Source organism: Mustela putorius, unplaced genomic scaffold, assembly GCF_011764305.1.
Source record: "Mustela putorius furo isolate JIRA1106 unplaced genomic scaffold, ASM1176430v1.1 tig00003834_pilon_pilon_pilon, whole genome shotgun sequence".
NCBI classification, from domain to species: domain Eukaryota; kingdom Metazoa; phylum Chordata; class Mammalia; order Carnivora; family Mustelidae; genus Mustela; species Mustela putorius.
In genome coordinates this window covers 32,800,242-32,872,330 of record NW_025421987.1, presented here as the reverse complement: position 1 = coordinate 32,872,330, position 72,089 = coordinate 32,800,242, and positions in this window count along the sequence as shown.

The following is a 72,089-nucleotide window of genomic DNA, read 5'->3' as shown; positions in this document are numbered from 1 at the left end:
TATCATTCAAGGCTTGTTTTACCTCTCTCATTCCCATGCAGTCTTTCGTTAGCATCTCTCTCTCGAGTCAGCCATACCTAGACTAGACAACTGCTTCCAGATGGTGGGGATGCCAGTTCATTGGGTCTTCTTTGCAGCATCCGTTCTTTTTTGTTACCTGGAAAATTAAGACTTTTCTTTTGTTTGGGTTTTTCACGTTGTTATTAGTAGGAACAAGGTCTTTTGCATCCTGTACTCTGCCTCTCTTTCTTGAAAGCTGCCTCCCTTTCTTGAAAGCTCTACTATGCATTATTTTGTATCCAGCTTTTTTTCATGTTTGAGCCTGAGAATTTTTAGGTTGTTTTAGTTCTTCATCTTGCTGAAATAGGAATGGAAACCATAGATTTATATTTACATTCTGACTGTGATAGGGATGATATATTAGTGATTTAAATAATTGAATTTGAATTCTCTTTGGAGTTTATAAAAATATAGATTCCTTCATCTTAGAAAAGGTGGCGCAAGTTCACTCAGTTTTGGGTAAACCCAAGAGAAGATATATTTTTCAAAGTCTCCTCAAGATGATTTTGATACATATCAAAGGTTTATGAGAATGGTAAACTAAATGAATTGTGCCCTGAAAATCCATGATATTTATCCACTTTTTACCCGCAGCGGCCTGCACAGTGTTTGTGAGTGCTCAGTTTGTGTTTGGTGACTGTGTGAATGCATTATGGTGACTTAGTTTTTTCCGTGTAAACCAGTTGTGAGATGATTTAGACATTTTAGGCCTTATTTCAATGAATGAAACTATGGCCATATTAGAAGACTATGTCAGTGTACTGCTTTTGAGAAGTTTACCAGTGTTCTCTTTGTTGCTTAATCTCTTCGACGCTTTTCCTTATATATCTTCTTTTACCTCACTTTAGAATTTGTCACTATTTTTTTCCAAAAATAAAAAAGAAATTCCTTTGTTTTTGTTCATATTTTTCTGTCTTCTCCATAACTATTGACCTCTTAATTAGAATTTATAAATCTTCTTATTTCCTCTTTCAAAATCTGGAACTCCTAATCTTCTTTTTGAAACTCACTAAAGTTGTTTCTGTTATCTCAGGATGGGTACAACAAAATTCTTATAGAGCAGGAATTCCTTATCAATTTGTGTATGTGTGTACACATGCATTCTCTATAAAAAGTAAACATTTACTAAATTTTCTATACTGTGCTAGATGCTGGGAACACAAAGAACCATAGGTACTATCTCTGTGCTTAAGGAGTTTATAAATCAAGTAAGTAATGATATTATTGTAATTCTGAAAGAATTATTTTTTAAAGGTTTTATTTTATCTGAGAGAGAGAGAGAGAGAGAGAGCACAGCAGGGGGAGCAGCAGAGGGAGAGGGAGAAGCAGACTCCCGACTGAGCAGGGAGCTGATGCAGGTCTCGATTCCACGACCCTGGGATTGTGACCTGAGCTAAAGGCACACGCTTAATTGACTGAGTGACCCAAGCATCCCATTTCTGAAGGAATTCTGAGAGTACTTCCCTAAGTTATAAAATACAGGTTTGTTTCTTCCTGAAGTAAACTTTCCATTCTTCCCCTTTACTTTTTATTTTCTTGGAAATTTGTTTTAGGGACTTCACTCTCTTTAAGTATATGTGTACATGAGAATGTGTAATAGAAGGAGAGTGCAAGTCAGGGTAAAGAGGGAAAGAAGGAGGGTTTCTAGGCATGTGACTCATTGCTTCTTCTTTGCTATAAATAAACATAAATGGAAGCAAGATACATTATAGTATTTAAACTTTCTAAAGTGTTCTTAGAAATCCATCTGATTTTATTTTCATAACATTCCATTTTACTGATCAAGAACTTGAATCATGCCTGCTAGACACCTCTGTCCTTCAGCTTTCAAAGCACATTTCATTTTCATTATTACCTTGATCCTAGCAACAGTCCTTTGAGTCTGTCGCTCATAAAACATGGAAGAGCAGTAGTAGGAACTATGTTTGAAAGAAACAGAAAAAAGAGGGAAAAAACCCACAACCAGTTGAGTTTGAATCTCTGCTCATCCACTTGCTGGCTCTGTTACTCCCATTTAACCTCCATGAGCCTATGTATCTGTTAAATATGAACAATAATTCCTACTCGTAGAGTTTGTGCCTGACCTCTTTATAAATGTTTGTTCATCTTTTCCTTTCTCTGGATATACTTTTGTCCCTAGAGATCAGTTCTTCCAAATATAGTTTGTTTGTTTTTCCCTTCTCTGTGGCAGAGTCAGTATTTTTAGGTCTCTAATTTATCTGCCGATTGGCTTGGCCCTGCACCTGAAAAGTAAACATGAGCTGCATCTGGCTGAGTACTAGACTGCTAGAGCTATATCCCTTTCTCTCACACAGAACAAATACCCAGGCAACATCTCATTCTGTGCAAAGTTTATTTTTTAATAGCACATCAAAACATCCTAGATAGAATAATCTCTGGAAGATAGGAAAAAAAGGGGAACCTGAAAGCTATTATATGGCATGTGTGTAGCTGCACAAACTCTAATCTGGTAAGAGTTCAAATGTGACAATTAATGTCACACCTCACTTCATTCAGATTACTCTAAAGCTTATCTGCCTCAGGCAATAATAATTGGGACTCAATAAAAGATGTTGGAGCAGATGGAGGTACTACAGGTTCCAATTAAACTCTTCTTTGTTAAACTTTGTATTCTTTCATGATTTATTGAACTGACTTCAGCTTTCTATCACTTATACAACTGCTGTTTGTGTTTAACACAACCCTGTAACTTTGGTTACTTTTTAGGGTAGAGAAAGGCTTTGTTTAAACAGGGAATCTCGTTTTACCTTAATGAGATAGTTGTAGAATAGATGGCATTTCCTTTTGTAGCTGGAACAAAAAGAGAAGGAGAAGAAAGTCATCTGATGTTTATTGAGCATTGGGAGTGCCTGGTAGGCATTTTGAATAAATCTGCTCAGGGGCAGCACTTTGTATGGATTGCTGTGTTTAATGCTCATAACCATACTATGAGGAAGCAGTTGTTTCTTATTTGTTCACCATTTTGTTGATGAGAAAATTGAAACTGTTGGGGGGCGGGGAGCTTGAATGAGTGAGCACATATGGAAAACAAAGATCTTTTTGCTGCTCATAAAATCATAGTGCCACAGGAAAAGTAGGAGAGATTTTTAAAATGAGAATATTGAGAATGAAATGAATAAAAACTTGTTTTATTTAAAGAAACCTAGCACATACATATGTATATATGAATCCAAAGAGTTAATCTTTAAAAAATTCTATGTGCTTCTTCTGTGTGTGAATAGCATCACTGTGTGAAGCATTAACAAACATGCATGTAGATACCAAAAGACCAGAACTCTGTGCCTAAATGTTGGTAATTCAGTGGTAGAAAGAAAAATGGGCTCCATTTTTGCTTTCATAGAAAAAAAATGACTACAGATATTCATGTAATTTCAGTAAATATTGACTCATTGTTCACCAAGAAAATAGTTTTGTCTGCCTGACTAATCTTAGATAACAAGGCAGAAAGGATCACTATTATGTGAAGTGTGAAAGAATTCTAAGAAGAAAATGGCGAAAAGGCTGGTTCAACCTCACCTAATAAGTTCTGCTCACTTTAAAAGGAACACAGAATGGAATACGATTCAGATCAGGGTTTTCAGTGTCTCATTTAGAAGAATAGGATCTAGGGGCAACAGGGTGGCTCAGTTGGTTAAGCATCTAACTCTTGATTTCAGCTCAGATCATAATCTCAGGGTTGTGAGATTGAGCCCTGCCTTGGGCTCTGTGCTGGTCATGGAACCTGCCGAAGATTCTCTTTCTGTAACCCTCTTTCTCTCTCTCCTCCTCCTCAAACAAACAAACAAACAAACAAACAAAAACCCAGCATCTAAAAGTGGTTAGACATCCCCAGAATGTGGAAATGGAATTTTTTTCTATGTAACCGTTCATTACCAAGAAATTGATGTTCTTCTTGGACTTTTTAATGAGCAGTCTAGCTACCCAATAAATAACACTTGTTAACAATATATCTCTGCTTATCTCATGACCAGGAGACACTTAATTGTCTTAAAAACAGTGTATTTGATATGTCATTCTGCATACAGAGAGTCAGTTGTATGTTGCAGCATGAATTCTCTACATGCCATAATCTGAATTAAGCCAGAAACAACTTTATCATTGATAACCTAAATGTAATGCTGATATCTTATCTTTTGTTTCTATAATTTAAAAACAGTTGGTTATATTTTCAAGATACAGTGCAGATGTAAACTCAAAAGTAAACATATGAGATGAGAGTTTATAATTAGTACAGAAATTAATGGACAGCCTAACAAAAGCATATCAAAAGCAAGAAGTGTAAGAATAATAAAAGAAAAATAAAATTGGATTATTTGGCATATTTGGGCAAAATATGAAGCAATATTTAAAACTCTATGAGACTGTTGAGTTCATCTAATGAATAGGAATGTTGGAAAAGCTGGAATTTCACAAAATTGATCAAAAGATCAGAAAAATGAGCTATAAAGGAAACTTTAATTAGAAATACAACTAAGCTTAACCCCTCATTATTACATGACTCATAACACAGATTTGAATATAACACAGTCACGTGACCCCCCCCCCCGAAAACTTCACAGTAAAATTATCACATGCTTAGCCTGTAACATAGCAGTTCTGTCTCCTGTATTAGCACTTGAAATTGGACTTGAAAAGAGAAGCATGGGAGCAGATTAAATAGCTTTGGTAATAATTCTTTATTCGATAAACCAAACGCTTTTGGAAGAAATGTAAGAAGATGAATGATTTTGAGATGATGGCAGTAAGCTAGTCCAAAACTTAGGAAACTGGATTCTAATTCCAGTTCTTCATAGTATGCCAGATATATCATAAAACATAGGTGTGATTGTTCATTTATATGCAGAGATTACATTTGATTTATTCATATAATATAAAACTGGTAAGAGGATAAATTAACATGCTTTCAGAAAAAGACTTTGAAAATTAAAATTACAAAATAAACTTTTTGCGTATGGAAGTCAAATGGTAGAATAGATCAAAGTAGATGAAGCAGGAGGCAATTATTTTGGTCTTGACTATAGAAATCTAAGGAGACGGGATGACCTGTTGTCACTCAGAGAACTGAAATTTTGTTTTTCTAGGTTTTTGCAAAGTGCCGTGTGTTAATTCAGTGGCCTGAATTCTAATCTGGTATATGGGAATGTAAATATTCTAAAGGTACTTCTTAATATGCTACCTTGCCCATCTTACATCATAGCTTCTACACATGCTACCCCATGCCCCAATCTGTTTGCAGAAATCAATGGAGTAAAGGCTGGAATCCAAACAAAATTTGTTGAAGAGATGAAAACGTCAAGTGTTCTGTTAGTGCTGTTGAAAGAATCCATGAATTAGGAAAAGATTTATCTTTCTGCAGCAGTGCAACTTTCCTTTTGGAGGTAACTTACAGATTTATTTTGGGGGGATCATCAGGAAGCAAATAACTTAACATATGAAAAATAAATGTTTTAGGAATGTGAGAATTTAATATTATAAAAATATGGGAGTGTAGTGGGGTACTGTAATGGTGAGTGTGTGATAGAATTTATATTCTTAAAATATTCTTATATTCTTAAAATGTGTGTGTGTGCATGTGCAGTATATCCACATTTAATTTCATATTCAGTTTTAGGAATATATCTACTATTTCCTATTCAGTTTTAGGAATACATCTACTATTTCATATTCAGTTTTAGGAATATATCTGCTATTTGGGAATATATCTACTATGGGGAGGGATTAAAAATGCTAGAAAGGGAAGTCAAAGAGAAAGTGAGTTAATATTCAGCACCTGGTATTATAAATAGAAATTTACAAAAGACAATAATCTTGAAAGCCAGGCTTTGTTAAAACAAGAGGATTTTTCTAGGTTTTTTTTCATCTCCTCCAGAGGTGAGTGACACAAATTTGATCATAGTTTTCCATGTTCGCAGGGTCTTTATCAAGCAGGGACAAAGGTGGGGGTGAATGGCTGCTTTTAAATGTTGGTTGTTGGTGGGGAGAAGACAGTGGGAGAAAGGGCAGACAGGAGGTCGAGTGGATCAGCAATAAGGGCTGTTATGATCGGCCTACGTTTGAAAAAAGGAAGTTGATGTTGGGGATATTCACATGGGTGTGAGGGGCCTGAGTTCATCTGGGCTGGTCATGCTTTCCTGGATGAACAGGATGGAAGTCTTCAAGCCTCATTAGGGAGTCTAGTGCTCAGATACTTCCACTGTGGCATGTGGTGGTTATGCATGTCCTTGTCATAAGGCAGCTGTTTAGAAGGTTTGCAGGGCAATCTGGGATCCTAGTAAAGTAATGAAAAGATGTTGAAATGGCAGGGGTCTGAGGTCAAAACAAAGTGGCCGCCATAGGTGAGGACATTGAAAATGGTTCTGTAGGTTCTAGTAGAGGTATCAACCTACCACTCTAAAAGCCTGGTGCAGCCAGCTATCTATTACAGTCACCAGCCTGAGGAGAAGACTGGTCCATATATTTTTTTTTCCAAGGCCTGATCTCCCTGACTGAGTTGATATAATTAAACTTGTGAATCTACAGTCTAAGGACCTCTTGTTCCTCTGAAGCCACAGTGAACCATTCCCCACCCACCAGTGTCATAGGGATCTGCTACTTTACTCAGCTTTGCACTTCCCATGACATTGCCAGCCATACTCATTAGCTCCTTATGTGAAGGTGAAATCAAAAGATAAACCATGTTCAAGAAAGACACAGCATATCTATTTTGATATTTTCCCTTTGTCTTTTCTCCAGTGTCTGTCCTCACATGGACTATCACCTGCTGCAGGGCAAAATCTAGTGAGAACAACAGACGGCTCTTCGGTGAAGGGGAACCTTGGCAGGATTTGGCAAGAGCCCAAGATTGTGAATAAATAATCGTTTAAAATGTTAGTTTATTATTAAATGAAGCCTGATTTAAAAAGATCAGTAACAGGACTTCCAGCAATGGGAATGTAACATACTTGGACTAATTATGTCACTTCTTAGGTAAGAAGTTAGTTGTTAGCAGCTAACCACCTGCCATGTGTTAAAAAATAAGAGGCTTTAGGTTCTTTTCTTGAAATAGAACATTTTTGAAATGGAGATGCTGTAATTTTGCCAAGTGTTGATGAAGCCCCAAAAGGTAATTATGTCAGCTTGAGAAGTCTATGATAGTGGAAATAAGATTAAAAAAAAAAAAAAAAGAGTTGTGGGTTTTAAGCCATAATCAGCAGACGATTTTAATTTTGGAAGTGAATGCTATTGTGCTTGGACATAGTTTAAATCTTTTCCTCCCTACCAACTGCTCCTCTCATCTGCCTGAAAAACTTCCAGGTCTCTCTTTCCCTCTTCCCTCTATTTTCTTTTCTTTCTTTCTTTTTTTTTCTTTTTTCTTTTGTTTCTTTGTTGTTGTCGTTTTTTGTATTTTTTTTTTAAACTCCTCTCTGGACTCTTGTGCTTTTCACCTTACTTACAACCATAAAGACTTTTAACACAGAGTTGTATAGAAATCTGTGCTCTTTCAACAGTGAGGGGAAAGCAGAGTGTCTTCTTAATGTATCCCTGTTGCTTCTTCTTTAATCACAGAGAAAGTATTTAGCAGCCCGCTCAAGTTCAGTGCAAAGAGTTTGTCCCACCGATATACTCCTACCAGTGTGTAGAGCCCTATTGTGAAAACAGGCATTGCAGCCTAAGATCAGAAAGAGCTGAAACAGTAGGAGCAATGGGGACAGTAGAGACTTGGAGCAGGTAAGGGAACAGACCAGACAAGCTTGAGGAACATAGTAGGAGAGAAGAGCCAGCATTGAGGGCTCCCCTCCTTCTTGGTCCCCAGAGGGTTCTGTGCCAGGTGGGCCTCACATCAGTAGGCCTGCTCATCAGTGTTGGATTCTAAAAATCTTTCACTTCAAAGATTAGCCTGTGCTGTAGTAGAAATGATTAAAATCAGTGATGGTAACCTTTGACATTGTAAGATGGCATGGCAAGTAGGGAGAAAAATCAGCCCTTTACAGAATAAAAAAATGAGTCTTTTCACAGAATTCATTTTTCCCCCAAATATTTTATTTATTTATTTGAGAGAGACAGAGAAGGCACAGCCAGGGGGAGGGACAGAGGGAGAGGGAGAAGCAGGCTCACAGTTCAGCAGGGAGCCTGAAGATATGGGGCTCTGTCCTAGGTCCCCAGGATTATGACCTGAGCTGAAAGCAGAGACTTAACCAACTGAACCACCCAGGTGACCCCATAGAATTAACTTTTGAAAACTAACTATTTTCTGATCATTTTGTCCTCATATGTTGACAAATTTTACACTGGCTCTGGGAGCTGTCTTATGTTAGTCCATACTGCAGGCCAACAAAACAAAGCATCTGGTGATTTGAAATGTTTGTTAAAACAAAGGAGTATAATTTTTGTAGTATAACAAAGCATGCCAGTACATAGAGGGATCAAGATATTTCTTTTGGGAACATCATTTAAAGATAATTTAGAAACTCTAGGTTTATCAAAGTAGAGTAACTGTTTTTGCTATTGTCTGGCCCATGTCAGGAAGCCAGATGTGATGTGATATAAAATCTTACTCATTTTATGTCAGTATTATCTCACAGACTCCCAATGAGGTCAAGATTAAAAGTATGAGATTGGCGGTGGGGGAATGGTGATGGGTATTAAGGAGGGCACAGATTGCATGGAGCCCTGGGGGTTACACGTGAACAATGAATCATGGAACACTGTACCAAAAACTAATGATGTACTGTATGGTGACTAACATAAAATAATAATAGTAATATAAAGAAATATGAGATCATTTTTCAGCCACCTCATAAACTCTGACAGAGGTCTACTGTGAGTGACATACTCTTACAGTATACTGACAACCCCTTGTGAGGAAGGTATTATTCCATGTATGTCATGGGCTGAATTATCCCTCCTTCCCCCAAATCCTTATATTGAAGCCCAAACCCCAGAACCTCAGGATGAGACTGTATTTGGATATAGGGCTTTAATGAGGCAGTTAATTTGAAATGAGACCATTAGAGTGGGTCCTAATTCAATCTGACTGGTATCCTTCCAAGAGCAAGTTTAGATAGAGTGAGATGTCAGGAATGTGCACAGAGCAAAGGCCATATGAGGACACAGCAAGAAGGCAATCATGTGCAAGCCAAGGAGAGAGCCTCAGGAGAAACCAAACCTGTCAACTCCTTGATCTTAGACTTCCAGCCTCCAGAACTGTGAGAAAATACATTCTGTTGCTTAAGCCACTCAGTCTGTGGTATTTGTTGTAGAAGCCCAAGAAAACTAATGGAATGGGTCACAAACAGACTTTATACAGGATAACCTATTCAAGTATTATTGTCTAATTCAGTATCATAACTACAGATAATCACATATTGAGTTGCAGATGAGGCATTAGAAGGAAGCCCAAAATATCCTAGACTATTACTGGGTACATCTGAAGGTGCTTTTCATTGACCTTGTATCAATGAAAGATGCCAGAGAGAAAGAAGAGAGCATTAGGTTGCCGAAGGCGTTTATTGTAATAAACAGTAGGGCAGATCGTGTGACATGATTAGTCTTCAGTTGTTTACTCTGCAGCAGGAGAGAAACATGGTAGGAGCAGGCAACGCCAAGACTAGAGATAGCTTCTCAGCGGCAAGGTTTGCCTAGAAGGACGGTGGCAGGAATCTGACTCAGGATCCAAGTGGATGGAACAAATTTGTTCTCCATCTGGGCTTGAATTGCTATGCTGAGATTCAGATCAGAAAGTGGAGGCCTGTGGCCTGAGTTTTCCCACAGAAGTGCTACTCTGAGACCGGTGGCTGGGAATCGGGTGGCTCCTGGAGTGTGGGAGACCCTCTGAGTTAAAGCAGTAGTCTAGCTGTGTGTTGGCAGAAGTGACGGAGGGTCCAAGTCCGAGTGGGGAAATGGGCTAGTTTGAAAATGATTCTGTGATTGTCCAGGCCGAGGAAACCCATCCAGTCCTATCAGAAAACTGGGGTATAAGTCAGGGCTTGAAACAGTTTCCCCTTGGGGACCTTGAAACAGGTCCCCAAGACCTGGGAAGGTCTTGGAAAGTTGGGGCGGAGAAAGACAAAAGCTCAGTAGGCAAAAAGCATTTTGGAACTCACACCTGTTACGGGGCTGAGAGTTATTCTAGACCCTAATTCAAAATTATGCAGTCGAGTTTGTTCATTTGGTTCACTCATGGAGAGGGCAGTGTGAGAAGCAATAGAGATGATAAGAAATGACATACATGGTGAAATCATAAGAAATGTTTTGAATGGTGCTGACAATTCAAAAGATCCTGGAAGCACAAGCAAAGGAAGTAATTTTCTGGAGGGCAAGTAAAACAGTTCAGGGCTGATTACTTCAGTCTTTAATTTATTAATTTATTCTTCAAAAAGTTAGCGGTGTTCTACTACCCTGAAGGATAGACGACTCAACATCACTTGCTTCAATTTCATAAAAAAAAAAAATGCAAACGAGCAAAAAACAGGCTAATCATCTCCTTTATATAGAAAAGAAGTATCTGAGTATGTGCCCAGATCCACACTCCCTACCCTCTGTATCCCATACCAGGAGCAACTATGGGATATAAAATTGATGGATGCAATAATGATAATTGTAAGTAACTAATAAAATGTGAAAATTGGCTATATTGTACTTAAGAAGGCAAAGAAAAACATATGCCGTTAAATGTGTTGCCTTAAGAGGCTATATTAATGTTGTAAATATTCTTGAAAATTTAGTCTATACAAATTTTAATCTTTAAGTCTGTATTATATAGTATCAACTCTCATTCATGTTTTGCAACTGTGAAATTCTATGTGGTAACTCAATTACAGCAACATTTCCAAAGAGGTACAAAAATAAATTATTTAACAGCTGTAACATACTTTCATTCATAATATATATGTGGGTATGAATATTTATACCCAGAGATTTCCATTGTATGAGTATACTGAGTGGAATGGGTTTTGTGAACATCATGATAATTATCGTTAGTGGGTGCTTACTAGTTGTCAGGCAGTGTGCTAAATGATTTTACAAATACCAACTCTTTACTCAGAAAAATTCTAGGGAGCAAATACTCTTGTTTGAATTTCATAGGGGAGGAAACTGAGAGTGAGGGGGGTTCTAAAGCTAACAAGGGGTGAAACTGACTCATGCCTGGGAGTTGGACATGGTGAAACTGGGATTTGGAGCAAAGCCTCTCTACGCTGATGCTCTTGACCTCTGTGCTGCATTACTCACACACATTCACTTACATGTCTTTTCATGAATGAAGCCACAGTTGTAGTCAATTGATACACAAGCCAGTTGGCTTGGTATAGATGAAGGGAAGTGGCTTTATTGTCACCATTGTTGACACTGCTTAAAACATCTGTGTGTCTAATTTCAGTGCGGTTGGACAAGACTGAGGAGTTATTTTAACATAAAACTTGCAGATGAATAACTCTTTAAATTTCACATTTTGATACTCTGGTTTCTAGCAAAAAGGACAGTAATTTTTTAAATTTTTAAATACTTTTTAATTGCATCTAATTCAACAGCAGACAGTGTGATGGAAAGAAGAGTGTGTCGTCATAGACAATGCCACTTGCTTCTATCTACCTTACTTTGCCCATCTATAAAAGATGGGTTTGGATTAGGTACTTTTTTCAGGTCCCTTTAATTTTGCAACTATTATTCTAAGCATGTAATCCATTTCTGGTCAAATTATATTTATTATAAACATAAATATAAGTTAGAAATATAAATTCACTGAGCTGTTTTATTTACTTGGATGAATGTAAAGGTATGGGGGCATGTATGTGCCCCCCCCACACTCATTTATTTAGTTATATAAGATAATTTCTATAGTAATCCAGTATGGCATGTGATACGCTATACATTTTATAGAAAAAAGTATACTGAGACTTAAAAGTCATGTAACTTTCCAAAGATCTCAATCATAAGATATGAGCTTGGTATTTAAAACTAGGTATACCAAACTCCAAAGCCAATGTACTTCTAATGACTAATTTTCAGTTTCCATGGAAAAGTAACTTGTTTAGAACACACTGTGTAGGGGCGCCTGGGTGGCTCAGTGGGTTAAGCTTCTGCCTTTGGCTCAGGTCATGATCTCAGAATTCTGGGATCAAGCCCCGCGTCGGGCTCTCTGCTCAGCAGTGAGCCTGCTTCCCCTCTCTCCCTGCCTGTCTCTCTGCCGACTTGTGATCCCTCTCTCTCTGTCAATAAATAAATTAAAAAAAAAAAAAGAACACACTGTGTATTGTTAGGTCCGGTAAGTATATAATTGTGTAACAAATTGGGACATGACATAACAGTGACAATATGCAGCAGGTCTTAAATGGTTTCAGGAGAAGAGAGTTAGCAGGGGACATAGACCCACTCTTTTCAGACTACAATTTACACTGATTGATTCTGTTTACATTCCCACTAGACAGACTAATCATATGGCCCTGACCCAATTGCAAGGGCAATTTGGAAATGTGGTCTTCTTGTATTTTCGGAAGGAGAAAAATGAAATGGAATTTCATAAACCCATAACATGCCTACACTGTTCCACCACTAATCATGGTGCAGATAACTTGCTATATTGTCTTTTATTATTATGCTCATAGATAAAAAAAGGATAACACAGAGCTTTATTATGTCTTCCGGAGACTAGTATTTTTTATTTGGAAATTTCCAGAAAACTGGAGCATAGTAGGACAGCAGAGCCTTCCTCTTATACCGGAGTTCCACACTTTAATATGTTCCTTTGTTCACCATTTCACCTCTAGTATCTCTTGTATCTCGCAAAATTCAGGCTTCTGTATTTGTTGGGTGGATATTGGAATGTGGCTGTAGTGACAATGGGTAATTAGTGGGTGAAGTTGCTAACATTTTGTACTTACTTGAAGAGCCTTTTAATGAATGTAAATATTTAGAAAGACACTACGGAAATTTTGAAACATTTTAGCAGTAAAAGTTTCATTTCATGGTAAACTACCTTTTCTCAATCTCAATTTATATTAAAAAAGAAAGACGGTCTTCCTCCCTGATGATTTAAGTTATTTCTGACCAAAGGCCTGACCTTTTCACTGAAACAGAATTCACAAATGTAGACAAACTCAGGCAATGATGCCCAGAGCCCTTTAGAAGGGAAGGCTTTAGCAGAAGCACTTCTAGTCTTTGTATATCCTTGACTCAAGTGCCCTTTGCTGCTTGCCCAGGAGGTTGGAGAGGCCACGCTGGCATTTTAGTGATGCAGCATGACCTAGACCTCTGGTTCTCAACCTTTCCAAGTATAAGATTCCCTTTTAAATGTCAAACTTACAGAATCCCAAAAGACACTTTTTTTTTTTTTTGAATTAGTTGCTAAGGAACTACAAAACGAGGAGGAAACTACAAAACAATGAACTGCAAAATAATGAGGAACTAACAGAACAATGATAACTTCATTGACACAATAATTATAAATGCATTTGTGTTTTATTAATTATAACTACATATATCTAAAAAATAGTCAAATAAATGCAAGCAGAATCTAGTCAGTCAGCTATACTTAGTGCACTATAGACTTGATGATGCTTTACAGTAACTCTGAGGACCACAGGTTGGGAAGCACTGGATTTAGTTGAATCATGGGTTCCCATGTTGCCAAATGTGGTGCTGGGCTTCATGATAGCACTGTCTGTTTTATATAAATATATTTGACAAATACAGGTGCTTTGAATAATTTTGATTATTTAAAAGGGAACACTTGATTATGAATATTTCACATTTTAGTACCAAGTAGGGTAGGTTGAGTATGTATGTGTATTTTTGTGTTAGAATACTTATCCATTCATTTGCTGTTCTCAGCATTAAAAAGTGGTGACAGTTAATAATAAAAGCTAACATTTATATGGTGGATAGTTATCTATTATATGTATTTTGTTATTGTGATTTTAAATATATTAATCTTATTATTGATTCTGAGACAGAGAATTTAAGCAGTGTGCCCAAGGCTATAATTCTAGTGTTTAGCCTTCAATTCTATGCTCTTAATCATTATGCTGCATTACTTCTCAAAACAGTTGTTTTCCTCTGTCTCATGACTTTACATCCATTGGGTAAAAAAGAAAATAAACAGGTAAAAAATAAATAAACTCTATAAATTAATGTGTGGACAAGTTCTGTGATAGAGTGAGTGCTTGGCACCTGAATTCTACACTAGTGTTTGGGGAAAGCCTCATAGAAGAGATGACACTGGAGTATTTAAATAAGGATATGTTCAACTTCTCCCTTCTCAACAAGACTGTCGTCACCCAAGCCTCTCTATAGGGTACCAGATGCAGACACAGTGCTCATGAAGTCATAACTTACAGCATTTATAGAATGATTAAGATTGTTAGCACAGATAGATCTTTCTAACATCGTTTCATTACATATCTGTCACTTTGTATACATAGGTAATCTCTGGGCTGGACAACGCTGTCAGAGAGGTCCTATATTAAAAATTCTAGGGAATTATTTTTAGTTTGTGATTTTATTGCAAAGTTACATTAGACGGGATCGTTTGTCATCCTTTTGTTTCCATGTACCACATCTTGCAAGAACCCTGAGCATAGTTATGAATTGAAAGAAAATAATATCTACCAAATTTAAGTCAGCAGCATATCAAGGTGACTCACCATCTCAGCCATGCTTCCAAACTCCTTATATTTTGAATTGCTTTCACTTTGTTCCAGTAATTGGAGGTTTGACAGTAAGGTCATGAATATAAGGAGCATTTCAGAGGTGGATTCCATCTCATCTGCACTGTTGCTTTGGTTCTTGTATCCTTGTTGTTTTGACCCAAGAGGTCTGCTTTCCACATTTGTCTGACCTGCTGGTAGATTGTTAATCTAGGTGCACTTGTAGCTTTATGCTATTTGCTCACATTTGTTCTGAAACACACAGGTTATACACACACACACCCTTCTAACTTTTGTGGAAAGGGTGAAACCTCTGTTCTTTTCACTAAGTAACTGTTCCCATTATTCATCTCCTCACATACAAATCTCTGTATCTCTGCTTTCATATATATATTTTAAAAGACTTAGACTCTATTCTCTTTAGAGTACTCTTTCTAGTTTATCTCTTCAGCTTTCCTGATTCCTCTTAAATTTCCTGTGTGAGTCAATATCTATATGGGGAGACCTCACATGATTAAGCTGTCAGCCTGCTCAGGTTCATAATTTCAGGAATTTTTCATTTATTTCCTTGGAATATATTGTGGGCATTGGTTCAATGCATTTCTCCAAGTTCTAAAATAGAATTCAGAGAGAATTAGTACAATCTCATTACCTTCATGAATTTTTCTCCTAATAGCTTAACAATCAATATTCAATATTCACCTATTTCTCCTTTTCTATATTGATTTTTTCCCCTCAGGAAGTATTTATTGCATACCTGTTCTATGACTAGTGCTTTGCTAACTGCTGTGAATCTAGTTTTGAAAAGTTCACAGTCCTATATATGTATATATAATTAATATAAAATATATATCAAATATATATATATATCAACTATGCAGTTAACTATAACTATATAGTTTTAATAAAGTCTAAACTTATCAATTATTTCTTATATGAATTGTGCCTTTAGTGTTCCACCTAAAATGTCAACACCAGACCCTTGGTCATTTAGATTTTTTTCCTATGCTCTATTATAGGAGTTTTATAGTTTCACATTTTGTAGTTGGGTCTATAATGTGTTTTGAGCTAGTCTTTGTGAAGACTGTAGGGTCTGGTGTCCAGATTCAATTTTTTTTTTAAAGATTTTATTTATTTATTTCACAGAGAAAGATCACAAGTAGGCAGAGAGGCAGGCAGAGAGAGAGAGAGGGAAGCAGGCTCCCCGCTGAGCAGAGATCCCGACACGGGACTTGATCCCAGGACCCTGAGATCATGACCCGAGCTGAAGGCAGTGGCTTAACCCACTGAGCAGCCCAGGTGCCCCCAGATTCAATTTTTTTGTATGTGGATATCCAGTTATTCCAACAGCATTTGATGAAAAAAACTATGTTTGCTACAATTCTTTTTCCGTGCTCCTTTGTCAAAAATCAGTTGACTATATTTATATGAGTCTATTTTTTATTCCAAACTCTTAACCTATATTAATGTTCAATTTCTGTAATAGACCAATAAGCTAGGTACTTTATTATGCCAACATTTTATTCTAATTTTTTAAAAGTATTTTATTTTTTATTTGACAGAGAGAGAGAGAGAAAGAGGGAGTACAAGTAGGAAAAGTGGCAGGCAGAGCAGAGGGGGAAGCAGGCTTCCCCTCTGAGCAGGAAGCCCGATGCAAAACTTAATCCCAAGACCTTGGGATGATGACCAGAGCCAAAGGCAGACGGTTGACCGACTGAGTTACCCAGGATCCCCATGTTATGCCACCATTTTAGATGAGAAAACTGTAGCATAGGAACTTCAGAAGTTTCCCCCAGGTAACATGACTGGTAAATAGAGTTACTGGGAGTCCAATCCAGACACACTCTAGAGCTTACACTCTTCCAGTATGTTATACACACTTAAAGTGCCCAGTGAAATCTTTAGTTTCTTAGTGCTCTACTTAACCCCTGGTTTCAGATTAAACTTTTAAGACGAAACCTATGGTTTATCATTTTCCTACTTCAGTCCTTTTGGTGGTTTGTTTGTCCCTATGGATTCTCATGTGACATTTGATACTCCTCATTAATTAGATGCTATCATAAACATCTTACTGATGAAGCTACTTCAATTATATTGTTAGCCTCTATCTGCCACATGCTTGTCCCCATTTTGTACCATTTTCCAGTCTATCTTCCCCATGAAATATCTTGCTTCTCCTCCAGTCAGTCAAACACCTATTCTTCCTTCAGTGGCAGTTGGAGGCCAGATTCTTCCATTCCTTGCTAAATTCCCATAGAGAGTATAGTCTGAAAGCATTACAGTGTGTCCTAAAACACTAGACTATAATTATTTTTTTACTTACTTCTAGTTGTCTTTTAAAAACCAACCATATATGATTCTTCAGTGGTGGAGATAACATATTTTGCTCCTTTTTGAAAACCTCCACAGTGGTGACTAGGACGTATTTGATGATGACTAACTCCTTCTTGATGGACATCTTTTGGGAGGGTAAGAGATGATAATTCGATTTCAAGTATTTCTTCTATATAGAAAGGATGTTTCCAGAAAAGAGTGAAAGATACAGGTTAATTCTGTCTCTTCATGCGCATGAGAATTTGTAGCACATGTGATACCAAATGATATAACCCCAGAATTTAAAAATTCTATGCATTTTGATTGAACATAGTATAAATGAAAGAGCTCCTCTGACTTACTGGCATTTCTGGATACTTTCTAAATACATGTCTGGTTTAATCTTGTCACTCTTGGAACAGACAGAATAGGGATAGCAGAAGAGGTAAGCTTATGTTGCATAGGACATTGATCCTCAAAAATCTTCCTATTTCTTTTGCTATTGACTCCATGGAAAGGCTTGCTGAAGTAGTAACACATGATGCTCTTACTGCTCAGAATGTGAAGTGGGTAAGTAGGCTTCTGATAATGTGCTCTTGGCACTCCTGTTTTGTTTTTGGTTTTTGGGTTTTTTTTTTTTGGCTGGATGAAACTATCTGTGTTTCAAATTCTGCTTCCTTTATAAATCATAGTTTAAAATGCCTGTCAAGAATCACAAAGTAAGTAAGTAGGTATACACAAGTCCCTACTAAATAATTATAGGGACTGGTATGCCACTGAGTTAGGGAAGGCTGTCTTACTTTCTGATGTAACTCACAATGAGCTAGTTACCAAATGCACCAATATAATAAAAGATTATAAGGAATTCAACAATAGTTTTAGTTATAGTCCCTAAGCATTCATACCAATTCTTGTTGCTCATATATTTTTTGAAGATATATTGGCAAATAGCAGTCATTGTATTTCATAGAAGTTGCATATCAGCTATATACTTTAATTTGCAATATTTCATTCATATGGACTACAGAGAACTTGGCATTTCCATTATAGACAGTGTTTTAGAGCATTAACAGAACCGTAATAATTGGCCACCAGACAAAATCTGTAATGCCAGCCCTAACCTTGGGGCAGTTTTTAAGCAATTACTGCTATGAAGTCAAACCACTTTGCAGTATTTATTTTACAAAGTACTGTATACTGAAATAGACCAGGGAAATACGACTTCATTTTCAATATGTTTTAAAAAGATTTCTAGCTTTGGGGCTTGAAAATACATTTCCTCTTAAATATAGAGGACTCATAACTCACATCAAGATAAAGGCAATCAGAACCTACCAGCTTTAATACACAAATATCCCATACATATTTTAAGCATATGCGCTTAAGCATAATTACTCTATTTGAATACAACTTTAGTGAATTCATATGAAAGACTTAAGATTTATGTTATTCTATAGAGGATTAAAAGTGTTTTTGTGACAGCTCTGATAAATGGCTTGTTAGGCAATATGAATATTCAAAATTGTGCCAAAAATGCAACAAAAGTTATCTGAGATATCCTATTACATGTACAATAGGGACTTATTATTCTGCAGAAAAGGAAATAAATGTCATTGAATATTTTAAAGCGATACATATTTTTGCAAATTATTTTACAGTCATTGCATTAGTTTTTCTTGAAGCACACTGGCTGAAAATGTAAAACTATTTGTTTTAAATTGGAAAGCTGGGGAAGAAAAGCGTATGCACAGATGGAATCACAACCTCCCAAATAAAGATAGTACCACAATACTAAACCTTCTCCTCTTTCTCCCTGTCATTTTACTTAGGGGAGCTCAAATGTGCATTTTCTTGGAATTCCTATCTTCTTTGAGAATATGTAATTTTCCTGGGCTTCCATGGACCTGAAACTATAGGAGTGATTACCACCAGAGAGCTGAGTGCACCCTGGGGAAGAGCAGGATGAAGAGACATCATGGAATTGTTGCCACTCGCTTGGCTAACTTACAACACGGACCTATTTCCTCAGTATGGTGCATGTGAATGCTTGACTGGAAATAGTGCTTACACACCTTTCGAAAGGATCATTACCGTGTCTGGGAATATTTAGCTAGACAGGTTGCAGTGGTGTGTGCATGATCCTTGAGCAATGCTAGACAGACATAGATCTGGAGTTTTATTAGTAGTACCATTTGTCACAGTTAAGCTCACCAGTTCAAGAGCATTTATTGTAATGTCTTCTTGATTACAAAGGTTTTAGGTAATGTAGCATTTAAAGGTCTATAAAAGGAATTTCTAAAAGTAATGCAAAGAATCCATCCCCAGGTTTTAAAATGAAAATGTTTCTTCTGGCAGCAGGCATCTCCTCCCCCATACATGTCAGCTAGTGCCACATTTGCAGGCGGAGTTTTCCTTCCCTGTTTGTACTGCCCAGGCCAGAGGGCAGAGCACAGAGTTTTCCCCACCTTTTACCTCCCCTCCCATGACACTACCAGGTTGGGGGTTTTTCTATAGGTTTGGAGAGGGAAGGCCTTTGGGAGGGTAGCCTGACAACGAAGAGATTGGGATATCTCACCCAAAATAAATAAATAACATTAAGATGTTTTTTAAAGGGGCACCTGCATGGCTCAATCAGTTAAGCATCCAACTCTTGATTTGGGTATATATATACACACACACATACATACACACATATGTACACACACACACACGCATATATATTCATTCCTTGGCTTGTCGGAAGGAGGCATAGTCTTATAGAGAAATAAGTATTTTTTGAATGTTTTTAGGAAGGGAGTAAATTAAAATAAGAAGATATAAGTTTAAGAGAAGAACACCAGGGTATTAATATACAGGTGACAAAGATGTAGAAAACAAGATAGTAAAATAGTTACCACTTACAATAGCATCTAAAAAATATCGAATATATAGGAATAATGTTTTAAATGGACAAGGTCATTACCTAGTGAACTACAGAGCTCTGTAATAAAAAGTATTGCAAGAAATTAAAGGAACAGGTAAGCAGAGGAGTAGACCTTGTACATATATCTTTGGTCTCAATAATTTAAATCTGTTTATTTTGCACTGATGGCTTATAGATCTAGTTCTGTCTTAGTGGAACTCAGCAGACTTCTTTAGAAATGACAGACTGATCATACATGTTACATGGGACTATAAAGTGCTAGTATAAGCCCAACACTCCTGAGGAAAGCAAGGAGCAAGACTTGTTCTGCCAGATGTTAAGAGGTATTATAAGCTATGCTAATAAGAAAGTGTGGCATTGGCACAAGGATGGGCAAATGGACATGTAGAAGAAAATTGAGAGCCCAGAATTGGAATTATGTTTGGAAGGACACTTGGTTTAAGAGAAGGGGGCCCAGCACAATGTAATGAAAAAAGAAGCATTTTTTCAATAGATGGTGCTGATTCACATGAATTCTATTTGTCAAAAAGCAAAGGGAAAGAAGGAAAGGAGGAAAGAAAGAAAAGAGAAAGAGGAAAGAAAGCAAAAAGAGAAAGAAATAATCCCACCTTATATGATAAAAATTGAGAGGCAAATCAGTAAAGTTTCTAGAAATTAATACAGGAGAATAATTCATGACCCTAGGGTAAGGAAAGATATCTTTAAAAGAAGACAGCCACACCACTAACCATTAAGGGAAGAGGAATAAACTGGATTATACTAACATTAACAACATGTTAGTCAAAAGACATCATTAAGAAAGTGAAAAGATAAGCCACAGAGTGAAAGAATATACCTTAAATATATATAGCTAACAAAGGAGGCATAGCAAGTTAAAAAAAAAAAAAAACTCCAAGTCAATAAGAAAAAGACAATCCAGTATAACAATAGGCAAAAGATTTGAACGGAAAGGTCATACACACACAAAATTCCAAATGGCTAAGTGAACATATAAACAGGAACTCGGCCTCATTGGTGATGATGGAAAAGCAAATTATACACTATGTACTCATCAGAATGACTGAAACTTAAAAAGACAATCTTACCAGAGTTTGCTTAGAGTGTGGAGAAACAGGAATCCTTCTACCTTCCGCTAAGGCTATACATTGGTGTGAGCACTTTGAAAAATGCTTAGCATTATCTCTTAAAGCCGACCTTTTGCATAACTTATGATTGGGCAGTTTCACTCCTTGGTATATCCAGCAGAAAAATGTGTGTGCGCGCATCAACAGAAATGTAAATGAATTTTCATAGCATCATTATTCATTATAGCCCAAACTGGAAAAAAGAAAACCACGTAAATGTCCACTAAACAGTATTGTAGAAAAATAAATGTGTTATAGTCATGCAATGAAATACTCCACAGGAATGGAAACAAAAGAACTGCCATCACACCCAACAACATGGATGAAACTTCCCAATTACTAGTGGGGCTGGGCAAGTCAGATACAAAAGCATATATACTGTGTAATTTAATTGATATAAAATTTTATAAAATAATCGGAACGGAGTTGCAGTATCAGAAGGCAGGAGAATGATTTTCTTTGAGGAAATGGGAAAGGACAGTGTTTGGGAGTGGACAGGATGGGGAGCTTCTGCAGGGTTTGCGAGGCTCTTTGTTGACCTAGCGATGGATACATAGCAGTTGGCTTTGTGATAATTGGTTGAGCTGTATGTTTATATTTTTGCACTATTCATTATGTGTATGATAGGTCTTATTACAAAATGGTTTTTAAAAAAAGGAGCTACACTGACACAGTCATGATCCTTTGATATGTGGATGGTGAGTTTACATATCTAAGTGGATAAAAGATCTCCAACTAAAATACAGACCGAAAGTGCAGTCACCAGAATCACACAATGAGATGTCATGTGGGCATACCCATGAATATTTTAAATTTTAATGTTGCCTTCCATTCTGCACGTTTTAATAGCAAAATCAGGCTACTTTCCTCTTTTCATCAGTCTAAGATTTAAATAGGCATTCTTAGAATGGCGGGTTCACGCCAAGCCGTTGAAGAGGCTGCTATTGAGAACAGAGCTGAATACCACTGCCTAGGCTTTTTAGCAGACAAGAACACAATCAAGGCAGTTTTTCTCCTGTGCCAGCAAGATTGGCATCGTGTTATTGGCTCTAGCCCTCTAAATAGGGCCTTGAGAGCAAATGCAGTCGAGGTTGTTTGTCACTGGCCTATCTGGAAGCTGTTGAACCTTAAAAATGTTCTGCATATTCATTAGTGATTGCTGCTGCAGACAGGACTTTAAAACAATCACGCAGATGAATTAGTACCTTCCACTGACATTTTTTGGCACAGTTCACGGTCCATAAAATTACAAATAAAAACATACTGGAAACAGCTGTGTGATTTTTCTAGACCTTCCTGGCCATCTTGTTTTCTTAAAGGTCTGAGCATGGTACACTCATGCTAATCATTTGTCACTTGGAGAGCATACCCTTCCTGCCCCCACAAATGTATTACTGATGTAGCACATCCCATAGAGATGTGTAGGTGGAGGCAGGTTACCGGTTTTTGGTGTTTTTTTTCCTTTTCTTTTCTTTGAACTTCTTGGTTCCTCTTAGCATGAAGTGGGCTTCTGGATGGTGAAGTGTTTTATAATTTGGGGGACATTGTGTGAGTTTAATTAAGATTGAATATGAAACTCTTTGCATTCTGGTGGTAATGCTAATCTATTAACATGCAGTAAGAATTTAAGCAGATGTATAAAAGAACCTTTGGGCACTCATCACAAAGGAGGAAATAATATCTTATTTGGAAGTCTCAGGAAATATGATTTAATCTCGTCTCTGTGGGATACTATAAGTGGAACACAGGCTAGAAGACCTGAAAATGGTTCTTTTTAAGCACTTTATCTCCCATTGGGACAAGAGCATACAGGTGACCTTAGACAAATAGTGTGCAGTTTATTACTGGATTGTAAATTTTTACCTTTTGTAGTCCTAATGAATTTGTGACTCTTGCTGGAAAACCATTACAGCTCCACACTCTAAGCCAGTGTTTTCTAAATATTCCTGGTGAAAAATTTTACTTTGGTTGCTTTTTTAAAACATCTTAGTCTGGACCCCTCCTGACTCTGAATCTCCAGATGACATTCTAGAAATTGTTATTCATGTAACAGACAATCCAAGAAATTCTTATATTTAAGCATGATGGGAACACATGATTTATAACTGAACCTTCAGATTGGGATATTAAAGACATCAAGGGAAGATTATGTAACAGTCTATCACTATATAAAATAGGGATGAGATAAAAGATATGAATATGTACAAAGGCAAAAACAAATTTCAAAATTTTATTTATAAATTATAAATTCATTTAATAATAATTAATAACATAATCTGTTAGGTAGTGAGGGCCTGAATATGTGGCAGATTACTTTCTAGAGTTTATAAAAAATAAAATCAAATATATTTCCCCACTTATTCCTCACAAAACCCTGGGATGTGTATGTTGCTGTGATGAATCTCAGTTTCTAAATAAGTCACTGAGAGTTCACAGAGGTTAAGTGGTTTGATCTAGTGTTTCTTGTGGTTAAATTTCATCTGATTTTAGAATAATTTACATTGAAATTGATTTTCTACTCATGACTCTGCTAGGAGCTGAGATTCTGAATGCCATGGGCTACATTTTTTCTACCAAACTCCTTTCCGTGGACTGGCTTAAAGAAAACAACCTCTTGAAATAAAACTTATCATTCTGAAGCAAAACATCCCTGCCATGATTTTTCTTTTTATAGAAGGATTATTTTTGAGCTATTATTTTTGTACTAGAAACTAGTGGTAGTAATATCCTACCCAAAGTTCTCTAAGAAATTATTTGTTTTTGTGTTTCAGGCAAAGTAAGTATTCAACCCGATTATTTCATTTAAAGGCTAAAAGTGCACCCCAGTTCTCCAGAAGGCTAAAGGTGTCAGAATACAGTTTATCTTTCTAATAGCTGTTCTGTCAATTAGCATTAAGTTCATTGCTAAGGCAAAAGCAGGATTACAATATAGCAAAGAAAAACAATGAAATGAATGCTACAGAGGACATCCTAATGGAGAATCTCCCCTTTAAAAAGGAACACAAGATACAAATAACGAGGGAAATTCATCACCATGAAAGAGAGACAACAATGGGGATAAACAGAAGAACTTAAACCCCCAAAACAGTTGTTAGGACAAACAGATTTTAGAGTATAGTTTAGCACAAAGAGTGGCAAGAGGATATTGTTACCTAAACATTTGTTAATTGCATTACATGGGTAATAAAAATTGGTCATTCACTTATTAGCAAAATAGATGAGCTAAGTAAAGCAAAATGGTTTCTGAAGTTGAAGAGTAAATTTATGCACTAAAAAAACTGAACTGAGGAATTCCTGCAGAATTCAGATCAGAAGAAAGAGATGAAAAGTAGGAAAGCTAAGGTAATCCCATGTCTCAATAGACTTCATATAATAGAAGATTCAGAAGAACAGTAAAAGAAAGGTAGTAATATTTAATGAAAGAATTATAAAGAAATCTTAGAATTGGAAAAAGTTGCCTCTTCAGAGTAAAAGAGCAAAGTTAACAAGTTCAGAGTAAAAGTACATACCCCCTCTCAGCACTCGGCAGAATTTAGAGGAACCTATCCTAATGACATTTAGAACACCAAGGGCAAAGACAAAATCCTGAAAGCTTCCAGAGAAGCAAACTAGGAGAGATTGTTTACCAGGAAATAATGGTCAAATTGAAATTAGATTCAGTTCAAATTTCATGAGATTAACTATGTAAGAAAATAATGAAAAAAAAAAAGACATTTTAGGGTGAGTAATTTTGAATTTATAATTCTATATCCAAGTGTTCAGTTGTCTGAGAGAGCTAGGATTGGTTTGCTCATAGAATGATTTGAAAACAAATCACTTACAGATAGAGGTTGAATTACTGTTGGATGTTCTCTAGCAAGAAGACAAATATGAATCTTAAGAGGAAGAGTGAGTGTTCTGAGAAGAGTGATAAGAAACTAAATTAGTCAAAATAATTGTAAATTCTAAGTAAGTGTTAACTGTAATTATTTTTTTTCTAAAAATAACTTGGTAATTAAAAATTTGCAGATGGCAAAGGGGATGGTGAATAAAAGCATAAGCATGCTACAAATCTGGACTTTAGAGAAGCTTTAATATATAGACAGTTTAATGCCAGTCATTGTTAGAAATGATATAATTACAAGTAATTATAAAGTAGTTTAAAAATTAAAGTTACTACCAGAAGAGAGATAGATGTATGACTTTTAACCATTAATAAGAAGAAAAAAAGTTGATTGATTCAACAAAAGGCAAGAAAGGGGGAATACAAATATTTAAAAATTAGAAAAGGAAAAATCATATATGGCTTCACAGAGGAAAAAAAGATGCAAAATTCTTAAATAAAACATTTATAAAGTAATGAATTGAAATTAAAATATGCCGTGAACACAGTATTTATCCCAAAAATGTAACAGTGGTTCAACAACACAAAAATTTTTCAATGCAATACACAATAGTGACATGGCAAAGGTACAAAAACCTCTTAAATAAAACTTAAGTTTCATTCCTTAGCAAACAGGGAAGGAACTATAAAGGTTGTTACCACTATCTTGATGAAGGTTCTCTCTAAAAATCTACAAAAAAAAAAATAAATAAATAAAAAAGAACTTCTCAAACTCAACACCCCCCAAAACAAATAATCTAGTCAATACATGGGTAGAAGATCTGAACAGACACTTTTCAAAGAAGACATATGAATGGTTAACAGACACGTGAAAAAATGTTCAACACTACTAGCCATTGGGGAAATGCAAATCAAGATGAGATACCACGTTACACCAGTTAGAATGGAAAAAATTAACAAGAAACAAGTGTTGGCAAGGATGTGGAGAAAGGGGAACCCACTTACACTTTTGGTGGGAATGCAAGCTGGTTCCCCCACTCTGCAGAAGAGTATGGAGGTTTCTCAAGACGTTAAAAATAGAGCTAACCTATGACCCAGCAATTGCACTACTAGGTATTTACCCCAAAGATACAAATGTAGTGAAAAAAAGGGGCACATACACCCCAATGTTTATAGCAGCAGTGTCCACAATAGTCAAACCGTGGAAGGAGAAAAAATGCCCTTCAAGAGATGAATGGATGAAGATGATGTGGTTTACAAATACAATGGAATATTATTCAACCATCAGAAAGGATGAATACCTGCCATTTGTATCGACATACATGGAAGTGGAGGGGATCATGCTAAGTGAAATAAGTCAAGCAGAGAAAGGCAATTATCATATGGTTTCACTCATATCTGGAACATAAGGAATAGCACAGAGGACCGAGGGGGAGGGAGGGAAAACTGAATGAGAAGAAATCAGAGAGGGAGACAAACCATGAGAGACTCTGGACTCTGGGAAAGAAACTAAGGGTTGCAGAAGGGAAGGTGTTGGGGGATGGGGTGATCAGGTGATGGGTGTTAGAGATGGCACATGTGGTGATGAGCACTGGGTATTACACGTAACTAATGAATTGTTGAACACTATATCAAAAAATGATGATGTCCTGTATGCTGGCTAATTGAACATAATAATACAAATTAAAAAAGAAAAGGTACTTGAAGTTTTTCCATTGAAAAGAGGGACGCAGCAGAGGGCCATTATTGCCATTACTATTTACCAGCACACCAGAGGCGAGGTCAGTGAAACAAGGGCAACAGCAGCAATAACCATGTAACTAGACAACCTGCAGGAGGTGACCGTCACATACAAGTTCCAGAGGCCTAGCTGACAAGCTGTCAGAACTCATAAACCTATTCAACAAGGTGCTAGATAAAATATCAATATACAAAAGTAATCACTTTCCTGTATGTAAACTTAACAAACCAGGGAATTCAATATTAATATTAAATCAATTTATGTAAATTATAAAAATTTAGAAGACAATATAATGAATGTATATTTGATTTTTAAGTTAGGGAAACCTTTTTAAAGTAAGTCATGTAGACAAAACTTATGAAGGAAAAATTGAAAAAATTGATATTATGATTAAAAAGTAATTAGAGCAAGAGACACCTTACAATATGTAATCAAAATAGAAGAATATTTGCAGCATAGATAATAAAATATTGATCTTCAGAATCTATCAAAGCTCCACAAACCAGTAAGGAAAAGAAACCAAAAAATAAACAACTGATGGAAAAAAATTGGAAGAAATAATTTGTGTAAGTAATTCATGGAAGATGAAAGGAAAACAGTCCCATAAAGTTCATTCCCAGTGATAACAGGTATATTCTTATATCGCTATTATAATGTTTATGGATTTGTGTGTCTGTCTGTCTCTCTATATACACACACACACACATATATATAAAATATATGTATACACTAATACTTTCATATACATATAAAAGTATATAGTATTTTGCATCTAGACATATGAAATATGTAGTATTTTACATGCATTTTATTTATTTATTTTTTTTTTCTCATTAAACTCCCAATTCTTTTTTTTTTTTTTTTTTAATTTTTTATTTTTTATAAACATATATTTTTATCCCCTGGGGTACAGGTCTGTGAATCACCAGGCTTACACACTTCACAGCACTCACCAAATCACATACCCTCCCCAATGTCCATAATCCCACCCCCTTCTCCCAAACCCCCTCCCCCCGGCGACCTCAGTTTGTTTTGTGAGATCAAGAGTCACTTATGGTTTGTCTCCCTCCCAATCCCATCTTCTTTCATTTATTCTTCTTCTACCCACTTAAGCCTCCATGTTGCATCACCACTTCCTCATATCAGGGAGATCATATGATAGTTGTCTTTCTCTGCTTGACTTATTTCGCTAAGCATGATACGCTCTAGTTCCATCCATGTTGTTGCAAATGGCAAGATTTCATTTCTTTTGATGGCTGCATAGTATTCCATTGTGTATATATACCACATCTTCTTGATCCATTCATCTGTTGATGGACATCTAGGTTCTTTCCATAGTTTGGCTACTGTGGACATTGCTGCTATAAACATTCGGGTGCATGTGTCCCTTTGGACCACTACATTTGTATCTTTAGGGTAAATACCCAATAGTGCAATTGCTGGGTCATAGGGCAGTTCTATTTTCAACATTTTGAGGAACCTCCATGCTGTTTTCCAGAGTGGCTGCACCAGCTTACATTCCCACCAACAGTGTAGGAGGGTTCCCCTTTCTCCGCATCCTCGCCAGCATCTGTCATTTCCTGACTTGTTGATTTTAGCCATTCTGACTGGTGTGAGGTGATATCTCATTGTGGTTTTGATTTGTATTTCCCTGATGCCGAGTGATATGGAGCACTTTTTTCATGTGTCTGTTCGCCATCTGGATGTCTTCTTTGCAGAAATGTCTGTTCATGTCTTCTGCCCATTTCTTGATTGGATTATTTGTTCTTTGGGTGTTGAGTTTGCTAAGTTCTTTATAGATTCTGGACACTAGTCCTTTATCTGATATGTCGTTTGCAAATATCTTCTCCCATTCTGTCAGTTGTCTTTTGATTTTGTTAACTGTTTCCTTTGCTGTGCAAAAAGCTTTTGATCTTGATGAAATCCCAGTAGTTCATTTTTTTTTTCCTTGCTTCCGTTGCCTTTTGCGTTGTTCCTAGGAAGATGTTGCTGCGGCAGAGGTCGAAGAGGTTGCTGCCCGTGTTCTCCTCAAGGATTTTGATGGATTCCTTTCGTACATTGAGGTCCTTCATCCATTTTGAGTCTATTTTTGTGTGTGGTGTAAGGAAATGGTCCAATTTCATTTTTCTGCATGTGGCTGTCCAATTTTCCCAGCACACCATTTATTGAAAAGGCTGTCTTTTTTCCATTGGACATTCTTTCCTGCTTTGTCGAAGATTAGTTGACCATAGATTTGAGGGTCTATTTCTGGGCTCTCTATTCTGTTCCATTGATCTATGTGTCTGTTTTTGTGCCAGTACCATGCTGTCTTGATGATGACAGCTTTGTAATAGAGCTTGAAGTCCGGAATTGTGATGCCACCAACGTTGGCTTTCTTTTTCAATATCCCTTTGGCTATTCGAGGTCTTTTCTGGTTCCATATAAATTTTAGAATTATTTGTTCCATTTCTTTGAAAAAGATGGATGGTACTTTGATAGGAATTGCATTAAATGTGTAGATTGCTTTAGGTAGCATAGACATTTTCACAATATTTATTCTTCCAATCCAGGAGCATGGAACATTTTTCCATTTCTTTGTGTCTTCCTCAATTTCTTTCATGAGTACTTTATAGTTTTCTGAGTATAGATTCTGTGTCTCTTTGGTTAGGTTTATTCCTAGGTATCTTATGGTTTTGGATGCAATTGTAAATGGGATTGACTCCTTAATATCTCTTTCTTCTGTCTTGCTGTTGGTGTAGAGAAATGCAACTGATTTCTGTGCATTGATTTTATATCCTGACACTTTACTGAATTCCTGTATAAGTTCTAGCAGTTTTGGAGTGGAGTCTTTTGGGTTTTTCCACATATAGTATCATATCATCTGCAAAGAGTGATAATTTGACTTCTTCTTTGCCGATTTGGATGCCTTTAATTTCCTTTTGTTGTCTGATTGCTGAGGCTAGGACCTCTAGTACTATGTTGAATAGCAGTGGTGATAATGGACATCCCTGCCGTGTTCCTGACCTTAGCGGAAAAGCTTTCAGTTTTTCTCCATTGAGAATGATATTTGCGGTGGGTTTTTCATAGATGGCTTTGATGATATTGAGGTATGTGCCCTCTATCCCTACACTTTGAAGAGTTTTGATCAGGAAGGGATGCTGTACTTTGTCAAATGCTTTTTCAGCATCTATTGAGAGTATCATATGGTTCTTGTTCTTTCTTTTATTGATGTGTTGTATCACATTGACTGATTTGCGGATGTTGAACCAACCTTGCAGCCCTGGAATAAATCCCACTTGGTCGTGGTGAATAATCTTTTTAATGTACTGTTGAATCCTATTGGCTAGTATTTTGGTGAGAATTTTCGCATCTGTGTTCATCAAAGATATCGGTCTATAGCTCTCTTTTTTGGTGGGATCCTTGTCTGGTTTTGGGATCAAGGTGATGCTGGCCTCATAAAATGGTTACATGCATTTTATATGGTAGTTATATTACAAGTATGTACACACACACACACACACACACACACACATATCTACAAAAAAGAGAAGAAAGGATACAAACTCAACTGATAATGGATACCTCTGGGGAGGAGCCTGGAATTTAAGTTGGTTTTCCACATTTTCCTTAGTCCTTTAATTTCTTAATTTTACACAAGGAGAATATATATTATATGTATTTGAAATTATTTAAATTAACATCTATAAAGTATTAAAAAGCCAAAATGAATATCAGTCAATCAACATTTTTTACAAAATTCCAAGCTTTAGATATTAGTAATCTATGCCCCTTCATATAACAGAGGAATCTGACCAATGTTCATTTTGGAAAAACAGTTACAAATATTTAACTAAATGATCATTAATAAAGCATCAAAGTTTTTATGCCGCATCTAGGTGGCACCTATAAAGCACTCTACATTCCACCCACAAGCTAATCTTCTCTCTTTGTCCCTTGTAGAATTTGTTTCACAAAATTGATGTTAATCTTGCTGGCCCCATTGACTTTTTCCAGATTCGTATTTCAATTAAAGCATATTCATAAGGATAAATCTATAACTTCTTGAAACATTATTATCATCTGTTGAGAGCAATATAAACAAATATTTAATCCCACTTTGGGAAGATTTTTTAAAGCATTTTTCAGAAGGGAATCTATAGATTTAAAGACAAGGAAATGATATTACAATGTTTGTAGCACAGAGATGCATGACTATTCAGTGAGCTGTCATTCAGAAAGGACCACGTTATGTTAGAAAAAGACCAGCGTATTTTGGCAACAGACAATGATGATACCACAGTCTGAAGAAAATTTCCTTGAGTCATTTCCTAAAGAGAACTGATGGAAACAAAGCCTTGATATGCATAAGTCATCAACTTATACAGGAAACATCATACCCACAGCATGACCCAGGAAGGTGGTGATATAGAGCCAGCCTGTTCTGTACTTCAGTGGCTCATTTATTTACTTGCCAGAAAGCTTTTTACCCTAGAGACGGATTAGTACAAAAGAATAGAATTTCTTTACTCACAAGAGAGAGCTGCCACCGAGAGATAGTATGCATAGACAAATGATTTAATCAGAAGCTCTTCAACTGATAGTGCTATTGACAAGGACTCTCTATGCACAATTAGCTCAATTTTTCTTGCAGAGAAAAGGATTTCCCTTTACTCCCTTTGTAGTCACCATTGTTCTCAATTGTTCTTTTTAACCTTTATGCTTAAAAAGCCCAGGATTTAATCTAGAGTCCAAAATTTAAGGTAAAAAACATTGACTAAATTTAGTTTTACTTTCAAACCTTTAATAACTTGATAACTATTGTCAGGGATTAATTATTCAACTTTTCTCATCATCATGCCAACTCTTTTAAATTGTTTTCACATATTCTACATTATATACATTCTTTAAAAAAGGATGACACCATCTGCTGTAACAATTCGATCTTAAAACATGTTTAAAAAGATAAAAATATAAATGAAAGCAGCAATAGGCAAGGCAGGTAGATAACTGTGTTAAGAAAACAGAATTATGTGATTATTTTTCTCAGAATGACACTTGGCTCTGCATTTCTTGGTAGGCAAGGATGAAAGGGAAATAAGTAGGCATATAATTATCATAATGTCCTAAAAAGAATGACTCAGATTTTCAGAATAATAAAAAAAAAAAATCCTTGTGGACAATTTTAAGGGGAAATCAGTTATTGAGTTTTTATATGAAAGAGAAAAATTTTTGTTCATAGATACAGGTAAGATGGTTCTCTCTTCATGAAGTAAATAACTCTCAGTAATTTGGTTTAGGCTCCAAAAATTACTCTCATGTGGATAGTGACTGGATAAGTACATTGGATGACTAATGTTTGGTTATAATAATTATGTTATGGAATGGTATAGACTGATTGAGTCTGCATCTGTTTTTTCTTAAAGCGAATAACATAAATAAAATATTTTTTAATGCTTTCTAAAAATAGGTTAGTAGTCTAATATAGTAATTTATATTCAGTTATTGCAGTCAGCTACTTGATTTTTATTTATTTATTTAAAGATTTTATTTATTTTATTTGACAGACAGAGATTACAAGTAGGCAGAGAGGCAGGCAGAGAGAGAGGGGAGGAAGCAGGCTCCCTGATGAGCAAAGAGTCCCAGGACCCTGGGATCATGACCTGAGCTGAAGGCAGAGGCTTTAACCCACTGAGCCACCCAGGCGCCCCACGAATTTTATTTATTTTTGTCAGTTTTTAATGAAAAATATTAATTTGTGGATCATAGTAAGACCTCAGGCCCATTAAACACATAGTTCTGAGTGAGAAGTAACATGCTGCTTTTTACAGACTGAAGGCAGTATTACATTTAATAGGTTTTATCTTCATTCAATATTCATATATCACTATTTTTAGAAATTAGACCTTTAAAAATATTCTGTTCACAAATGAACACATTTAAAATTAGACTCCAACACTTCTCTCCAAAGTGTAGGAAACATTCTAGAAGAAAGTGCCTTAAATATAATTATTCAACCTTTGACAGCAACTGAGTTGAAATTTGTCAGCTTTCAAGTTATAAAGTGTCAGTGATTAGTTTTGGATGAGAGGAACATTATAGACTCTGAACTCTTACGGTCAATAAATGTCTAAAAACAAATTTGGATTAATTATGTTTTTGCTGTGCATTCCCCTGTAATTCTAACTGGGGATGTCAGCTTAACACATGTGAAGATCTTGCTTGAGCTTCATGCTTATTGTAATATTTAAGGTTTCCTGAAACTTTTGTACATAGCTGCACGAAATTAGTTTATTTAAAAAATCAAGTCATAATCCTTATTTCTAAAGCTTTTCAGAAAGAGTGGAAATGCTGTGGATGACTTGGACATTATTGCAAATACCATGACAGATAAGAGATGATAGCATTTTAACCATTTTAATGTAGCAGAGTATATAAGGGGAAGATAACTCTATTGGAAGTTAAAAGACTTTGAATTGGAACTTAGACAAATTATTGAAATTATCTCTGCCCTGCTATATTTGTTTATTAACTAGGGGTGTTTGCTAGAGGAGCTCTAAATCTTTTTAGCATTGAAATCAGACAAAAATGTTTGTATATAAATATAGACTCTTAAGGTACAAGATTTGAGATATTATACCTTCAATTTTAGAAGCATATCAGCTTGGACCTTTCAGTTTTGTTTTGGTAATACATATAGCAAATTATATTTTCCCAAAATGGATGCAACAATTTCTCCCTTTCCACCTACACTTTTTATAATGTGTTATAGACATTTATTCCATTGAAAATTTGGGGCAAATGTTACCTTTCCTTGAGTTGGGCATGGCTGCGATTAAGGCAGAAGTCATATTAGGGGACTTCAAAAGCTAAGCCCTAAAAGGTAATGCAGCTTATTCTTTGACCACAGTCACCATGCTGTGAGAAGATTAAGAGACCATATAGAAAGGATATATGTAGGGGTTCTCACTGGTAACCCCAGTCAGGGTCCCAGCTGATAGCCAGGATCAACTTTTAAGTCACTTCCAACCTTTGAGTCTTCCCACCTGAGACTCTGAACATGGGGAGGCAAAAGCAAGGCATCTCCTCTGTTCCCTGTCCCAATTTATGATGTACAGAAACTGTGAAGTATAATAAAATAATTATTAGGTGTTAGAGTGACCTGTTGCTCAGCAACAGAAAACCAGAAGAGATTTGGATGCTGGGGATGGGGAGTTGAACAATTAAAACACATGGTTTCAGCATTGAATGGCATGTGGACGCTGGAAGGATATTGAGAAGACTATTAGTGAAAGCCTCAAAGGTCTTAAGGAAAAGTTAGGGGAAAGCTTAAAGGTTCTTAAAAGAATGAATTCAGTAGATACGTACAGGACTACAAGGGAGCTCTTGGTGAAGGCTTAAAGAAAGAAAAATGTTATTAGAGTAAAGGTAGAGGAACAATGATTATGTAGTGATGAAAAGTTTGGTCACACTTTCCTCTGCAATATATAGGAAATAGTATTTGTACCTAATGAATTCAATGACTGAGTTAAAGACCTTTCCAGGAAGAATATTAAAAGTGCCACTGAACTTTTTTGGCACCTGCGATAAAATGTGAAAGAAGGGAAGACACGAAGAACCTACTGTTAAGTATAAAAGGGCCTGAACTTATGCATAAAAATAAAACTGTTTTTACTCCTACTTCTACAAATGGAAAATGATTCTAAAATTAAGAAAAGTCTTCCTAGTAGAGGTCAAATCTAGTTCATTGTCAGGAAAACATGGTCAGTAGAAACAGCCCAGAGTATGACTACATAACACTTTTTAAAGACTTCAGGAAAATTGAAGGTGATGCTTCACAGACTCTTTTGGACTGACTAATGTCTGTCTAAGGAACTTATAGATATGTCTCATAGATCTCTATTAACTAATAAGGCTCCCAAGATTCTTACATGTGCTGAACCACAACAACATTTTAAGGAAGCCAGGATAGAGAAGAGCTCATCTAGAAAAGACTTGTGCTTTTGGGTTTTGCTTGAAGTGAACACCAAAAACATTCAAAGAAAATTCCATAGGATTTTTAAGAGAATGGTTTCCTTGGGTGCACTAGCAACTTGGACTAAAAGGGACAGAGAGAGTATTAAAAAAAGGGAGGGGGGCTTTGGTCTCTTTACCCCTGACTTCTCCTAATAAAACACATCTTGAGAAAACTACTCAGCTGCAAATGTTGGCTGACTTATACATAAAAGGAAAGATAATTCAGAGGGCAGAATCAAGAGTTGTGGAGGATAATTTCTGGGGAGCAATACTGTGTTTTAATCAAAGAACTGGCAATCTGTATGGGATGGATATCAAAATTGCTTTTAAATGGTGACTGTGGTGTGCTGCCTATTTTCTCCTTTTTTGAATGGGAGTTAGTGTTTGTCCTGTGCCTGTTCCACTATTGCTGCCTAAGTCATTTATAGGAAAGATACTGCCTAACTGTTATCTGTTATTGTCTAACCTGTTATTGTCTAACTTGTCTTCTTAGATCATGGGTCTCAGGCTTGAAAGGAAGGGTATTTAAGGAACTGAATTAGAGAAATCTTAAGAAGATTATGCTGAGTGAAATAAGTCAAGCAGAAAGAGTCAATTATCATATGGTTTCACTTATTTGTGGAGCATAACAAATAGCATGGAGGACAAGGGGAGTTAGAGAAGAGAAGGGAATTGGCGGAAATTGGAAGGGGAGGTGAACCATGAGAGACTATGGACTCTGAAAAACAATCTGAGGGGTTTGAAGCAGCGGGGGGTGGGACGTTGGGGGATCCAGAGGGTAGGTATTAGAGAGGGCACAGATTGCATGGAGCACTGGGTGTGGTGCAAAAACAATGAATACTATTATGCTGAAAATAAATAAATAAATAAAAAGAAAGAACCTCATCTACTTGTTTTACATCATTCTTAGGGACTTTGGTTGTAGCTGTAATGTGATAAGACTTGGTAGTCTTAGTGGTAGGAATGGAGGTGTTTTGAGTCTTTGAGCAATTATGAATTGTTATGGCCATTGGGTGGAGTGTAGCACATTGTATTTTCCATGTTGACCACAGCAATAAGATCTCCTATCCTTTATGATTTTCATGTAGTGTGATGTTGACACTCTTCTGAGAGTCTGAGTGTACCTGTGACTATGGTAGAAGTGAAACCATGTAACTCCTGGATCTAGATCACAAATAATGGTGGAACTTCTGCCATTTCTTCTTGGGAAGCATATTCTTAGAACCCATTCATTATGTTCCAAAGAGACAGAGAAACCATAGAGTTTATTATTAAGAATTTTGTCATATAGCCCCAAATAAAGCCATAGCTGAGGCCCCAGTTAGTGACAACAACCTCCAGACATGTGAATGAATGGGCATTTAGGTGGATTTTGACTTCCAGCCATCTAGCCACTTCCAGTCCTCAAATCTTGTCAATGGAGACTTCAAACATCATAAAGAAGATACAAGCTATTTCCACTATGCCCTGGTTGAGTTCCTGACCCACAGAAACCATGAGAGGTAATTGAATGATTATTGTGTTTTAAGCCAAAACATTTTGAGGATTTGTTATGGAATGGTAGGTAACTGGAAAGGTATCTTTTTTTTTTCTTTTTAAAGTTTTTATTTATTTATTTGACAGAGAGAGAGAGAGATAGTGAGAGAGGGAATACAAGCAGGGGGACTGAGAGAAGAAGAACAGGCTTCCTTTTGAGCAGGTAGCCCAATGTGTGGCTTGAAGCAGAGCTCTCCCAGGACCCTGGGATCATGACCTGAGCTGAAGGCAGACCTTTAATGACTGAGCCATCCAGGTGCCCCAGGGGGTTATCTTTTATATAACTGATTGAGGAAACAAATACTTCCTTTGTGTCCATACTCCGTATCTGCATGAGTTATAGTCATGGGGCTTATGATCCAGTGCGTTTACATATAATAATTATACAATCAAAATAGATCTTCTGATTGAATTTCAGTAATTATTAGTCCATGTGTTCTGGACATGGTCATCTAACATTGAAATAGAGTTTAGTAAATTTTTTTCTTGGACAATGTCATTCGCCAAACTCTTTTTGAACACCTATGTATTCCAGACACTGCATTAAGTTCTGGGGATATAGTGATCAAGACTCCAGTCTTTGTTTTTTTTTTTTTTTTTTTTTAAGATTTTATTTATTTATTTGAGAGAAACAGTGAGAGGGAGCATGAGAGTTGAGAGGGTCAAAGGGAGAAGCAGATTCCCCATGGAGCTGGGAGCCCGATGCAGGACTTGATCCTGAAACTCTGGGTTAGTGACCTGAGCTGAAGGCAGTTGCTTAACTAGCTGAGTCACCCAGGCCCCCAAGACTCCACTTTTATTCTTAGAGAACTCATTAAACTTTCTCAGACTGGGAAATTTCTATCTAGTTATCAGAGTACTGTGCTTTCTTGATCCCAGAGTTTATTTCTATGATGAACCAATTTTATATTTTCCTACCAGTTATAACCTGCTATATACATGTTTTGAGGAGCGCTTTCCTCAACTTTCCCAGCATATAAAGATTTGGAAATGTTACTCTATTTTCTGTTATATCTCAGGATGACTCAATTTTTTTTTTTTTTATGTAGTCATTTATAACATGTTAATTGAATACCTATTGTATGTTATACTGGATTCCTGGGACTAAAGTTGTGAACTAGATTAATAATCTCTTCCTCATAGAACTTAGCCAAGTGGGGATACAGACAAGTAAGTAATTCCAGTATACTGCTATAATAGGACAAGATATAATGAGACCATTGATGGAAGTACTTGACTCATTTGGAAGGTAAACAAAGTTTCCCTGGAGGATCTACTCCTACAATCTTGAGGTATTTTATGATCCTCATGTTTTAGAGAACTCCCTCCCCTTTTTCCTTTCTTAATTGTTCTATGTTCCCAGGATTTTAAATAGTTGGAATACACGGTTGGAATTTCATATTTTGGCACTCCTTTTGGAACCAGATCTTCTAATTCATAATTAGCAAATAATTGTAGACATTAACTCTTATGGCACATAGATTTAGCCTAGGCTTTAACTCTCATTTTTACAAGACCCTAGGAAGATATATACAAATAGTGACCCATTTGCCATATGTCTAAATATTTGAAAGTTATAAGTCAGGACAACAAATTGCTAAAAAGTATGTATTCTATACTTCTTCTTTGACAGACATAATTTTATGATTACCTGAAAGACCAGGTTCAAATTTCAATTATTGGACTCTTCCATCCACATCTTTTGTAAAATATCATCCTTGACCATACCTCAGGCCAAGGATTGCTTATACCAATTTATTTGCTCTTAGGTGTACAGACCCTAGGAAGTGACTTGTTCAGGTCCTGAATGAAGTTTAGACCATTTGGGGGAATATCTAGTAGAGTTCCAGGTACACAGAGAATAGCCCAACAGTGGAGACGTGGATATGTTTGGGCCTAGCCCCATGGCTTCCTCACCTTGTTGTAGAGTGAGTGGGGGAAACATGAGCAGTGTCCTTTTCCTCTGGTACAAGAGTGGTACCTATTATTTTTAAAAAATGTATATCTATCTATCTATCTTAGTTACAGTCCATTGGTGATGAGAATTGGGCTCTATCTTCATCAGCTTTTGAAGTGAAATTGTAGCTAATTGAGTCTTAAGTAAGTCTAGGAGGGAAGTGGCTGACCAGGGAAAGAAGTGTTGGTGAAATAAATGTCCTCAGCAATTAGTTCTGAGTGATAGTTGAGGATAGCCTCATAGTCTATTTTTCCTAGAACCCCTTGTCCATTGAAGAGTGAGATTTCTTGATATAGATATGTTGATTTTCCTTGCTAATCTACAAGAGTTTTAGACTCTTTAAAAAGTGAAATCTGGAGGTGAAGACTAAGGGATAAGAGGGTTCCCTCTCCTTGCTAATTTTCACAGTTGTTCAGGGAACAAAGGTGTCAGGTAGTCATCTCAGGAAAGGAGCAAAGACAGAGTAGATAGTCCTTTCAGATATGAAAGATAGTTCTAGATGTTTGCATCTAAAAGGTATAAAATTAAATCCTCGGGCATAGAAAGTACCAGTAATAAATTATCTTGACAAGCAGTTGTTTATTATAAATTTTGCAGCTTTTATTCAGATGCCTTCAGTTTCATTAAATTAAACATTGAGATAGGAATCCACAGCTGAAGATGAATATTCCAGTATGAATCTTATGAATGTAAAATAAATTTAATGTTTTTACATTCTTATTAGCATATTTTAAGACCTGCCTCAGGAAAGTGCTTGCCTGACAATGAGCTTAGCCTACTGTAACCTTTGATTTTCAGATCATTTTAGGGGCCATGTCAGAATCCAGCATGGAACTATTCAAAAGATCATGGGTGCAAGGAGAGATTTCTTCCTTGGACTTCATAGGCTTTCTCACAGCCCAGGATTTTCTAATGTGACTTTTGTGGATGCTCTGAGATACAGGAAACTGTCAGTGTCAGTAGAGACTGGGTTGAGAGCAGTAACAATAACAATAACAACAATAACAACAGTGACAGAAACAATAACAGTATCTCTTTCAGCTAGGGAGTTATCAGTGTTGTTCTATTGTGCCAGTGGAGCTCCAACCCTTGTTCAGTAGTAATAAGTAGCCCCCACTTTGGGTATAAGTGAAAGCTGGGTGAAGCGCCTGGATATCTACCTCCACCTGGCAGTAATGAGTCAGTGCCTCTCTCTCCCCTGCTTGATTTATTTCAGAGAAAGCCAGTTAAAGCAGAAGACTTGAATAAGATAAAGCATCTTATAATATCCACAATGTCTAGGTTTCAATTAAAAAAAAAAAACATTCATTATACCAGGAATAAGGAAGATCTCAAAATGAATGAAAGAAGCCAATGAATAGATCCAAAATTCAAGCAGACAGAGATGTTATAATTATCTGGGAAAAAAAAAGTTTAAAGTAACCATTATGAAAATGCTTCAAAAAAATTACTAACATGCTCAAAAAAAAAAAAAAAGAAAGAAAGAAAGAAGGAAAAGAAAAAGAAAAAAAGCCTCAGAAAAGAAATAGAAGACATAAAGCAGAACCAAATGGCAATTTTAGAGCTTAAAAATACAGTAACCAAAACAAAACAACAGCAATCAAAACAAACTTAATAGACTGGCTTAACAGCAGAATAGTGGGAAAACACAAAGAGTCCATGAACTTCAAGGTAAAGCAATAGAAATGACCCAATCTGAAAAAAGAGAGAGAGAGAGAATAGGCTGAAAAAAATTAGAGCTGCAGTGACCTAGGGAACTATAACCAAAAAAATCCACAAAAAACCCAACCAACCAACCAAACAAACAAAAAACTAAGATTTGTGTGTCCTGACTGTGATATTGGTGGAGAGATAGACACATGGCTTGATGGAACAGAATAGAGAATCTGGAAATAGGTCCACAAATGTACATCCAACTGATTTTTGACAAAAGTGCGAAGGAAATTTAATGAGGGAAGGATAGTCTTTTCAACAAGTGATACTGGAGCAACTAGATATCTATAAATAAATCTTTAAAGAAGAACATAGATATGTATCTCACACCTTGATGTCTTATTCAAAAAGTAATTCAGAATGGATCACAGACTTAAGTTGAAAATGTGAGACTATAACATTCTTAGAAACAACTATAGGAGAAAAATTTTGATATCTACGGCTAGGCAAAGTGTTCTTAAATTGACATTAAAAATAATCCATAAAAGGGAAAAAAAGTTAAAACTGAACTTCGTTAAAATTAAAAACCTTTACTTTGCAAAAAATCCTGTTAATAGGATGAAAAAACAAGCTACAGACTGGGAAAAATATTTATAAACTATATATCTATCAAGGATTAGTATATAGAATATGTAAAGCACTCTCAAGACTCAGTTGTAAAGTAAACATTCCATTAGATAATGGACAAAAGACATGAACAAACATTTTGTGAAATGGATATATAAAATAGCAAATAATCACATGAAAATATGTTCATCATCATTTGCTATTAGGGAAACACTATTTAAAATAACAAGGTATCACTACATGCTTATCAGAATGTCTAAATGTGGATAAAATAAAAGCAGTGACAACACAAAAGGCACGCATGAATGTGCAGAAATTACATTACTCATACATTGCTGGTGGGAATGTAAAATGGTAAAGCCACTCTAGAGAATAGTTTGGCAGATTCTTAAAAAACTAAGCCTGCAACTACTGTGCAACCCAGCAATTGTACGCTGGGACATTTGTCCTAAAGAAATGAAAATTTAAGTTCACACAAAAACCTGTACATGAATCTCATAACTGTTTTATTCTTAATAGCCAAACACAAATATCTTTCAGGAGGTGAATGGTTTAACTCAAGTGCTGTGGAATACTATTCAGCAATTAAAAAAAACAATTAATAAACTCAGCATGTATGAATCTCCAGATAATTGTACTGGGTGAAAAAAAGTTAATTTCAAAATGTTACATACTGTATGATTCAATTTCTGTAACATTCTTGAAGTGACAAAATTATAAAAATGGAGACCAGATAAATGGTTGCTAGGTTATCAAGAGAGAATGTGTGTAGCTCTAAAAAGGCAACATGAGGGACCCTTGTGGTGATGGAAATTTTCTGTACCTTGACTGCATCAATGTCCAAACCCTGCTGTGATATTTTACTATGGTTTTGCCAGATGTTACCATTGGGGAAGTTGGATAAATGGTACATGGGATCGTTCTGTATTATTTTTTACAACAGCATGTGAGTCTGTAATTATTTCAAAATAAAAAGTTTAATAGAGAAAACCCAAATATAAAAGTGCCCCCTCCCTGCTGAGAATCCTTCAATTATTTCCCGTGGCTCTAAAATTCATACTCCTCTCCATGGCTGAAAGTCTCAGAATAATGTAGTTCCTGCTTTCCTCCCTACTCTCATTCCTTTGCTCTTACTCTGACATACTGAGCATTTCTTTTGCCTAACACACGTTTCTCCCTGTTTTATTTTTTGCTGCTGTTGTTTTTTTGTAGTATTTTTCATGGCCAACTTCCTCACTTAATTCAGGTTTCTGCTCAAGTGCCAACTCCTCAGAGATGTTTTATCTTTCAGCCTATTTGAAGAACTCTTCCCACTCCTCACCAGTTATGTCTGTCTGTCTTCTGGTCTTTTCTACATACTACATATAATTGCCCAAAGTTAATTAAGTTATAAAATAATTGATACTCTGTTCCAAACTAAGAGGGACACTTTTTCCTTATACAAACAAAATGTCTTAGAAAATGCTGAGGTCCTTTTTGACCATGAATCTAAATCTGGATTTTTTCCTTTTCTACATACTACATATAATTGCCCAAAGTTAATTAAGTTATAAAATAATTGATACTCTGTTCCAAACTAAGAGGGACACTTTTTCCTTATACAAACAAAATGTCTTAGAAAATGCTGAGGTCCTTTTTGACCATGAATCTAAATCTGGATTTTTTCCTCCTTATTCCTTTGTTAAGGTATGTTTATTTTCAGATGTTCTTCTGTGTGTGTGTGCGCACACATGCTTGCGCTCTCCATATAGATAGTTTAGTGGCTATTGTGTTTCTTTTTCTCCCATTTGTAGGTGGATGATATTATATGCTACATATTTTTTACAGCCTGCTTTTTTCAGTGATTTGTGTTGGAAATCTGTTCATGGTAGTGTCTACAGATACAACTAGTACTCCGTGGTATAAATGTCCTATATATTATTTGGCAATTTTACTTATCCTATTGAAGAATGGACTTTTCCCTAAAATTTTATTTGTTGTTTAAAATAATGATTAATTAACATCTTTGTGCATGTATCCTTGGGAAGATCTGTAATAACTAGTTTGTAATTTGCATTTAATTTCCCATGTAGTGCAATGACTGGGACTGTGGGTTTTAATTTTAAGATGTGTGGATTTTTCTGGGTTTTTTTGTTTATTTGTTTTTGTTTTTGATTTTTTTTTCTTCTAATATAGCCAGTGAATAAGCCTTATAAGATGTCAAGTTTTGGAATCTTGTTGATATTTGTTTTATAACTTGATATAAAATTACTTTTTTGTGTGTAAATGTGCTAAAAAAGAATGTGTTATTTTTAATGTGTTATTAAATTATATTATTTTATATTAAATATTTTATATTTTATATTATATTTAAAATATTTATATTTTATATTAAATTATATTATTATATATTATTTTATATTGTATTGTGTTATTAAATTATATTATTTTATATTAAATATTTTATATTTTATATTATATTTAAAATATTTATATTTTATATTAAATTATATTATTATATATTATTTTATATTATATTGTGTTATTAAATTATATTATATTTATATTATATTATATTTATAATATATATTATATTTAATGTGTTATTAAACTTAGATGTTGGATTAAAATACTCTGTACTTAGATTCTTTTCTATTTTATCTGTTGATTTCTAACTGAAATGTGTTATATTTTCCTACTGTGAACTATGTATGGGTTTATCCATTTCTCTTTGGGAATATCACTTCTTCTTTTATAAGGTTTCAACTTAATGTTGTTAGATGTTTAAAATTTATGATTTTTATGCCTTCTTATTGGATTATTGATTTATCAGTATGTTGTTAGCCTGCTTGAAAGCTGTTTCTTTTAAAGCTTTTGCTTTGAATTCTCTTTTGTGTGCTATCGCCAACTCAGCTTTATTTTGCTAGCATTTGCCTTTATTTTCAACTTTCTTATGTCCTTTCTGTAAAATCTGTGTTACTTTAAAATAGGCTATGATTAGAAGATTAGTTTGTTTTAACAAATTTGAAATTGTCTTCTAAAAGATAAACTAAGCACGTTTATATTTACTGTGTTGATGGAAATCGTGCCATCTTGCCTTGTGCTTTCTATTCACCATGTTATCTCTTTGTTTTATTGCCTTCATTCCTGGATTTAGTTAGAGGCATCATGTTTGCTTTTTTTCTATTGATTTTTTGTTTTGTGTTTTCTAAATTGAAATGATACTTCTGTTTTTATTCTTCTAATGTATCCTGCCCTATTTCAGCAGAAATAAAACTTATAATTAAAAAATTATACTAAGAAAAATTAAAGTTATTAAGCAGCCATATGCCCTAAAAGACAGTAAGTAAGATGGGTTTGCATCCTTTAATTTCCACTTCTGTGTCCCAGTCCCAGCCCAAGCACTTCTCCCCTTCCCCCATCTACACGTGTGTTAACTGTTTTAATAATCATTACTTGTTTAAACTTTGTAATACATTGAGTAACTTACCATTATTTCTTGAATTCTAATACTTCTTCCTGGCTTCATTTTTCTACTTGTAACTTCCCCAATAATTCTTTTACAAAATATCTCTCAGGGATAGGTATTCCTATTCTGAGGCATTACAGTTCTAAAATGTCCTTATGTTAGTCTCACTTTTGAACAAAATTTGTCCTTTCATGAATGGTTGTGTGTGAAGTGACTTGGAAACTGGTGTCTTACTATACTGTAAGTTACAGAGATCACCAGCCACTGGTTCTCTCCTGACTTCTTGGACATGCACCCTCACAGCCTATATCCACCTAAGCCAGATGTACACATTGCCTAATTTTTCCTCTCTTTAAGGGTGTGTGTGTGTGTGTGTGTGAGTGTGTGTGTGTGTTTGTGTGTCTGTGTTGAGGGGCCCTCATTCTCTGAGGTCCTACTTAGTCAAATCTATTAAGAGCTCTCATAACATCCTGTTCTGCTTCACAGTGCTTATCACATGTTGTTTATTGTTTGTTTCTACAGGTAGACCGTAAGTCCTGTGAAGGCAGGTCTATACCTCTCTGGATCATTGGTTTAGTCTCAGAATTTAGCAGAAGTCATAATACATTGTGGATGCTCAGAAAATGTCTTTTGACTAAAATTTTCAGCAGACTTGCTGTGTGGAAAGCACTCATCTGTATATGGAAGTAATATATTATAGCTTCTGTAGACCAGGGGTGGACTCAGTAATGTTGTCTCCTAGATAGGAAAAATAAGAGAAGTCTAACTTCAGAAAAATGACAAAATGTACATTAGGGCCTACTCCTGGATAAGAGATGAAATGAGTTTTGGGGAAGAAAAGTTCTTTAGTATTGCTTGAGTTTTCTGATATTGACTTGCCTAAATTGAACTTACAGTATAAACCAAGAGTTCCCTGATGAAATGATCACTCAGCTTTTGTTTCTTTCATTTGGTTTTACTTCCAGAAAGCCCTCTGGACATCTATCAAAACTACAAAGTGGAAATTGGTTAGCTTCATTTAACACCATATCCTGCTGCAAAGGCCTCACATCAAGGCACTTGCCATTTTACATTCTTCTTATTTTAATAGTTTTCCCAACTTCAAAAAAAACGTTAAGAGTTGTAGATAGCTAAAGGCTCCCATTGTAAATCCCTTAAGATCCAATTCTATGAAAATGTTAAAACCCCAGTGATCTAGCAGCCATTGGGATATAAGCTTGCTCTGATCCTTCATCCCAAGTCCAGTGAAATGACACTGATGGAAGCGGGAAGGCCTTTGGCGTCATGCTCTCTGCTGCTTTGGCAAGGATAGAATACCTTTGCCTTGGCTGACAGTGTTATATGTGTCTCTAATCTCTAGTTGTAGTTTTACATTTTAAAGGCAATAACAGTTTTATTATTTTTACTCAAATTTCACAAAAGATAGGAAACCATAAAGTAAGTTTCTCATAGGAAATAATATTAATAAAAGATAAATTATGTTGCTTTGATATATTTTGTTCATGAGTATAAGGGCCTGTAGATGGAGTCTGCAGCTTACATAACTAGCTGGTGAAAGTATAAAATTTGTAAGTGGAACTTTTTATAGATTTTTGGATCAAAATATGCACATTGATATATATGCCACAGGTATGACACCAAGAAGATATTCCAGTTGTTTTATTGATGAAATCCCCTTCTTTGATGTTTGATTTTCTACTAGGAAAAAAGCTTGTTTTATTAAATTGTCAGTCCACAAATATAGCACTAGATATTTTGACAACCAAAATAAGTTTATTTCCTCTAGATAACTGTCAATATTTTTCTTTTAATTTACAGAATAATATGTACATTTTTGTAGTTAGATTTGTTTTAGATTTGAATAGGGAGTGTATTATCTGCTTGATATTTAGCATCCAATTTGAAAAAAGGCTCATACATCCTAGCTTAATTGAGATTTGAAGTAATTTGTGTATGATCAGCTAGGTTAGAAACCTTTTCATTTTGAATGCTGACTTGGGGAGGTGGTGTCAGGAACTATTTAATGACCTAAAGGAACTAGAAAGAGAGGTTAGTAATTATATTTACATTGTAAGATCTATATAGCTCTTTATTTATTGAACTGACCTCTAATTCAAGTCAGAAAATTATTTAAGTCCTCTGTGATAGCCTGCAGACGGTAAATCTTCCTATTGGTGTTCTTTTAGCTGAATTAGCATTCCAGTGTTGTCTATTTTTAGTTTTGTGATTATGGCATTTGGAGCTTTGTGTAATTTAATTGTCAAAACATGTCTTTAATTTGTTATTGGGCAGTTCATCAGGCAATTTTGTAAAATATTATAATGAAAGGAGTTATAGCTCTGTAGGAACTCTCCTGAAGCCAGATTCCATGCAGGAACAGAAATGTACATTTTAGCCATACAATGGGGAAATACTTGCACAGGCGTTCTTGTATAATAACAGAGTTAAAACAGGTGAAAATAGAGTATTTACTATGTACCTACCAACTCCCCTGGACCAAGCCCTGTGATAAGTACTTTAGGCGCATGATCTTTCATCCTTTTAACAGTCCCCTAAAACATAGCTGTGGTATTGTGACAGCTATGATTTTACATATGAGAAACTGAGGCACAGATTTCACAAGTACCTTAACCTGCCATCACCCAGCTAGTAGCTAGAAGAGACTAAAATTCAAGCTGGTGAGTCATTCTTTGGTAAAATAGACACCCTCCCCCTGCTCATGTCTTTTGGCTTTAAATTTTATGACATTTATTTTTACTGTAGAGGAGATTGCTTCTCTCCTCATCAAAGATGCTTTGGTTTATTGTATAATGTAACTCAAATGTGAGCCATTTCTTGGATGTCGAGGTTGAACAGTTTTGCTTCTTGAAGTCATACGAAGAATTTTGTTACATAATATTCAAAAGTGTTTTTACCATCTTTTTTTATACAAAAGCGGTAGCCATTGCATCTTTTTTATTATGAACTCTTTTAAGTCTTTGTTTCCAGATCAGTGAATAGAAATTCCAGACAAATATGCTGTGGCAGGCATACTAATAGGCTTCCAAAGATGTCTGCATCCCAATCCATGGTACCTGTGAATATGTTAGGTTATGTGGGAAAAGGGACTTAGCCGATGTTATTAAATTAAGGACTTTCAGAGGGAGAGATCACTCATGAATTATTTGAGTGAGTCCAGTGTAGCCACAGAGGTCCTAAGAGGAAAAGGCAGCCAGAAGTTGTTGTGAGAGTCAGGAGGAAGAACTATATGTTGCTCCTGAGCTGTTGGATCTGAGAAGAAGGGGCCAGGAGCTAAGGTCTGCAGGTGACCTTTCAGGATGGAAAAGACAAGGAGATTGATTTTTCTCTAGGGCCTGCGAAAGAAATGGAACCCTGCCAGCACCTTGATATTTATACTCAGTAAGGCCTATTTGGACCTCTGCCTTTCAGAATTGTAAGATAATAAATCTGTGTTGCTTTAACTAATTTGTTATAGCAGTAATAGGAAACTAACACAGATGCTATTGATTTAGCTTTAATTCTAGGTATGAAATCAGACCTACATTGCCTTTTCTCCTCAGTGGGAGCCCAGAAATTCTGTGTGGAAGGTGCTCAAGGTCAGCAGTGTGACTGAAATGGGGAGCTGGCAGACTTGTAGTGACTTGGACTGGTCCACCTTCCCATAGCAAGTCATTTTTATTTTTTAGAAAATAAAGCCCTATTTCTTCTTTCTCAGTTACTCATTCATTCATTTGTTTGATTTTACTTTACTAGCTTTTTGGCTTGTAAGGGGAGTTAAATCACACTTGAGTTTCCTCTTGTCTCAAGGGTGTTGTGAAGATTTTGGCCATGTTTGATCCCCCAGAGTCATTAGTGCATGATAGGCTCTCAGAAATAGGTAGGGATTCTGAAGTATGTCATGTCTCCAACCTGACTGCAGGACCGCTGACAGTGTATGGAGAGGCAGTCAATGAAAAAACATGGTGTGATCTCTGAAGTGCTACCCAAGGGTTAGCAATAAATTGGATCAATAAATTGGATACAAAATGTTGAAACACACATGCATGGAGAAAATGATGTGTATTTTAGTGATCAAAAGGTTACTTTTAGTTATTCCCTTCTGGCTCAGCAGTCTTGGCTCTCAGTAGCCCTGGAAAGGGTTTCTTTAACCTTCTTGCTCATTTCACTGTGACCTTTTGCAGGAGTCCCAGACATTGTATCTCTGTGATCTTCGAAGGAAGATGAGAGACCTCTTTTTAGCTATAACCCTACCAGGAGATTCTAAATTCCCTGGAGTTAAAAAAAAAAGGGTACTGCTCTCTGAATATCAGTGGTGACTCATTTTGGTACAGAGTAGTAAAAAGAACAGAGCTGTGGAGTCCGATACACTGAAGTTTGCATCTGAGTTTTCTCACTAATTAGTTGAATAGCCTTGGGTAAATTGTCTTAACCTTTTTGAACCTTAGTATTCTAAGTCATAAAAAGTGAGTAATAATGCCTACTGTGCAGAGCCCAGATACTTAATTGAGATAATGTATGTAATGGGTTTAGGACAGGGCCTTGAATTTAGTAGGGATCCAAAAGTGGTCAATAATTTGCAGGCATGTTGGAGGAATTTGTAGCACTAAACTGGTGATTCAGTTTTCAACATTTTAACATAATTCTCTAGATTCTCAGTTTTACTGGTTCCATGCAAATCTGAAGGGCGCAAGTGAGAAACTAGAAATAATCTAGAATTAACAATGTACTCTTTCAATCTTGATAACTCACTTTTTTTTTTTTTTTTTTTTAATGTCCTGATGGAGATAAAGAGGCAAGAGTTTTAGGACTGGTCTGCATTGCCTAAAAGGCTAAGACTTGCTTGTCAAGCACATCTGCATTGTTAATGACTGTTTCAATTTGCCTTGTTCACTTAATGGGTTTCTCTAATGTGAGATTAACTTCAATTAAAGTCTTTTGTGTCTATGTTCAATCTTAGATTTTACCTCTAATTGGTCTCTATGCATTTCTTTTGCAGTAGCACCAATTTACTTGTGCCTGTGCTTGCAGTTAGAACTAAGCTGACCTTTTGAATTTTAGCTGGGAATCTTTTTTCCTGGATAGTTTACAAATGTAATCTATTACTAAGCTAGTGAAAGTAAAACCCTGTAAAAATTCACATTATAATTATAATTGACATGGTTCCTTTCCTAGAGCTGAAAAGATTAGAGAAACTCAACATCTGAGATATTGATTGTATAAGATTCTTCATTGTCTCTCTTTCATAGGAAATGAAAGTTTCCTGGGCAAGAGCAAATGTGCTAGAGTGTTGCACAAGCCTCTTATACTGATTGTTGTTAGGGTTGTAAAGTATTGACTATTTCAACTTTAAGTCTTATGGACAATGAATACTTATAATTCTGTGTCTGAATGAGAGAGAGTGATAAAGAGAAAGTGGGTCATTGAAATCGCCGAAACTGCCAATTAGTGACACCAGTTATTAATTCCTATAAAGAAAGGCAGGTAAGACCTGTGGGGCCCTCATGATGGAATTCACAAGGCCTTCGAGCAGCTGAAAACAAAGTGATTACTTATGTGTAACTGCTGCTTTATTTCAGAAAGACAGTAGATGCTCAGGGACCAGGAGAAGGGGAAACTAAAATATGCGACCATATTGCATAGCAGGTAAGGAGAACAGAATGCTCTAAGTATGCTCTAAGTATGGAGGAAGAAAGGGTGGTGTCTCTGTGAAGAGATGGACCTGCCAAAGCTTGCAGGTCTGTCTTTAGCTTCTGAAATATGGAATAGACCCTCCAAATGTGCCATCAATTACAGTAATATGTGGCTCTGTGTGTATAACATTGGAATAGGGAGGGAACATGGGAGAAGGCATTCTTAATTTGTCAGCATAGTAAGTCCTTACAACCATATCTGTTTCAACTTATTTATGTTTCTTCAGTTACAGGGTAATTACTTTATGCTTTGTAATAGTTATGTACTTATACATTATAATAATATAATTATAATACATATAATGTTATTTATAGCTAGGAAATATACAATGTAAAAAACTTGGAAAGATTTGTTGATCTTTAGTGTCCTTTGAGGTCCTATTTAAATAAGATATGGAGGAAAGGAGCAAGGTCAGGTTTTTCAAGTGGAAAGAACTTCATTCAGTTTCCTTGTTCTGTTGAGGAAGTCTGTATCCTGGAGTAGTGAAGCAATTTGCTGTAGAGAAAGAAAGGTGAATGGCACAGTCACCGTTAGACTCAGGTTCATAAATCCATAGTCCAATGCCCTTTCACTGCACTCATTGGAAATCCTTCAGTGTAATCATATAGAAATCTCTAAGAAATGCTTAAAAACATAATTAATTTAAATGATGGTCATTGAGTAGTTACTGTGTTTCAGACACTGTTCTCAGTGAATATAACAAAGATCCCTGCCTTCCTGGAGCTTCTGTCCTGGTGGGAGAAGATAGACAATAAATAAATTAGCACATAGGTACATTGTATGTCAGATTGTGATGACACAGTGCTATGGAGGATAATAAAGCAGGAAAGAGGTGAAGGTGGTGGCATTTGAGCAAAATCTAATCTAAGTGGAGTCTTTCACACCTTTACGGAAGAATATTTCAGAAAGAACAACAAATATTCATAAAGAGTATACTTGATGAGGTTTTAAAAAAATATTTATTTATTGAGAAAAAGATGGCAGAGGAGTAGGGGACCCTATTTCAACTGGTTCCCTGAATTGAGCAGGATCTCTACCAGACATTCTGAACACCCACAAAATCAGCCTGAGAGGAAAGAAGACATATCTGGATCTCTATAAACAGAATATCTGGTATTTGGTTTCAAGGTATGAAACAGGGAGCCATGATTCTGCAGGCAGATATTGGAAGATAAATGGAAGGGAGGGAGCCTCCGGGATCCTTTGCCACTGGAGTGCAAAAGCCTCCCATGCTGGGGACTGGGCACAGACTCACAGAAGAGTAGCAGCAGGGAAAGGACTTTAGGGCAACCCCCAGACAGAAACCTGGAGCTGCAAGGGCATGTGTGCAAACTGGGGGCAGCCGGTGGTTTTAGAAGCACAAAGGGCAGAAACGTGCATGGACCTGGAAGTGAGGGCTAGGAGTGCTGCTGTGGGGCACACAACCCAGGACACTGCGGTTTTTAGCAGTACAGACAGAAACAGAGACTCTGTGGCCTGGAGAGCCCACTAGAGAACAGACTGTGGTCTCTCTGCTCTGAGACAGAAGTTTGGATACAGTCATTTCTGTTCTGACTCATGGCAGAAATGTGGAAAGCCACCAGGGAAAGCCACCAGAGAACAAAAGCCGCCCAAAGTTATTTTCACTGAGCCCATCCCCCCCCAGGGGGCAGGGCAACTCTGCCCATACAGGGTTGCCTGAATAACAGCACAGCAGACCCTTTCCCCAGAAGACAGGCTGGAAGAACAAGATAGTCCTATAAAGTCCCTATAAAACAGGTGCATCTTGCTTGGGTTGTGGTCAATAATTTGGACTCTGTACATTCCCTTAACCACCCCTCAGCAGAGTGACTAAGAGGAAGAACCCCTAACACAGAAAAGATTCAGAGATTGTGACCTCTGCCACAAAACAAATGGATGTGGATACAAGCAAGAGGTTGGAAATAGACTTTAGACTTTATGCAGACAATAGCTAGGATAGAGGAAACCATTAAGAGCAACATAGGTTCTCTACGGGCAGAAATGAGAGCTGATCTGGCAGGAATTAAAAATGCTATCAACGAGATCCAATCTAATCTAGATACTCTAAGTGCTAGGGTAAATGAGGCAGAAGAACAAATTAGTGATCTAGAAGACAAATTGATAGAAAAGAAGGAATAGGAGAAGGCCTGGAAAACAGCTTAAAATCCATGAAAACAGAATTAGAGAAATAAGTGATGCCATGAAACATTCCAATGTCAAAATTATGGGGATCCCTGAGGGGGTGGAGAGAGAGAGAACTAGAAGATATATTTGAACAAATCATAGCTGAGAACTTCCCTAATCTGGGGAATGAAACAAGCATTCATGTCCTGGAGGCAGAAAGGACCTCTCTCAAGATCAAGGAGAAGAGATCAACGTCCTGGTATGTAATCGTAAAATTTGCAAATCTTAGAACCAAGGAACAAATCTAAAGGGCAGTTAGGGGGAAGAGATTCCTATGTACAGAGGGAAGAATATCAGAATAATATCAGACCTGTCTACAGAGACCTGGCAAGCCAGGAAAGGCTGGCAGGACATATTTAGGATACTAAATGAGAAGAACATGCAGCTAAGGCTGTCATTTAGAATGGATAGAGAGATCAAGAGCTTCCAGGACCAGCAGAAACTGAAAGGATATATGACGACTAAGCTGGCCCAGCAGAAACTGAAAGGATATGTGACGACTAAGCTGACCCAGCAAGAAATATTAAGGGGGGGGTTCTATAAAAGGAGAAAGACCCCAACAGTGATATAGAATAGAAATTTACAGAGACAGTCTATAGAAACAAAGGCTTCATAGGCAACATGATGACAAAGAAATCATTTCTTTCAATAATCACTCTCAATGTGAACAGCGTAAATGCTCCCATAAAATGGCACAGGGCTTCACATTGGATAAAAAAGAGGACCCATCCATATGCTGTCTACAAGAGACTCATTTTGAACCTAAAGATACATCCAGACTGAGAGTGAAGGGATGGAGAACCATCTTTCATGGAACGGACCTCAAAAGAAAGCTGGGGTAGCAATTTTCATATCAGACAAATTTGATTTTAAGCTGAAGACTGTAGTTAGAGATACAGAAGGACACTATATCATTCTTAAAGGGTCTATCTAACAAGAAGTTCTCTAACAATTGTAAATATCTATGCCCTCAACATGGGAACTACATAAGCTAACTGTTAATCAATATAAAGAGACCTATTGATAATAATACGTTAATAGTAAGAGACCTCAATGCTCCATTCTTAGCAATAGAAAGAAAATCAACAAAGAAACAAGAGCATTGAATGACACACTGGACCAGATGGACCTCGAAGTTATTATATACAGAACATTCCACCCTAAAAAAAACAGAATACTCATTCTTCTTGAGTACACATGGAATTTTCTCAAGAATAGATCACATATTGGGTCACAAATCAGGACTCACTCGATACCAAAAGATTGAGATTATTCCCTGCATATTCTCAGACCACAGTGCTTTGAAACTGGAAATCAACCACAAGAAAAAGTTTGGAAGAAATTCAAACACTTGGAAGCTAAAGACCATCCTGATCAAGAATGTTTGGGTCAACCAAGAAATCAAAGAAGGGCTTAAACAATTCATGGAAACCAACAGGAACAAAAACACATTAGTCCAAAACCTATTGGGTACAGAAAAGTCAGTCCTAAGGGGGAACTATGTAGCCATCCAAGCATCACTCAAAAAAACAGAAAAACCCCAAATACACAAACTATCTCTACACTTTAAAGAACTGGAGAATCAACAACAAATTAAGCCTAAACCACACATTAGAGGGGAAATAATTAATATTACAGCAGAGATCAATGAATTAGAAACCAGAAATACAATAGAACATATCAATGAAACTAAAAGCTGGTTCTTCGAAAGAATTAAGATCTACAAACCACTGGACAGACTTACCCAAAAGAAAAGAGACCCAAATTAATAAAATTATGAATGAAAAGGGAGCGATCATGACTAATATCAAGGAAATAGAAGCAATTATCAGGAATTATTATCTAGAGCTATATGCCAATAAGTTAAGCAACCTGGAAGAAATGGATACATTCCTGGAAACGTATAAACTACCAAGGCTAAAATAGGAAGAAACTGACAACCTGAATAGACCAATAACCAGTAACGAAAAAGCTAACAGAAAAAAAAAGCTAACAGAACAGATATATACAGGATACAAAATCAATGTGCAGAAATCAGTTGCTTTCCTATACACTAACAATGTAACTGTAGAAAGAGAAATTAGAGAATTGATTCCATTTACAATAGCACTCAAAACCATATGATACCCTGGAATAAACCAACTAAAGAGGTAAAGGATCTATACTCTGGGAACTATAAAACACTCATGAAAGAAATTGAAGAAGACACAAAAGTTGGAAAAACACTTCATGCTCATGGGTGCAAACAATAAACATTGTTAAAATGTTTATGCTGCCCAGAGCATTCTATACTTTCCCTGTCATCCGGATCAAAATACCAACAGCATCTTTCAGAGTGCTGGAACAATCCTAAAAATGTATATGGAGCCAGAAATGACCCTGAGTTGCCAAGGAAATGTTGAAAAAGAAAAACAAAGCTGGAGGCATCACATTGCCTGATTTCAAGCTATATTACAAAGCTGTGATCACCAAGACAACATGGTACTGACACAAAACAAACACATAGATCAGTGGAACAGAAGAGATAGACCAGATATGGACCCTCAACTCTATAATGGTCAAATAATCTTCGACAAAGCAGGAAGAAATAACCAATGGAAAAGACAGTCTCTTTAATAAATGGTGCTGGGAAAATTGAACAGATATATACAGAAGAATGAAACTCAGCCATTCTCTTATACCATACACAAAGATAAATTCAAAATGGATGAAAGACCTCGATGTGAGACAGGAATCCATCAAAAGTCTAGAGGAGTACATAGGCAGTAACTTCTTCAACATCTGTCACATCTCCAAAGACAAAGGAAACAGAAGCGAAAATGAACTTTCGGGACTTCATCAAGATAAAAATCTTCTGCACAGGAAAGGAAACAGTCAACAAAACAAAACAAAGAGGCAACACATGGAATGGGAGAAGATATTAGCAAATATCTTCTACAGACAAAGGGCTGATATCCAAGATCCATAAAGAACCCCTCAAACTCAACACACACAAAACAGATAATCACGTCAAAAAATGGGCAGAAGACATGAACAGAAACTGTCTCCAAAGAAGACATACAAATGGCTAACAGACACTTGAAATAATGTTCATTATCATTAACCATTAGGGAGATTCAAATCAAAACCACATTGAGATACCACCTTACACCAGTTAGGATGGCAAAAATCAGGGCAAGAATCAACAAATACTGAAGAGGTTGTGGAGAAAGGGGAACCCTCTTATGCTGTTAGTGAGAATGAAAATTGGTGCAGCCACTTTGGAAAACAGTGTGGAGATTCCTCAAAAAATTAAAAATAGAGCTACCCTGTGACCCAGCAATTGTACTACTGGATATTTACCCCAGAGATACAGACATCGTCAAAAGAAGGGCCATATGCACCCCAATGTTCCTAGCAGCAAAATCCACAATAGCCAAACAGTGGAAGGAGCCGAGATGCCCTTCAATATGAATGGATAAAGAAGATACAGTCCATATAGACAATGGAATATTACTTAGCCATCAGAAAGGATGAATACCCAACTTTTGTATCAACATGAATGGTACTGGAGGAGATTATGCTGAGTGAAATAAGTCAAGCAAATAAAGTCAATTATCATATGGTTTCTCTTAATTTGTGAAACATGAAGTCTAGCATGAAGAACATTAGGATAAAGCAGGGAAAAGTGAAGGAGGGGATATTGGAGGGGGAAATGAACTATGAGAGACTATGGACTCTGAGAAACTGAGGGTTTTAGAGGGGAGGTGGGTGGAGGGATGGGTTAGCCCGGTGATGGGTATTAAGGAGAGCACATATTGCATGGATCACCTGGTATTATACACAAACAGTGAATCTTAGAACACTACATCAAAAACTAATGATGTACTGTATGGTGACTACCTAACATTAAAAAAAAAAAGAAAGAAATAAAACTAGACTTATGAAATGAAAAAAAAAAAAAAAGATTTATTTATTTATTTTAGAGAGAGAGCACAAGAGAGCAGAGGGAGGGGCACAGGGAGATGGAGAAAAATGTCCAGCAGACTCTGTGCTGAGCACAGAGTTTAATGCAGTGCTCGATCTCATGACCCTGAGACCCTGAGATCATGACCTGAGCTGACTGTGCCACCCACGCGCCCCTTCTTGATGAGTTTGCAAACATAAGGAAGCCAATGTGTCTGGAGCAGTACAAATCAGAGGGAGAATGGAGAGAAATGATGTGAGAGCAAACACAGGGCTAGATTATATGGGGCTTTTGAAGTGATTTTGAGGATTTTTGATTTTGAGTCACGTGATTGTTAGTTTTATACATCAAATTGGCTGTTCTATAACCCAGGTATTTAATCAAACACTAATTTAGGTGTTGTGAAACTATTTTGTATATGTGGTTAATATGTACAATCAGTTGAATTTAAAGGGGATTCCCTTGTTAATGTGGTAGGCCTAATCCAATTGGGTGAAAGTCTTTGAGAGCAAACCCTGAGGTTTCTTTGAGCAGAGGACATTCAGCCATATGACTACAACATCAGCTTCTACCCAAGTTTTCAGCATGCTGGACTGCCCTCTAATTTTCAGACTTGAGAGTTCCCACAATCACATGAGCTGATTCCTTTATATAAATCTCTTTTTATTTTTTTTCTTTTGTATCTTTCTTTTTAAAATTTTTTTAAGTTTATTTATTTTCAGCATAACAGTATCATTATTTTTTCACCACACCCAGTGCTCCATGCAATCCGTGCCTCTATAATACCCACCACCTGGTACCCCGACCTCCCACCCCCCTCCCCCGCCACTTCAAACCCCTCAGATTGTTTTTCAGAGTCCATAGCCTCTCATGATTCACCTCCCCTTCCAATTTACCCCAACTCCCTTCTCTCTAACTCCCCATGTCCTCCATGCTTTTTGTTATGCTTCACAAATAAGTGAAACCATATGATAATTGACTCTCTCTGCTTGACTTATTTCACTCAGCATAATCTCTTCCAGTCCCGTCCATGTTGCTACAAAGGTTGGGTATTTGTCCTTTCTGATGGAGGCGTAATACTCCATAGTGTATATGGACCACATCTTCCTTATCTATTCATCCTTTGAAGGGCATCTTGGTTCTTTCCACAGTTTGGCGACCCTGGCCATTGCTGCTATAAACATTGGGGTACAGATGGCCCTTCTTTTCACGACATCTGTATCTTTGTGGTAAATACCCAGGAGTGCAATGGCAGGGTCATAGGGAAGTTCTATTTTTAATTTCTTGACGAATCTCCACACTGTTCTCCAAAGTGGTTGCACCAACTTGCATTCCCACCAACAGTGGAAGAGGGTTCCCCTTTCTCCACATCCCCTCCAACACATGTTGTTTCCTGTCTTGCTAATTTTGCCAAAATATAAATCTCTTTTTAAAAAAAATTTTATTTATTTATCAAAGAGAGAGAGAAAGAGAGCACACAAGCTGGGGGAGGAGCAGCAGGCAGAGGGAGGAGCAGGCTTTCTGCTCAGCAAGCAGTCCCCATGGGACTCAATCCCATGACCCTGGGATGATGACCTGAGATGAGATAGGTGCTTAATTGACTTTGCCACCTAGGCATACCCAAGTCTCCTTATTTTGGTTCAATTTTCAGTTCAATTGGTTCTATTCTACTCGTTCAGTTTCTCTTCAGAATCCCAACTGATATAGTGAGATGGGAAACTATTCCAGGGTTTTGACCAGAGAAGAAATGAGATCTTGCTTAGGATGGGTATAAGGTGTACAGGTTTAAGAATGGATGTAGGGCGCCTAGTTAAAGGTCTCTTGCAGTAATCCAGAGGAGAGATGATTATAGTTTTGCACTAGGGTGGTAGCAATGGAGGTGATTAAAAAGTGGCAGATTCTGAATACATTTTGAAGGTTAGAGTCAACAGGATTTGCTGATGAATTAAGGGGAGGTGTGAAAGGGAGAGAAACCAAAGTTTTTCAGGTTCTTTGGCTTCAAGTAGGAGGAAGTTTCCATGGACTAAATAGAGGATATTTTAAGGCAATATCCTTTTTCACGAAAGAGGGAGGCCTGGGCTTTAGTTTTTATGTGATAAATTTGAGATTCCCACTAGATATGCAAGTGTAGGCGGGGAGTAAGCAGTTTGGACTTAACTGTCTGTGGAGTTCTGTGAGACAGGTCAAGACAGGAGGTGTAATGTGGTAGTGGAGGGTTCTTCAGAATATAGATAGTATTTATATCCTCAAGAATAAAAGAAATATCCAAAGAAGTGTGTGTGGACAGAAAGGGAAGCCATATCCTGGGACTTGAGTCCTAGATACTTGGTAAGAAATATGGAACGTGGGGAAGAAATGAAGCAGCTGGTGTGATGGGTGGATAACCATGAAAGAGGGGCCCTCGCAGACAAGTGAAGAAGGTATCAGAAAATGTCAGTTATGACAAATTATATTTATAGGCTAAGTTAAGGACAAAAATTTGATTACTTGATTGTGCTATGCTGACCTTCACCAGAGCCATTTTGGGCAGAGAGAAAAAGAGAGGAGAGAAAGTAGACAGGGAGGACATCTATATGCTTTTAGGATTTTTTTTTTTGAAAACAACACTTGCTGGATCTGGGTGTGAGGTCAAGAGTATACACACATTCTCTTTCTTTCTTTATTTTTGTCTATTTGTTTTTTTAATATGGAAGATAAAACATTGCCTTTCTGTGCTCCTGTGAATGATTTAGTTGAGAGGGATGTTGCCCACAGGAAAAGGGGAGAGTTGTGCCTGAGGAAACAAGATGAGAAGGGAGTTAGTGCACCAGCAGAAGGTCTGGTTCAAAGCACTCCTCCGTAGCAATGGGTAAGGAGGCAGTGAATGTGCAAGGGTTCAGCTGCAGGCAGGTTGGTAGATATGGAAATGGGAGCATGTGGAAAACCCCTTCTGATAGCCTTACTCTTCTAAATGATGGGAAATAAGACCATCAGCTGAGAGCGAGCACACCTCAGGAGATGTTAAGATTTGAAGGACAGAAGACTAATGTGGTTATCCAGGGGTAGCGAGTAAAAGGTTAAGAAAATATGGGTAGTATAGGATTCTTTCATAAGGCACACAATTCTGGGCTTCTGTCTTTACTGTTGATATTAAGGGTGTGGAAGTGTTACTAGGTTTTCCCTTAAAATGACTTTTTTTTTTTTCCATGCTGATTAGTAAAGAAGTATAAATTGAAGCCAGAAAAAGAATGAATTCTGGTAAATAAGTTTAAAGGTGAATTCTTCTGAGATTTTTTTTTTTTTTTAATGTCATAGTCCCCCCTTATCTGTGGTTTTGCTTTCTGTGGTTTGAATTACCTATGTAGTCAGGCCACAGTCCTGAGGCAGGCCATCTTCTTTCTGACTTATTGTCAGGTCAGTAGTAGCCTAACCGCATCACAGTGCCTATGTCACTCACCTCTCTTGATCTGACGGAGGAGGCATTTTATCAACTCACATCATCACAAGAAGAAAGGTGAGTGTAGTATAAGATATTTTGAGAGAGAGAAAGACCACATTCAAATAACTTTTGTAACAGTATGTTGTTACACTTATTGTATTTTATTAGTTACTGTTGTTAATCTCTTACTGTGCTTATTTTATAAATTAAATCTTATCTTAGGTATGTATGTATGTATGTATAGGGAAAGAAGTGTGTATAGGGTTCTGTCCTATCTGTGATTTCAGGCATCACTGGGGGTCTTGGAACATATCCCCTGTAGATAAGATAGAACTATTATACCTCCAGAAATTCTATTACTTATCTAATGTGATACAACTAAACCTCATCATGGCAATTAAGATATGTTCCAATACCCAGGCCAGAAGTTGGGTGGGGAGATGTTGGTGGAAGAGGACCAATATTACCAAAGATATCAGCAGATGGGGGGGGGGGATCTCATCCAGGCTGTGGTTGTGACAATGCCGCTTGATATAATTAAGTCTAAAACTATATTTCTGAGAACAGTTTGTATTGGGAATTTTTATACTCATGTACCTAAGAATGTAGAAGGTTTGGGGAAAATATGTATCCTTAATTATCATATTATCACTGATATAATGTTGATATTCTCAAATATGGGACTCATCAAAGAACATGATTTGGCAGCTGCTTTTGAAGGTGACTCTTCCTTTAGTGTGTTGCCAGACTTCCTTTCCTCTAAAACACCCAGCACTCTTTAAAAAAAAGAACAGCTTCTAATTCTTTTTGATACCTGTGAAACGATAACGGAAGCTTTGAAAAGTTTTGCTTAGAATTCACACCTATTTAATTCTGAGCACAGTTGTTGAGACAACTAAGAGAGATGGCCGTAAAACAAAGTTGTATGAATTCAGACAGAGCAATCTAAGAGTTTTCTCTTTAAAATTGCATTTTAATAATACTAAGAAAACAAAGATCCTTTAAAAATTATCATGAGCGTTTATTAAAATGAATTTTTCTCTGAGCTGACATAGCCCTTGAGGTGAGAATATTTTCTCTTGGCTAAAACCTTGAGGACGTTTTAACTTAATTTAAGCATAATTGTCTAATAATTTTACTGCTTTGATGAAAAACACAACCATCCATATGTATTAGGAGCAAGTATGATCATAACGTTTCTTGTAAAATGGTGGGGTGATTCTTAACTAAATTTTAGAGGCATGGATGTGATCATTTTGGAGTCCTTTCTTTAGTGTGCTGTTCTGGAAGACAACCTTATAGTTCCGCTTTGATGAGTAGACCTTATGTGAAGTTTTAATTAAGAGACTGTGACCTTACATACAGTGCAGTATTGTTTAGATCTTCTTCATAGAAAGAAGTTCCTCTTCACCTGCAAAAAATACAGTTAGTTGACAGCTTCTAGTTTGGGCACCTTCAGGATCCACCTCAGCTTTCAAGCCAAGGCAGTGCACTTCCCAGGCATCCCCTGATCCATAACTGAGCAGGGTGGAGTTACTGGGCCTGGTCATTTCTGCCCAACATGTGACTCCACTTCAAAGGTTCCATGTACTAACAAAACCAAAAGACAACTGACAGAATGGGAGAAGGTATTTGCAAACGACATATCAGATAAAGGGCTAATGTCCAAAATCTATAAAGAACTTAGCAAACTCAACACCCAAAGAACAAATAATCCAATAAGAAATGGGCAGAAGACATGAACAGACATTTCTGCAAAGAAGACATCCAGATGGCCAACAGACACATGAAAAAGAGCTCCATATCACTCAGCATCAGGGAAATACAAATCAAAACCACAATGAGATATCACCTCACACCAGTCAGAATGGCTAAAATTAACAAGTTGGGAAATGACAGATGCTGTCGAGGATGCAGAGAAAGGGGAACCCTCCTGTTGGTGGGAATGCAAGCTGGTGCAACCACTCTGGAAAGCAACATGGAGGTTCCTCAAAATGTTGAAAATAGAACTACCCTATGACCCAGCAATAGCACTACTGGGTATTTACCCTAAAGATACAAACATAGTGATCCAAAGGGGCACATGCACCCGAATATTTATAGCAGCAGTGTCCACAATAGCCAAACTATGGAAAGAACCTAGATGTCCATCAACAGATGAATGGATAAAGAAGATGTGGTATATATACACAATGGAATATTACGCAGCCATCAAAAGAAATGAAATCTTGTCATTTGCGATGACGTGGATGGAACTAGAGGGTATCGTGCTTAGCGAAATAAATCAAGCAGAGAAAGACAACTATCATATGATCTCCCTGATATAAGGAAGTAGAGATGCAACATGGGGGCTTAAGGGGGTAGGAGAAGAATAAATGAAAGAAGATGGGATTGGGAGGGAGACAAACCATAAGTGACTCTTAATTTCACAAAACAAACTGAGAGTTCCTGGGGGAGGGGGGTTGGGAGAAGGGGGGTGGGGTTATGGACATTGGGGAGGGAAAAAAATAAAATAAAATAAAAAATAAAATAGTACCTGGAAAAAAGAAAAAAAAAGGTTCCATGTACTGAAGCTCCACTCATTGCCATGGGTTGGCCATGACATTTTCAGGTCTGCACTGAAGTCCGAAATGTTTCTATATTCCTCATCTTCTGTCTTCTAGATTTCACAAGTGTTAGTCCCACCTCCATAAACCCCTTGCCCTCCTAACTCCATCTCAGTGTTTGCTTCTTGTAGGATTCAACCGACATAGTAACATCCCCCTGAGATATTCAACTTATACTTTGTTTTGCATTTCTCCTCCCTCCTTGTGTCAAGTACTATGTTAGATGTGGGGAATACAGATATCACTTCAACATGATTTCTATCCTGTGCAGCTCACAAACTCACTGAGGAGAGAGCACCATAAACATAAAATGTAAGGGAGACGACATGAGGAGTTTTGGAGTTGTATTAGTTTTGAATTGCTGTGTAACATCACCACAAACTTATCAAACTTGAAACAGCACTCATTTATTATCTCAGGGTTCTGTAATTTAGATATCTGAGCAGACTCAATTGTATTCTCTGCTAAGGCTCTCACAAGGCCAAAAATTATACCAGCCAGTCTGGGCTCTTATATGGAGGGTCTAGGGGATAATCTACTTCCAAGTTTATTCAAGTTTCTGGTAGAATCTAGTTCCTTTCTCTTTGTTGGCTGTCATTTGCGGCCTCTCTCAGTTCCTCGAGATCCCTCATCATGTGCCCTCTTGGGTTCCACCCCCCTCCCTCCCACCTCCCGCCATCTTCAAGTGTGTTGAATCCTCCTCACACTTGGAATCTTTTTGACTTCCTGAAGCCAGCCCAAGAGAACACTGCCTTTAAAGAGCTTGTGTGATTAGATTAGACCTCACCTGGAGAGACTCCCCTTTGATTAACTCATAGTCAACTAATTAGTAACCTTAATTACATCTGCAGAATCCCTTATATTAATTAACATAGTCAGTACTTGAATGAATTCTCATCACATTCATCGTCCTGGAAATTAGGCAGAAAATCTTGGGGGACTATGTTAGGGTTCTGCCTACCACAGGAACATAGAGGAAGGGTTCAGGATGGTGAAACTGAGGAGGCAAAAATTTGTAGGGGGAGATTATAGCTGAGATGAATTTCTGAAGCAGAGTAACAGTAGGGTCAAATGGGGGCAGTATTAGGGAAGAGTTGAAGATCTGAAATTTATAGTATGTGCCAGCGTATATGTATAAGTAGGATTATTACATAGAACAGTAGTGTGCTATGCCAAGAAAGTAAGCTTAAAAATTAAACTTGGTTGTTGGGAAACCATTAGAGGTTTTTAAGCAGGTGATTGGCATGTGTGTTAGAGAGTGATTTGACAGAAATATAGATGGTAGTTATTATAGAGTGACACTACACAGATCAAACAGAAGCTGTGAAAATCATCTGAGAGTGACTGAATCAGGATCTTGGTAGTAGGATGGAGAAAGGGGGACTTTCATAATTTAGGAGCTTAATTTTGTATCTTAGTGATATCATATGGAAATGCCCGAAGAGAAGCAGTCTAGGATGACTTTTGGTTGAAGTAACAGTAGGTGGAGCTTCTCTAAATTGATTAAAGGATGCGGGCAGGACAGGCAGATTGGAGGGAGGACACAGTTCAGTATTGGAGATGTTCAATCTGGAATAATTATGGAACATCATATCAATTTTTCCTTCTCTTACTGCATCAGTACAAAAACACATTCTTCTAATTTCTATTAAAAATAAAACAAGAAAACATTCCTCAACCTCATAGCCCTCTTGCTACCAGCTTGTTTTTCTTCTGTGCCTTTTAGCTAAACTTCTACATATCATTTCCTTGCATTCACTTTCCTTTTACTTTTCAATGCTTTTCCAGTTTAGCTTCCTAACCCACCCAACCAGTCCATCAAAACTTCTTTGTCAAGATCAGAAGTGGCTTTAATGTTGCCAAGCCAAAGAGACATTTTTTCTGTCCTCAGTTAATTCAGGGGCCCAGCAGTATTTGATGTATTTGACCTTTATCAGTATAACAAAAGTGATCATTTATTATTCTTGCCAAAACAGTATTTTCAGAGACGTGAAATTATATCTAAAGTTAATTTTCATTTTACTTCCTTCTTTTCTACTAAGGTTCTAAGGTTGAGTATCTACTCATGTTTCATATTTACTAGTTGATTTTCCTTTTCTGTCAACTGTCTCTTCACAACTTTTCCCTTTTTACATTGGATTTGTAGTCTTTCTTATTTTATTTTTTAAACTGAAATGTAAAATTGACATACAACATTATATTAATTGAAGATGTACAATATGATATTTCACCATTTGTATATATTGAAAAATGATCACTGCAATAAATCTAGGTAATATTGTCACCATACATAGTTACAGTTTTTTTCTTGTGATGAGAAATTTCAAGATTAATTCTCTTAGCAACTTTCAGATATACAATGTAGTATTATTAACTATAGTTGCCATGCTGTACATTACATCCCCATGAGTTATTTATTTTATAACTGGGAATTTGTATCTTTGACTCCCTTCACCCATTTTGTGTTTCCCTCTTTTTCTGCCCCTGGCCACTGCCAATCTGTTGTCTATCTATAACCTGTTTTTGTTTGGTTGTGTTTTGTTTTTGGAGATTCTATATATAAATGAGATTGTACAGTATTTGTCTTTCTCTGACTTAGAATAATTCAGATAATACCCTGAAGGTCTGTCCATGTTGCTCTAAATGGCAAGATTTCAATTTTTTAAGGTTGAAAAATACATATTTTCTTTATCCATTCATCCATCAGTAGGCAGTAGGCAGTAAGGCTGTTTTCATATTTTGGCTATTGCAATAATAGTAGTGAAAGGGGATGTGTGTGTGTGTGTGTGTGTGTATCTTTTTGACTTAGTGTTTTATTTTTCCTCAGGTAAATACCCGGAAGTGGAGTTGCTAGATCATATGGTGGTTTTATTTTCAATTTTTTGAGAAACCTCCATACTATTTTCCATAGTGGCTGCACCAGTTTACCTTCCTACACACAGTGTATAAGGGTTCCCCTTACCCTACATCCTTGCCCAGCACTTGTTATTTCTTGTCTTTTTGGCATTCTAACAGGTATGAAGTGATACCTCAAAGTGGTATTGATTTGCATTTCCCTGATTATTGGTGATGTTGAGCATCTGTTCATGTGTTTGTTGTCCATCTGTATTTCTTACTTGGAAAAATGTCTATTCAGATCCTTTGCCCATATTTAAATTGGATTTGTTTTTGTTTTTTGGGATATGTGTGTGTGTGTGTGTGTGTATTTTGGTTGTTTTACTATTGAATTGTATGAGTTTATTATACATTTTGGATATTAACCTCTAATCAGATACATGATTTGCAACTATTTTCTTCTACTCAACAGGTTTCTTTTTTATTTTGTTGATAGTTTTCTTTGCTATGCAGAATCTTTTTAGTTTGATGAAGTCCCATTCATTTATTTTCACATTTGTTGCCTTTGCTTTTGGTGCCAAATCTAAAAACTCATTGCTAAGACCAATGTCAAGGAATTTACTGCCTATATTTTCTTCTTTGAGTTCTATGGTTTCATGTCTTAATTCAAGTCTTTAATCCATTTTGAGTTAATGTTTATGTGTGGTGTAAGAAGGTGGTCCAGTTCTTTTTTTTTTTTCTTTTTGCATGTTGCTGTCCAGTTTTCTCAACACATTTACTTACTTATTTTTAAAAATTTTATGTTAGTCACTATACAGTACATCATTAGTTTTGATGTAGTGTTCCAAGATTCATTTATTTATTTTTTAAGATTTTATTTATTTATTTATTTGTCAGAAAGAGCACATATAGGGGAAATGTTGGGCTAAGGAGAAGCAGACTCCCTGCTGAGCAAAGATAGCCCCAGGCACAACTCCATCCCAGGACCTTGGGATCATGACCTAAGCTGAAGGCAGACGCTTAACCAACTGAACCACCAAAGCATCCCCCAACACATTTATTGAAGGGATTTTCTTTTCCACATTGCAAATTCTTGCTTTTTGTCATAAATAATTGACCATATACTTGTGGATTTATTTTGGGGCTTTCTATTCCATTCCATTGATCTATTCATCTGTTTTTATGCCAATACCATACTACTTTGTATAGTATTAGCTTTGTAATACAGTTTGAACTCAGGGAGAGTATTACCTCCAGCTTTGTTCTACTTTCTCAAGATGGCTTTGGCTATTTTGGGTCTTTTGTAGTTCCATACAAAACTTAGAAGTGTTTGTTCTATTTCTTAAAAATAAACAAAATTGAGATAGAGATTGCATTTAATCTGTAGTTTAGTTTAAGAAATATGGATATTTTAACAATATTAATTTTTCCAGATCATGAGCATGGAATATCTTTCTATTAATTCTTCAGTTTCTTTCATCAGTGTCTTCTAGTTTTCAGTGTACAGTTCTTTTACCTCCTTGCTTAAATTTATTTCTAAGTATTCTATTCTTTTTGATGCAAATGTAAATGAGGTTGTTTCATACTTTTAACGTATTGATTTATATGAATCTTTTATATATTCTGGCAAATAAATGTGGTAGGTATTATATACACTTACTCAATATCTGTACACACACTCCTCTCTGTTCCTAAGGAATCTGATATTGTCTGTGATAGCAATAAGCCTGGCTGAAAATACTTTGTTTCTCAAACACCATTGTAGTGACAGGTAGCCATTTGATAAAATTCTCATAAATGAGATGTCACTGGAAATCCAAGAGAAGGACATCCTGTTAAAAAGAAAAAAAAAAAAGTCTGAAGTTGAAAGCAGTCAGCTCCCTCTGCATTTTTCCGATCTTTTCCTGCCAGACTATGAGCTGCATTGAAGCCATGAGGCAACAGTGTGAGGATATATTTACTATATTAGAAAAAAGACAGAAACTAGAGCCTGGATCCCTGATGCTATCTTGGAGTCCATTGCAATCCCTCCTACCTTTGAACTTCTTATTACATGTGACTAATGTATTTAAACAACTGGTGTAGCATATTTTGGCTTTGTTTTCTGTTTTAATGTATCGTATGTTTTGCAAGTTTTTACTCCTTTTGTGAATTATCTTTTGACACTTCATGTTTCTTTTCTTTTCTTTTCTTTTCTTTTTAAGATTTTATTTATTTGTTTGACAGACAGAGATCACAAGCAGGCAGAGAGGCAGGCAGAGGGAGAGGAGGAAGCAGGCTCCCTGCTGAGCAGAGAGCCCAATGTGGTGCTGGGATCATGATCTGAGCTGAAGGCAGAGGCTTAACCCACTGAGCTACCCAGGCACCCCAACAATTCATGTCTCTTAAAAAAAAGAGATTTTATTTATTTATTTGACAGAGAGACACAGCAAGAAAGGGAACACAAGCGGGGGGGGGGGGGGGGGTTGGAGAGGGAGGCAGGCTTCCTGCTGAGCAAGAAGCCCAATGCTCAGCTCCATCCCAAGACTGGAATAATGATCTGAGCTGAAGGCAGACCCCTAATGGCTGAGCCACTTAGGCACCCCTAAAAAAAAAAAAACCAAAACCAAAAACAAAAACAAAAAACTTTTAACCTTTAGCATTGTAGACTTTTTGGGATTCTTTATCACAATGAAAAAGTTTTCCTCTATTCCTTGTTTACTGAGAGTTTTTATGATGAATGGGTGTTGAATTTTGTCAATGGCCTTTTCTGAATCTATCAATATGACTGCTGAATTTCTTTTTAGTCTGTTGATGTGACAGATTATATTAATTGCTTTTTTAATGTTGAACCAGCCTTGCATACCTGAGAGAAATCCCTCTTGGTCATGGTATATAATTCTTTTTATACTTTTTGGATTCAATTTGCTAATACTTTGTTGAGCATTTTTCCATCTGTGTTCATGAGAGATATTGGTCCGTAGTTTTCTTTTTTTGTAATGTCTTTCTCTGGTTTTGATATCAGGGTACTGCTGGCCTCATGGAATGAGTTAGGAAGTATTTATTCCCTTTGCTCCTATTTCCTAAAATACATTATAGATAATTGTTGTATTTTCCTTTTTAAATGTTTAGTATTATTCACCAGTAACCTTGAAAGGTCTGGTGCTTTCTATTTCAGTAAGTTGTTAATTATTGATTTAATATCTTTAATAGATTTCATAGATTTGTTAATTATAAGTGAATGATGGATTTTTATCAGTCACCTGCCTTTATTGAGATATTTTTCCTTTTATCTATTATTTTGTTAATTACATTCTTGTATCTTCTAATGTTAAACTTCCTGCCTCTCTGAGATTAATGGATTGGCTTAATAATGTTTTATTTAGAATGTCTGTATCCATCTTCAGGAAAAATATTGAACTAAGATTTAATTTTGTGTTGGTGTCTAATTTTTTAATCTGAATTTTCTCACCACGTAAAATATATTGAGAGCAGTCCATCTATTTGTCCTCCATGGAAAAGTACACTTTGGTAGATTGAACCAGTTAGCCTTTGTATAAGAATGTTGATTACATCCCTGTTTGTTGTCAGTTGATTTGCACTCTCTCCTCATAGGAATATTCCTTGTGTATTATTGTGGTGATTGAACATAAAAGATTTATATGAGAAATAAACCAGTTTTTGTTGTTGCAGGCCACTGAGATGTTTGGGATTGTTTGTAACTATACCATCAATTAGTTAATTGACACATCATCTAAAATTACAATTATGTATGTGTGTGTATATATATATATATATAAAGTTTTTATTTTAATTCTAGTTAGTTAACATACAGTGTTTATTAGTTTCAGGTGTACAATAGAGTAATTTAATACTTATACATTTCTTACATGTCTGATAGAAATCAATTATAAAATTGTTTTAGTCTTCAAAATGAGATTTTTAAATTTTTTTTTATTTTTTATTAACATATAATGTATTATTAGCCCCAGGGGTATAGGTCTGTGAATTGCCAGGTTTACATACTTCACAGCACTCACCATAGCACACACCTTCCCAAATGTCCATAACCCAACCACCCTCTACCTATGCCTCTCCCTATGGCAATCCTCGGTTTGTTTCATGAGATTGAGAGTCTCTTATGGTTTGTCTCCTTCCCGATCCCATCTTGTTTCTTTTTTTCCTTCCCTACCCCCCAAACCCCCCACTTTGCCTCTCAACTTCTTCATATCAGGGAGAGCATATTATAATTGTCTTTCTCTGATTGACTTATTTTGCTCAGCATAATACACTCTAGTTCCATACACGTAATCACAAATAGCAAAATTCCATTTCTTTTGATGGCTGCATAGTATTCCATTGTATATATATACCACCTCCTCTTTATCCATTCTTCTGTTTATGGACATCTAGGTTCTTTCCATAGTTTGGCTATTGTGGACACTTTTGCTCTAAACATTGGTTGCACGTGCCCCTTTGAATCACTACATTTGTATCTTTAGGGTAAATACCCAGTGGTGCGATTGCTGGGTTGTAGGGTAGCTCTATTTTCAACTTTTTGAGGAAACTCCAGGCTGTTTTCCAGAGTGGCCGCACCAGCTTGCATTTCCACCAACAGTGTAGGAGGGTTTCCCTTTCTCCACATCCTCGCCAGCACCTGTCGTTTCCTGACTTGTTAATTTTAGCTATTCTGACTGGCATGAGGTGGTATTTCATTGTGGTTTTGATTTGTATTTCCCTGATGCCGAGTGATGTGGAGCACTTTTTCATGTGTCTCTTGGCCATCTGGATGTCTTCTTTGCAGAAATGTCTGTTCATGTCCTCTGCCCAATTCTTTTTTTTTTTTTTTTAAGATTTTATTTATTTATTTGACAGAGATCACAAGTAGGCAGAGAGACACACTGAGAGAGAGAGGAAGGGAAGCAGGCTCCATGCTGAGCAGAGAGCCCGATGTTGGGCTTGATCCCAGGACCCTGGGATCATGACCTGAGCTGAAGGCAGAGGCTTTAACCCACTGAGCCACCCAGGTGCCCTTCTCTGCCCAATTCTTGATTGGATTATTTGTTCTTTGGGTGTTGAGTTTGATAAGTTCTTTATAGATTTTGGATACTAGCCCTTCATCTGATATGTCATTTGCAAATATCTTCTCCCATTCTGTCATTTGTCCTTTGGATTTGTTGGCAGTTCCTTTACTGTGCAAAAGCTTTTGATCTTGATGAAGTCCCAATAGTTCATTTTTGCCCTTGCTTCCGTTACCTTTGGTGATGTTTCTAGGAAGAAGTTGCTGTGGCTGAGGTCGAAGAGGTTGCTGCCCGAGTTCTCCTCAAGGATTTTGATGGATTCCTTTCTCACATTGAGGTCTTTCATCCACCTGGAGTCCATTTTTGTGTATGGTGAAAGGAAATGGTCTAGTTTCATTTTTCTGCATGTGGCTGTCCAATTTTCCCAACACTATTTGTTGAAGAGACTGTCTTTTTCCATTGGACATTCTTTCCTGCTTTGTCGAAGATTAGTTGATCATGGAGTTGAAAATAGAGTTGGGCTCTCTATTCTGTTCCACTGATCTATGTATCTGTTTTTGTGCCAGCACCATACTGTCTTGATGATGACAGCTTTGTAATAGGGCTTAAAGTCTGAAATTGTGATGCCACCTACTTGGGCTTTTTTTTACAACATTCCTCTGGCTATTCAAGGTCTTTTCTGGTTCCATATAAATTTATTTGTTCCATTTCTTTGAAAAAAAAAAAAGGATGGGATTTCATTTTTTGTTGTTGTTGTTTTTAAAGATTTTATTTATCTATTTGACAGACAGAGACCACAAGTAGGCAGAGAGGCAGGCAGAGAGAGAGGCGGAAGCAGGCTCCCTGCTGAGCAGAGAGCCTGATGTGGGGCTCAATCCCAGGATCCTGAGATCATGACTTGTGCCGAAGGCAGAGGCTTAATGCACTGAGCCACCCAGGCGCCCCTGGGATTTTGATAGGGGTTGCATTAAACGTATAGATTGCTTTAAGTAGCATAGACATTTTCACAATATTTGTTTTTCCAATCCATGAGCATGGAACATTTTTCCATTTCTTTGTGTCTTCCTCAATTTCTTTCATGAGTACTTTATAGTTTTCTAAGTACAGATTCTTTGCCTTCTTGGTTAGGTTTATTCCTAGGTATCTTATGGTTTTGGGTGCAATTGTAAGTGGGATTGACTCCTTAATTTCTCTTTCTTCATTCTTGTTGTTGGTATATAGAAATGCAACTGATTTCTGTGCATTGATTTTATATCCTGACACTTTACTGAATTCCTGCACAAGTTCTAGCATATCTAGAGTGGAGTCCTTTGGGTTTTCCAGATAAAGTATCAGATCATCTGTAAAGAGTGGTAGTTTGACTTCTTCTTTGCCAATTTAGATGGCTTTAATTTCTTTTTTGTTGTCTGATTGCTGAGGCTAGGACTTCTAGTACTATGCTGAATAGTAGTGGTGATAATGGACATCCCTCCTGTGTTCCTGACCTTAGTGGAAAAGCTCTCGGTTTTTCTCCACTGAGAATGATATTCACAGTAGGTTTTTCATAGATGGCTTTAATGATATTGAGGTATGTACCCTCTATCCCTACACTTTGAAGAGTTTTGATCAAGAAAGGATGTTGTTCTTTGTCAAATGCTTTTTCAGCATCTATTGAGAATATCATATGGTTCTTGTTCTTTCTTTTATTGTATTTTATCACACTGATTGATTTGCAGTTGTTGAACCAACCTTGCAGCCCTGGAATAAACCCCACTTTGTCGTGATGAATAATCCTTTTAATGTATTGTTGGATTCTATTGGCTAGTATTTTGGTGAGAATTTTTGCATCCATGTTCATCAAGGATATTGGTCTCTAATTCTCTTTTTTGATGGAATCTCTGGTTTTGGGATCAAGGTGATGCTGGCCTCATAAAATGAGTTTGGAAGTTTTCCTTCCATTTCTATTTTTGGAGACAGTTTCAGGAGAATAGGAATTAATTCTCCTTTAAATGTTTGGTAGAATTCCCCTGGGAAGCTCTCTGGCCCTGGGCTCTTGTTTGTTGGGAGATTTTTGATGACTGCTCAATCATCTTACTGGTTATGGGTCTGTTCAGGTTTTCTATTTCATCCTGGTTCAGTTGTGGTAGTTTATGGGGTCTCTAGGGATGCATCCATTTCTTCCAGATTGTCAAATTTGCTGGCGTATAGTTGCTCATAATATGTTCTTATAATTGTTTCTATTTCTTTGATATTGGTTGTGATCTCTCCTCTTTCATTCATGATTTTATTTATTTGGGTCCTTTCTCTTTTCTTTTTGGAAAGTCTGGCCAGGGGTTTATCAATCTTAGTAATTCTTTCAAAGAACTAGCTCCTAGTTTTGTTGATTTGTTCTATTGTTTTTTTGGTTTCTATTTCATTGATTTCTGCTCTTGTATTTATTATTTCTCTTCTGCTGGGGTTAGGCTTTCTTCATTGTTCTTTCTCCAGCTCCTTTAGGGGTAGGGTTAGGTTGTGTATTTGAGACCTTTCTTGTTTCTTGAGAAAGGCTTGTGTCACTATGTATTTTCCTCTCAGGACTGCCTTTGTGTATC